General features: G+C 57.1%; 4 protein-coding genes across 32 annotated transcripts; 3 read left to right on the forward strand and 1 right to left on the reverse strand.

Moving 5' to 3' along the window:
* Positions 1–6,417: 6,417 nt before the first annotated feature.
* PPP1R1B (protein phosphatase 1 regulatory inhibitor subunit 1B) lies at positions 6,418–15,104 on the forward strand. 2 transcript variants are annotated; one of them, XM_073797144.1, is made up of 7 exons: positions 6,418–6,942; positions 8,580–8,640; positions 8,926–8,948; positions 9,401–9,479; positions 12,604–12,801; positions 14,086–14,205; positions 14,296–15,104. In XM_073797144.1, exons 1-7 carry the CDS (start codon positions 6,862–6,864, stop codon positions 14,343–14,345), a joined length of 612 nt encoding a protein of 203 aa, XP_073653245.1. In that variant the 5' UTR covers positions 6,418–6,861; the 3' UTR covers positions 14,346–15,104. The 2 variants fall into 2 exon arrangements, with proteins under 2 accessions (XP_073653245.1, XP_033703730.1); XM_033847839.2 differs by having other exon boundaries at positions 6,419–6,942; positions 9,404–9,479.
* Positions 15,105–15,577: 473 nt separating this feature from the next.
* Positions 15,578–38,359, forward strand: STARD3 (StAR related lipid transfer domain containing 3). Of its 16 annotated transcripts, none has more exons than XM_033848478.2 (15): positions 15,600–15,700; positions 16,705–16,767; positions 27,841–28,112; positions 30,974–31,051; positions 31,437–31,514; positions 31,636–31,689; positions 32,088–32,205; positions 32,399–32,497; positions 32,716–32,771; positions 33,139–33,231; positions 34,957–35,019; positions 35,186–35,281; positions 35,663–35,742; positions 35,831–35,935; positions 37,606–38,358. In XM_033848478.2, the coding sequence occupies exons 3-15, from the start codon at positions 27,891–27,893 to the stop codon at positions 38,165–38,167; spliced, it is 1,704 nt and encodes a 567-aa protein (XP_033704369.1). In that variant the 5' UTR covers positions 15,600–15,700; positions 16,705–16,767; positions 27,841–27,890; the 3' UTR covers positions 38,168–38,358. The 16 variants fall into 16 exon arrangements, 15 of the variants coding, with proteins under 15 accessions (XP_033704366.1, XP_033704369.1, XP_073653704.1 ...); XM_073797602.1 differs by lacking the exon at positions 15,600–15,700 and adding an exon at positions 19,423–19,582 and having other exon boundaries at positions 15,747–16,866; XR_012328584.1 differs by lacking the exons at positions 15,600–15,700; positions 16,705–16,767; positions 37,606–38,358 and adding exons at positions 25,707–25,814; positions 36,624–36,786; positions 37,064–37,148.
* On the reverse strand, positions 36,497–59,223 carry PGAP3 (post-GPI attachment to proteins phospholipase 3). 13 transcript variants are annotated; one of them, XM_073797611.1, is made up of 9 exons: positions 58,990–59,128; positions 58,394–58,442; positions 57,670–57,767; positions 56,718–56,870; positions 48,859–48,921; positions 48,105–48,166; positions 47,664–47,800; positions 47,195–47,399; positions 36,497–44,198 (listed from the first exon to the last, which is right to left on the reverse strand). In XM_073797611.1, exons 2-9 carry the CDS (start codon positions 58,440–58,442, stop codon positions 43,910–43,912), a joined length of 1,056 nt encoding a protein of 351 aa, XP_073653712.1. In that variant the 5' UTR covers positions 58,990–59,128; the 3' UTR covers positions 36,497–43,909. The 13 variants fall into 13 exon arrangements, with proteins under 13 accessions (XP_073653712.1, XP_073653709.1, XP_073653714.1 ...); XM_073797608.1 differs by lacking the exon at positions 58,394–58,442 and having other exon boundaries at positions 58,990–59,222; XM_073797613.1 differs by lacking the exons at positions 58,394–58,442; positions 58,990–59,128 and adding an exon at positions 58,884–58,934.
* Positions 39,890–40,914, forward strand: TCAP (titin-cap). The gene is made up of 2 exons (XM_033848491.2): positions 39,890–40,281; positions 40,519–40,914. The coding sequence occupies exons 1-2, from the start codon at positions 40,172–40,174 to the stop codon at positions 40,910–40,912; spliced, it is 504 nt and encodes a 167-aa protein (XP_033704382.1). The 5' UTR covers positions 39,890–40,171; the 3' UTR covers positions 40,913–40,914.
* Positions 59,224–62,951: the final 3,728 nt, after the last annotated feature.

Raw genomic sequence — 62,951 nt, forward strand, 5'->3', positions numbered from 1 at the left:
AGCTAGGAGATCCAGTCTCTGCTCTTCCCAGCAGGGGGATGAGAAAGATAATACTATCACATTACCGTAAGCACCTACGATGTGCCAGGCACTTCGTGTGCCTCAGCTTGTCTAATTTTCACAACAGTTCTGTAATTATTATCCCTATTTTATAAATGGAGTCACTGAGGAAGAAAAGAGAAGTTAAGTTACTTGCCCAAGGTCACACAGCTAGTAGGTGGGAGACTGGGATTTGAACTTCTGACCTGGTGTGCTTTACCACACTGTTCCCCGTTTCCTACTGAGCTCCTTGGGTCTACAGGGGCATGGCTGGATTTTTCTTTAAAAATAAATAAATTATTTACTTATTTTTGGCTGCATTGGGTCTTCATCGCTGCGCGCGGGCTTCCTCTAGTTGCAGTGAGCAGGGGCTACTCTTCAGCGGCCATGGCTCACGGGCCTAGCTGCTCCGCGGCATGTGGGATCTTCCCGGGCCGGGGCACGAACCCGTGTCCCCTGCATCGGCAGGCGGACTCCCAACCACTGTGCCACCAGGGAAGCCCGGGGCTGCTCTTCATTTTGGTGTGAGGGCTTCTCATTATGGTGGCTTCTTTTGTTGCGGAGCACGGGATCTAGGCGCGTGGGCTTCAGTAGTTGTGGCTCGTGGGCTCAGTAGTTATGGCTCGCGGGCTCTAGAGCGCAGGTTCAGTAGTTGTGGCACACGGGCTTACTTACTCCGCAGCATGTAGGATCTTCCCGGACCAGGTATCGAACCTGTGTCCCCTGCATTGCAGGCGTATTCTTAACCACTGTGCCACTAGGGAAGTCCAGCATGGCTGGATTGACTCTTGCCCAGCAGAGTCAGGGAACACAGTAGCAGCAGGCCTTTCACCCTGGGTGCCTTTGGAACTTGCAGATGCAAAGAACATGTCTCATGTCTGCCATTCACAAGACCCCCACCCCGCGTGGATTTTCATGGTGCCTTTTATATGCTAGTGGATGTTAGGCAAAATGAATGTTCTGGAGGCCCAGATCCCTCCTCTCACTATCCTGGGGATGAGTGTGTGGGCATCTCCCCAGAGCGGGGATGTTATCCCAGCATTCCTTGCCGCCTCCCAGCCCCTCCCCCCCCCTTGAGAGAACAGCAGGGTCAGTGAGTCTGTTAGCATCTGTCAGGGGGACCACCCTGATATGCGAATTGAGATTCCAGTGCGCTCAGGGATGAGTCCAGGTTCCCTTTGCCTCCCAGTTGCTCAGGGGAACTTCTCTAGGGAATCTGAACACCTCATCTCCCCCAGGACTAAGAAAACCTTTGACACCTACCCTCTGGGCCTGGGAGTCCTGGGTTGGGGGTTTTAGGGCGTTGGGAGGGATGGGCTTTAGGCTGCAGAAAAATCATCCTCCCCTCTCCACTCCACTGAAGCCCACAGAAGCTGGGTTTCATTGGGGTTTCCCCCACACATGTCCAGTTCTTGGGAGATTGGGGGCAAGCTGGGGAGTTGGGGGAAGGAGGCAGGAGGGGCAGGCTGGCGGCTCTGAGCTTCTCCGTGCAGCCCTCGGGGCCGGGTGCCTGGGCAGGAGGGGGGCAGAGCAGCTGTTGGCGATTTATTAAGCAGTCACGGAAAAATTGGTTTATAAATTAACAGCTGTTTTAACTTTAGGGCCTCTTCTTCAGGGAATGGAAGCAGCCGACTGGACCGGGATTGGAGTGTGTGTGAAGCTGGTGGAGGGGGTGGGAGGCGGCAGGCTCCGGCAGCTGGCGTTCTTCGGGGGCAGCCTCAGCTGGCACCTCGGGGGGCACCAGGCAGTGGCCAGAGCAGGGGGTCTCCAGGTGCCCGGGGCTGAGGTTGCCCCCGCCGTGGGCTGCCGGCCTGCTCATTCTTCTCAACAGAATCCCACCTGGGGGCGCCAGAGGGAACAGATACCGCTGTACTCATGTCTGCCACCAGAGGGCAGCCTCCGCACATTGATTTTTGCTTCCCACCCAGGTTGGTCCAAACTGGGCTGAGAGAGAAACCCGGTCCAATTCTGAGCAAGAGAGAAGCCCAGTTCTGTGTATGCAAGCGATCTTGTACTTAACTCTGAAGTCAGACGGTTTGCCTTTGAACGCAGGCTCTGGGCAGAAGTTCTGAGCCTCATTTGCCCCAACTATAAAACAGAGTGAATCTAACGAGGATTAAATGAGACAATACATATAAAAGGCCTAGCCCCGTGTCCAGCACAGAGTAAATGCTCCATATACGTCACGCGTTGCCGATTTCTATGACTCATGTATTTATCTATTCATTCATTCCTCAATCCATCCCCTCTACAGCATGTAGTGCGACTGTATTCTGGGCACTATGGCAGGCAGGTGATGATGCAAAGACAGATAGTGGGTAGGACATGTCTCAAAATAGTGTGCTAAGAGTTATGATACTCCCAGTGAGGGGGGAAGGGAGATTGACTTGGATGGGGCAAAAGAACATTTGGGGGTGATGAGAACGTTCTATATCTATATTGATAGTGGTCACATGTTGTATGGAAATGTTTCATAGAAATTTATATTTAAACTTGGTACATTTTATTGTATATAAACTCTAACTCAATAGAGTTGATTTTTAAAAAAGCACCCAATGTGAATTTACTGAATGGGCAAAGGGTTGAATGATGGATGAATGAATGAATGTGTGTCAATGAGTGTCTTAGATGATTGCCCACCTGTCCTGGTGTCACCAGTGTCCCTACTGAGGGTGCCTTTGCCCTCTTCTCTCGGTGTCCACGGGTTTTCCCAAAGGCGGGCCTTGGAATCCCCAGTTTCTCCCTCCCGCTCTCCATCCCGCCCCCCCCGCCCGCCCCCCACCAGCAGTGGCAGGGAAAGATGCCCCAGAGAGCCCAGCTAATGCTCCCTGGCTTCTCTAAGGTTGCTTCCAGGGGCTTCCGGGGGCCTCCCTTCCAGCTGCCACATGCCAACACAGCCAGCTTGACTCAGCTCCGTGGTGCCAAGGTCAGGGTTGTGATGCCCAGCTACAGACACGCAGTGCCAGCAGCGCAGCAGCCCAAACACTGGCCGACTCCGCCACCTTCTGGCTATTTTCGGAACTGCACTCCTGGCGCTCTAGAGAAGCTGGAACCTTTATTGAATACTGACCGGGGAGCCCTGCACTGGGCTGGGGACTTCATTAGTTTCACTTTTTCGAATCGTCACAGGTACCATGTAAGGTGGGCTTTGAGACACGAGGAACCTGAGGCACGGTGAGGCTAAGAATTTGTCTAAGGTCACACAGTAAGTTACAGAGCTAAGATTCCTACCCAGGTCTGTCCAATCTACCCAGTTTATGTTGTCCACTAGAGTATACCTTGCTTGGAAGAAAGGAGGGAAAATTCACGATTGAACTCTTTCCCTACCTCCCCAAAAGAGAACAAAGGCTTCACACTTCCAGAGAAGGTGAATGTAGTGCCTCCTGTATGCCGGACAATGTGGCAGGCAAGAGGCAATGATGTGAGGAGAAACGGTGTGCTCAAAATAGTGTGCTCAGACCTACTGTACATTAATAGACACTGTGACAAACTTTGTCAGTCCAAGCAGAAAGACCCATAGTTCAATGGGAGTTAAGTCAAACAAGGTCTTGAATTTGTTCCTTGGACCCAAACGCCTGTGTTTCTAACTCAAGAATAATAACCGAGGAGTGGCATATTATTTTTACATCTCATTTGCATATGATTAATTCTAAGTCAGAGAAAATGGAGGTCACCCTGGCCCCTTGCTTCTCAACCCCTCTGGGATGGGCCTGACGCTGGCCACCTCCCCCAGCCCCTGCTGGGCTCCTCCATCCTCACCAGCCCCTCCCCACTCCTTGCCCCTGCCCACACCTCCCTCCCCCCAGAAGTCCCTTTCCCTTCCTCCTCTGTCACCCACGCAGCCCCCGCCACCTGGCCGCCCACCTGAAAAACTTTTCCCCAAGTTCTTGAGAAGTCGCGTAGGATCCAGGAGAGAAAAATCAAAGTAATAAAACCTCATTTAATTCCTAACGGAGGGCAGAGCTGTGAGCTGCAATTATCTTAATGCTGAGCTATTTTTACTCTCTCTCCATCTCTGTCTCCTGCCTCTCCCTGTCGTGAGGCTTTCTCTCTCCCCCTTTGTCTCTCCATCTCTCACATGTGCTTTCTCGCTCTTTCTTTCCGATGTTTCCTACCTCCCCCTCCTCTCTTTCTCTCACCTCCTCTCTCTGTCATCCTTCCTTCCCTTCCTCCTCCTTCCTGTCTGTCCCTTGTGACTGTTCCTCTGTCAGTGAGGTTCCCCCGTCCCTCTTGGCTCCAGGGTTTAGCAGCCAGAGCTGTGGGTGCCTGGGCAAACAAAGGTTGGGGGAAGAGGGCAAAGACCCTCCCCTCTATCCCTGAAGACCCCATCTTCCAAGCTTAGCCAAGAGAGGAGAGTCTCCGTTCCCAGCTGCCCCAGCCTGGGTCAGGGGAACTTTTCCTGATTCAGGGCCACCCAGAGCTCCAATCCTTTTGGCAGAAGCTCTATGAACAAGCCTCCCTGGTCAAAGGAGCCTCAGCCGCTGTGTTCCCCAAGGCCCTCTCAGCTCGGATGGGCTGTGAGGTTCCACTTGTAGTGATGCCTCCTTGTCCCTGTCCTCTTATTACCCATCCAGCTGTCCTCTGTCCCCTTCATCCCAACCAGGACCTTCCCACCTCCCCAGCACTGGAAGCCACAGGCCTTTCAGCCTCATCTTAGTCCAGTGGCCACTCAGGTTACTGCCTGAGCCATGCCTTTCCTGTGCCCCTTCCGACTCCCAGGACCTCCTCATGTGCACTGCCAAATTGGTCGTTACCGCCCCCCACCGTAACCCAGCTGAAGGAGGGGTCTGGGCCAAGCCAGGGGCTGCCAGAGATGCCCACACCCCTGGGCCAGCAACCTGGCATCTGGCTGTTTCCCCACAAGCATAAAAGTCAACAAACACAGCGGGACTTGAGCCAGGCCTGGGGGTTGGGGGGAGTGGCACTGAGCAGCCAGGGCTTCCAGTGCCCATGGGCAAAGCTCTGCCCTCCTGCTACCCTCTCCTCACCCCCAGAGTGGGCGCTGACTCTGGGGCACTGCATTGTGCCCCTGACCCCATTTTCACAAGACTCCTCTGGCCTCTTGCTCCTTCTCGCTCTGCCAAGGACCCAGCACACTGGGGCTGGGAGTGGAAAAGTTGCTGGGTGGGGGGAGGGGGACGCCTGACTGTTCCAGGCCCGAGGGTGACCAGGAGAAAAGAGAGCCAACACAAACAGAGCCCCAAGAAGACACATGCCTATGTACACGTCTACACACACACCCTCTCGTCACCGCAGAAGGGCGTTCAGTCCCTCGCCCCTAGGTCCACAGAGGGAAACACCGGTTCCTGCAAAGATACCCAGGACCTGGACAGATAAACAGGGACACTCCAAACCACAGGGCCATCTCCTCCCCTTTCTCCCCTCCAGAGACACACACAAACGCCTCTGCAGAGAGAGAGAGGTTCACACCTCAGAAACGAGCACACACACACCTCTCCCCCCTGCTCTATTCCTGCACCAAACTCACACACGTGATGGCACGTGTACTGGTACAGGCTGGCCCCCCAACACCCCCAAATCTATCTCCCCCAGGCTGGTTCTGTCTCCCCCACGTTAGATCTGGGGGGGCACTTGAATCCAGGATATTTCACGGCAGGGACACATTCCCCGCCCCCCACGGGAGTGCTCCCAGGATCACAGCCTCATCCCCTTCTACTGTACAGGCTGGAGCTGTGGATACAGTACCCACCCCCCCCACCCCCACCCCCACCCCCCGCAAGCTGGCACAGCCTGCCCATCACCTTGACAGCCTCTGACATCCTCCCCCACCTCACCCCCTCCCCCGCACACACACAGTCTTCCCACACCCTGCCACTCACACCCGCATCCTTGACACTCTGACACACTTACTCACATAGACTCGCACACACTCTCACCACACCGACACCCCCCCCCCCACACACTCCCTAGCTATAGGCACTACAGGGCCCCTGGCACTCACTTTCACACACTCCCTGCCATGATGACTGACACGTGTCCCCCCACGCACAACCCGCTCCACGCTCACTCGCTTTCTAGGACACCCCCATTCACAGCGTGGCAGGCTGGTGGTATTCTCTCCACGACCTCACAGGCCTCCCCGTGAAACTCCAAGCATCCACGCCAGGAAGGGGTTAAAGCCAGAGTCCCCGCTGCTGCTCTCCCCTCGGCTTGCCCGCATTATCCTCCCTGCTGGACTCCATCAATAATGCAGCTTCAAGTTCTGGGGAGACGGCAGGGGGCCCCCAGCCCGCTCCCCGCGTCCTGGCTCACACTCCCCGCCCTCCTCCAGGCCCCGGGAGAACACGCTCCTCGGCGCTCATTGGCCCCTGTCTCCTGAGTCCTCCCACCAAGCTCCCGGGCGCCAGTCCCAGGCTGAGGGGACGGGCTGGGCACCCCAAGGCTGGGGCCGGAGGGTGAGACCCGGAGAGACGGAGCGAGGCAGAGGCAGAGACAGAGACAGACATGCGGAGAGGGAGCAAGGGAGATAGAGGAAGGGCGGAGAGACACTGAGAGAGAGCGAGGGAAGGAGGGGAGCGACAGGGACCCAGACCCGCGAGCCGGGGAGCCCGGGGTGCGGGCGCGAAGGCACCGAGGCACGGGCGAGCCCCGGAGCCCGGCGGGGTAGGCGAGCAGGCGGCCGCCCCCCGCCCCCGCGCCCCCTCCCCTCGCCGGCGCGGTATTTTTATCTGTGCGTGAACAGCCCTCCTGCTCCTCCCCGCCGCACTCGGCCCGCTGTCGCCGCGGCGCCCTGAGCAGCGCGCCTGGACCGCAGCCCCGGACCCCGCGGCGCGCGCCCCGCCCACCGACCACCCGCCCACCATGGACCCCAAGGACCGCAAGAAGATCCAGTTCTCCGTGCCCGCGCCCCCCAGCCAGCTCGACCCCCGCCAGGTGGAGATGGTAAGGGGGCTGCGCCCCAGCCCCGGCGGCGCCCCCCTCACCCCCGCTAAACACCCAGGCTCCTCTGCGCTCCGGGGTCTGAACTGGCCTGGGAGACGGGGGCGAAGGAGTCCCGGGCCCGCCTCGGACGCGGCGGGGACGTGGGGCAGCGCGTGAAGTTCGCTGGAGACTCGTGCAACTTTTTCCCCCGGGGCCTCGGTCCTGATCCCGGGGCGGGAGAATCCCAGGCGGCCCCAGGGAGGGCAGACGGTCCTCCGGACCCTGCACAGTGTCCTCCTTCCCAAACTCCCACGCGGACCACTGGTGCCGCTCAGATGTGAGAAACATGGTACACTGACCTATTACACAGAGCAGGCCTCCGCCCAGCTGCCCCACGCTCTGGCTTTCTGTCTAGTTCCACCCTGTGTGCCTGGGCTGGGGTCGCCAGAACCTTGTTCTGACCTCTAGACAGAGCCACAACATGGCAACAAGGGTGGGGGGGATGATGACCAGTCATCACAGAAGCCAGAAGTCCTCCCACCGACAACTGAGTTCTCTGGACAGCCTTTCTGGGGACTGGAGGCCTCCAACGGCTTGAGGTGGGGGTGGGGGGTGGGATGTGATGGAGGGAGAGAAGAGGGTTCTGCCCCCCACCCCGCAACTTAGCCATTCACTTGTTGCTGAGATGCAGCTGGCCCCCCACAGTGCAGTGAGAGTGGAGCCAAGTCATTTTGAGGAGAGCTAGGCGGCCATGGGGGCGGGTTGGGTCCCCGGCCCAAGCAGCTTTTGGTCTGGAGGGCAGTGTTGGGAGCTTGGCAGAGGGAGGTGGCAGTTTCAGCTTAATTCACCTGGTTCTCTTTGTGCATTTCCCTGGAGCTCAGAGGGGACCTAATTAACTGACAGTTGGTCTGATTGCCAAGCTGGGGGGAAGGCGGGGGAGTCACTAGGAGTGCTCAGTGCGCCCCCCACCCCCCGGTGCAGCTTGGCTCATGTACCAAGCAGGGCAACTTTTTGTTTTTTATGAGGACTGGGTGAAGAGTTCTGGGACCCAGAGCCAGGCCCCCAGAGACCACACCCAGGCCCCTGTGGGTCTGAGGGTCAGACCCACACCTGAGCCTCAGTGTGAGGTTGGAGGTGCCTGCAGTACCAGGCTCAGCCTCCCTCTGCAACTGGACCCACTTTCCCTGGAGCCCTTGAGCTGACCTTAGGTAGGCAGGGCCATGTGGGTGCCATGGCCCATGGGGCATCTTCCACAGCCAGCTTCAGGTCCTGAGGTCTGATGTCTTCAAAAATGAGAGAGGAAGGGCCTTGGTAGGGGAAGACAGAAAGGGAGGTGGCAGTTCTGGAGTAGCCATGGAGTGGGATGGGCGTCAGCTGGGAGCCAGTGATGCATTTTTCTTGTCCCTTCCCTGCCTTGGCATGCTGTGTGACTTTGAGCTCTTTGCTGAACCTCTCTGAGCCTTGGGTTTCACCTTGGTAAAATGAGGGGGTTGGGTGAGCTATGGAGTTCCTTACAGCTCTGACAGGCTTTGATTCAAAGGTTCCCTGGGGACTCCAAAGCACTGTTTGTTCCCTGCTGCCTGGGTAGGGGGTGGGGAGTGGGCTGCAGGTGTCTGTCCTGCCCCACCTCCTCCCCATCTCTTTCTCTATCTTCTTAGATCCGGCGCAGGAGACCAACCCCTGCCATGCTGTTCCGGCTCTCAGAGCACTCCTCGCCAGGTGGGCCCCTACCCTGCCCCCTAGTCCTGGCCTCATCCTAACCCTGATGCCTTCTTGGGGCCCCTGCCAAAGTCCCATGAGTAGGAGACTGAGCAGAAGATGGGGGGGTTAAGGTCTGGGAGCCCAACTCCATTGGGTTCATTTATTGACCAGGCACCTCCCAACACCAGGAGGGAAAGGGCACAGAGACTGAGCCTTTGGGGAAAGTAATTCAGATTCTTTCTCTCTTCTCTCTCTCCCTCTTCTCTCTTCTTCCTGGCTCGGTTCACTGGTGGCCTCCCTCAGAGGAGGAGGCCTCACCCCACCAGGTGAGTTTCCAGGGGCAGCTGGAAGGAGGGATGCCAGGGCCCTTTGTGATGGGCTGGAGGGGATTACTTCCCAGCTAACACACAGTGCCACCCAGGAGGACATTAGCATATCAATTGGCACCCCGGTGAGAGTGCCTGGTGCCAGGGTGCCACCCACACCCTGCCCTTGTCTTTCCTCTGCCCTTGTCTTTCCTCTGCTCAGACTCAGGCTGGGCCTCCAGAACGCAGGGTCCTGATCTGAGCCAGGCCGTGTCTATGGAGCCCCTCCCAAAGCCACCAGTTAGCCTCAGCCTCGGTGCAGGAGGTGCAGGACCCGAGGGGCAGCAGCGCCTGGGCCTGGACCTGAGAACAGAGGCTAGCCCAGTCTGCCTGGGTTGCCTTGGTGGGATGGAATGGAGGGAGGGTGAAGGACAGGGGCCTCTGTAAGCCCATTTAACCTGGTACTTCCCCAGCAGAGAGCCTCAGGAGAGGGGCACCACCTCAAGTCGAAGAGACCCAACCCCTGTGCCTACACACCCCCCTCGCTGAAAGGTACTGTCTCCCACCCATCAGTTGGGCTGTCCCCTTGACCCCTGCAACTGGGCTGACATTGGGTGTGTGTGTGACATGTTGAGCTTTTGTTGGTGGGGACGGATAGTCTTGTGTACCCACCCCAAGCCCTACTTAGAGACCAATTCTTTCTTAATTTGGCCTTGTAAAAGGAAGGAGCCCAGGGGCTGAAAAGGGTGGCATGGGTCTTAAAATTAGGTTGTGGGGTTGAGAGAAAAGAGGTGCGTAACAAGTAGGCATCGGCTCTACACCTCCTTTGCAAGCATGCACTGGACCACCTCCCCCTCCTCCCCGAAGGGCACCTTCTTTGGGCTGCACCCCTTGCTCTCCTCTCCCATTCCCGTGCCATTTGCACAGGTCTGCACACCGATGTTCCTGCTTCTCCTTTCTATACCAAAAGGCAAGTCATTCCTATAGCACTCACTTATCAAACACCTAGTGTATGCCAGGCCCCCCTGGTGGGTGCTGGGCAAAAATAAGAGTAAGATTTGGCCTCAGCCCTCCTGGGGCCCTTCACCTCAAAGGGTCAGGGAGAGTTACAGAGGAGAGGGTGTTTAAGCTTGGATGGGAAGGCTGAATGAGAATTCAACAGGCAGGCCAGGTGTGGAGGGGCATTCCAGGGAGAGGGGGGAAGGTGTGCAAAGGGAAGCTGGTGTGGAATCACAGGGGGCTTCAGGGCCAGCCTGGAGACTTGGCTTCCGGGGGGGAGCTGGGGGAGATACACCTGGAGGAGAAGGTGGCACAGGTCGGGGTGTGAGGAGGGTCTCTTCCTAACTAAGCCTTAGGATGCCTTCCTACACCCACCTCAGCTCCCACCTGAGGCTCTTCCTGCCTGGCCAGCCCCTCCTCCCACGGAGGCTGGGAGGGAGGGAACCAGAAGGGTGTGCGGAGAGCTCCCTCCGGGGTGGGTTTAATGAGTTCCCAGTGACCAGCCAAGTCAACAGGTGCACCTGTCAGCCTGCCGGCCAAGGTTGGGAGCAGAGAGACTGGGAGGAGAGGCCAGAAGGGCAGGAGCCCTTTCTCTTCCTCAAGGACAGGACGAGGCAGGGACAGCAAGCGGGCAGTGGGTTCAGCTTTTGGAAGGCCTTCCTACCTGTAGGGATGTGGGGAAGGCCAGCCCCTGAAGCAGGCATGAGGGAGGAGGTGGCATCTTCCCAGGAGAGAATATGAGAAATCTCTCCCCTCCCCATCCTGGGCTGGGCTGGGGGCAAGTGCGTGTGAGAGGGAAGAATCACCCTTGGACTCTTGATTGTGAGCGAGGGGCAGAGGGCTGGGGTGAAAAAGATGCCAGAAATGTGCCCCCGCCCCCGTGGCCCCTTTGGGCTGCAACTTAAGGAGTGTCTGAGTGGGGAGAGGCAGGGCGGTGGAAAGGGGCCAGGAGAGGGGTGCGGGGGCTGTGCTGGGGACCTTGGAGCTTAAAAAGGGCCACTTGGGTCGGGGGAACTCAGGTTCCCAGAGCTGGAGACAGAGGGATTAGGAGACAGTTGGGAGGATGAGGGGGAGACCCCAGAGAGCCCTGCGAGGCACGAGGCAGGCGAGGCACGCGGGAGGCGCACGGGCGCCAGCACAGGGCTGCGCACACCTATTGTTGATGCTGTGGCTCACGAACTGAAGAACTGAACTCTCCACCCCCGGCTGCTCGAGCTGCCACCTCCTCTCCTCCCTTCCTCCCTTCCCCAACGCTCAGAGGACCCTTCTGAACCTGCAGGGCACTGTGTTATAGGCTTTGGCTCCTTTCTGGGCAGGGAAAGCATCTGGCAGGGTGGGGGACTTGTAGGTGGAGAAGCTCAGGGCCCCCAAGGAAGGGTGGACACTGAGTCTTGGCTTGAGGGGGTTCTCCAAGGCCGAGCTCTCACACTTGGCTCAAGGTGAAACTTTCCCCAAGGACAGGGTGGGGTAATTTATCGCACTTTTATTGCCTGGGTAGCTTGCCCAGAGCCAGCAGGAGGCACCGGGTGGAGCTCGGGGCAAGGCAGGGCAGCGGGCAGGCACAATGCACCCTCTGTGCCTGGCCCTGAGTTGGCAGGAGAGCGGTGCCCTGCTCCCTACACTGGAGGTTTCCAGCCTGGATCTGCCCCCTCTGGGCTTTCTGAGGGGAGGGGCTGCCTGCGGAGCAAGGAGGAGCTGCAGCAACTGCAGGGCCCAGCTCGTCAGTACCTGGTCTCTGGGCCTTGACTTTAGTGACCCAAATGCTCTAAAATCCCACCAGCTCCTGGCCCCCCTGCTGCCTCTGTCCCAGCCACTCCTCCCAGGGTCCCCTCAACCCCTGTCGTTCTCCCAGAATCCCCCAGCCCTGGCCCCTTTCTCCTAACCCCCTAGTCCTTTCCATCTTTTGGAAACTTCTCTCCAGCTGCCCACACTGTTCCCTTGCTAGGTCCTATCCCAGCAGGCCTTGGTGGCGTTGGGGGGGTGGGTGGTGTTCACTGCTTTCTAGGTCACCGCAGAGGGAGATGAAGCTTGGGGATGTGGGTCAAGATTGTGGGGGCCGCGTCTGAGCACGCCGCATCCCCAGGCACGGACTTCACTGGCTGCAGACTATTATGTCCTCAGCCTCAGAACTGTTCCTACCTCTCAGAGCCTAGGGCAGGGGTGTGTGGAGTAGCATCTACGATGGGGCAGTGCCGGGGAGTGGGGACCCAGCCCAGCATGGGGTGGTGGGCAGGATCGGGGTAGCAGTGAGCCCTAAGCAGACTGGGCACTCCCCTAGAAATTGAAAGGGACACATCCCCCAGGGCCTGGCCCACGGGCCCTGCGCCTTCTCCAGGGGCTGTAGCTGGTGGACAAGCTCCCCAGCCAGGGACTGTTAAGCTGCTGCTGTACCCGCCTGGTCTTGTCCGGCTTGGCAGGAGCTGCCTGGTGCCGGCCTCTGGGACAGCAGCACCTTTGGACAGCTTAGGAGCCAGACGTGATCAGGAGGCTACCCCCTGCTGCTTCTGCCCTGGTCTGGCCCCCAGCAGGCTGACCTGCAGCTTTTAGCTTTTAAACTAGACCCCTGTGGGGGATTAGCTCCGCCCCAGGCCCACAGGAAGGGGGCTGGGGACTGGCACATGCCTCTCCCGCTTCTGGGGCCCGGCTGAGCCCTGTCTTCCCGCTCCCCCTGCGCCAGCTGTGCAGCGTATTGCTGAGTCTCACCTGCAGTCCATCAGCAACCTGGGTGAGAGCCAGGCCTCAGAGGAGGAGGATGAGCTGGGGGAGCTGCGGGAGCTGGGCTACCCAAGAGAGGAGGACGAGGAGGAGGAGGACGAAGAAGAGGAGGAGGATGAGGACAGCCAGGCTGAAATCCTGAAGGGCGGCAGGGGGTCTGGTAAGCTGAACGGGCTGTGAAGCCTGGGCTCCACCACCACAGATTATGTGGGATCCTCCCTGAGTGTCCTGGAACACCCCCTCCCGGTTCACATTTTCTCACACATGTAAAGGGCCTCCCCACTCTCTCATCCCACAGGATGCCTTGCACTCAGCCTTACCTGACACCTGGGCTGTTCCCATCCTTGACTCAGTCCTTCTCCCAATCAGGTTTCCTCCAATAATTCCTCTCTTCCCTAAGAATTAAGGCAAGGCCACCTGAGGTTTGAGGCTAGACCCAAGAAAGGACTTCCCATCCACGGCAGTTGGGAGGTGCAAGGAGATGGGGGATAGTGGGCTAAGAGTATCCAGTGCCCCATCGCCTGCATTTCTGAACACAGGATGTGGTCTCTGCAGGGGGGCACAGGGCTGGTCGATAAGTCCTCTCCAGGAACCTGTGGCTCTTTTCCCCTTTTTTATTTCCTAGGCTGGAGGTGAGAGGGTGCCCTCTAGTGTCTAGATGGAGAATGTAGGATTCAAGAACCAACTGCGTTGGCTGCAGCTCCAACCCCAGCTGCCTGGGAAGAGAGGGGCCAGGGAGGGGCATGAAACCTACACAGAAGGCCTCAGAGCTAGAGACCTCAGATCCCCAAATCTCCACAGGGAGTCCCAAGGCCCAGAGAATTCCTAGGCAGGAAGATCTCAGCCCTCCCAGGACTGTTCTTTCTAGGCCCAGGCCATCCACATCTATCCCTCCCAGTGCACCTTAAACGTTTTGGTGCCATTATTTATGGAGATGAAAACTAGCCAACCACTCCTGCTTGACGTGTCCATCCCTTGCACCTCCCCCCAAAATGGCGTGGGCCTCCTCTCTGCCTTGGCAGCGGGGGCAACGGTCATGGGAGCAAAATCTCCAGCTGGAACAGGTGAAGAGGAGGTGAGAGGAGACTTCCCTTAGGAAAGCAGCAGGGCAGTGGGTCAAATGACAGGATGACCAAGGAGCAACATCCATTGGCACCAGTCTTGGAGCAGCTCCTAAGTGCCGGCGCTGGGCTGCAGGATATGAACTATTATCTTATGTAAGGCAGTCTACACAATTTCCCTCTTACCATCCCCTTCAAAGAGGTAACAACGGACCTATCTAAGTCATATGGCTAGTCATTGCAAGAGCTGTCTTAGTCCAGTGCTCTCTTCACTATACCACGATACCCTCCGAAGGAGCCAGCTGAGAGACTCGGCTCCTGTTCCAGGACAGCCAGATGGATACTCAGAGCCTGTGCTTTTATCCCTTCTTTCCCGTCCCCAGCTGGGCAGAAGACTACTTTTGGTCAAGGTCTGGAGGGTCCCTGGGAGCGTCCGCCTCCTCTGGATGAGCCCCAGAGAGACGGAAGCTCTGAGGACCAAGTGGAAGATCCGGCATTAAATGGTGAGGTTTGGGGGTGGGTGGGGCTGGGGAGGCGGGGCTGGGATATTGGTGGGCGTGGCCAGACCCTAAGTCCTTCTGCTTGCCTTGCAGAACCTGGGGAGGAGCCACAGCGCCCTGCTCACCCTGAACCTGGCACATAGGCACCAGCCCTGCATCTCCCAGAAGTGGCGAGGGCATTGCTGTTCCCCAGAAACCCACTCTGTCCCCACCCTATTTTGTACCCTTCCCCTCACTTGCTAGGGCTGCGGCTTCTGACTTAGAAGACTAGGGCTGGTCTGTGTTTGCTTGTCTGCCCACCTTTGGCTGATGCCCAGAGTCCCTGGGCACTTGCTGCCTGATGCCTACCCCTGCCAGTCATTCCCCCATTCACCCAGTGGGTGGTGGGATGTGAGAGCGCTTGCATTGGGAAATCCAGTAAATGGGGGACAAAGGTTCATCCTTCACAAGTCTACTCCCCAGACCCTCTCCCCTGGGCACAGGAAACCCACAGGGCAGGACCCTAAGATCTGGGGAAAGAGGGTACTGAGAACTTTAAGTGCCCACAGATCCTTCTCCATCCCCTGGGGAATTCCAAGTCACCACCCCTCTCACTGGCTTCTACCAGGGCCCAGGATTCAGGCATCCTTTCCACAGCCTCAACATTTTGGAAATCTTCCCCTTATCAACTGCTCCCCAGCCTGGGTGCCTGGAAGATGGACTGGCAGAGGCTGCTTTGTTGCATTTTGTTTGTGCTTTGATGCCAGGAATGCCGCCTAGTATAAGTCCTTAGGGGGGCACATGGTGGGGGAGCCAGGCTCTCCTTGTCCTCCAGCTGCTCTGCCCCCTTCCCTCCTTCCCTGACTCCAGGACTGAACCGCTCCCATGCTGTAATAAATCTTTGTAAATAACTGCTGAGACTTCTCTTTCAGGGGGAAAGGAGAGGGAGGAGGTAACAGGTTTCCCTGTTACCCTGTGGTGGTCATCCAAGGGTCAGGTCCTCGACCCTAGTGTCCAGTCCTCTAGTTTGGAGCCTTGACTGCTGACAAGCTCCAAGCCATCTTGGGAAGGACCACAGGAGTTCTAGATCCTGCTGGGGATGGCTGAAAGAGGCAGAGGGGGAAGGAAGAGTCCTTCAAGAGTAACTGGATTCCTCCAAAGGGCCTGTCCCCCAGCCCCACAGGCCTCCCCTCAGGAAGATCCCTTTTTCTCCACAGTGCCAGGCCTGTGTGGCCCAATAAGGATGATGCCCCTGGGCTTCTTTCCAACACCCCTACCGTTAGGAATATCCTTTCAGGCCTAACTTTAGCTGCAGCCCCCACTTCCGCCCCTTGGGGGTGGGGCCCGAGGGCTTGGGGGCGGGGCTGCAGTCCTACGCACGTTCGCTCTCGGGGGCGGACTCAGTGGCGGAAGTGGCGCCGCCGGGAGATCCCCTTCCTCTCCGAGGCGCTGCTGGGGCCGCGGAGACCGGCTGCGGCTGGGGCTAAGAAGAACTGGGGCCGTGGCTGACATGGAGCAGGTGGGTCCGCGAGAGGTCAGTGGGACCGGGTGGTGGTACGAGGGCTATGTCTTGCCAGCAGATCCCGCCTCTCTAGCCGGTGTCCGTTCATAGTTCCGTCCGACCCTTCCCACACCCCCTGCGCCCCAGGTTCCGCCCCCTTCCTCTGCTTGGCCTTGCTCCACCCCGCGCCGGGTTCGAGGGTCTCGGGCGTCGACCGTCCGCGGCCCCGCCCACTCGAGAGAGCCCGGGAAGGGCGTCCCGGATCGGCCTCCAAAGCCTATCTCTTCTTTGTGAGCGGAGAAGCGAGGGGGCGGTATCAGGGTATTAAAGGACAGGAGTTGGATATGGGGAGGGGTCAGGGCCTGAGAATGAGGAGGAATATATCTACAAGTTACTGTAGGTCTGCGTCTGTCATCCGGTCTCCCTCAACTTCCTTTGGAAATGGCAGTGAATGACATCCTAATTGACATCAGAAGGGCCCTTTAGTATCTTTCTTGAGTTCTTAGAGGTGCATACTAACTCGTAATTGAAGTAGTTGATACGTGCCTCTCTCCGCCTTTTTTGGCTTCCTCCGCGTCAGCATCCCCTTATTTTCTTCCTACTTCTCTGACGGTAGAAATACCGTTTCACATTCTCCTCTCGCCCAGTCCCTTACTCTGTACACTGAATTTGCGTGGTCTCGTCAACTCTCATGGCTTCAGCTTTACACCACCTAAATACCCGAAACGCGCCCAGATGTACATCTTCAGCGGAGTGCCCCGCCCTGGAGCCTCAGACTTGGCCATCCAGCTACCAGTTGTACAGCTCCACTCCAGCTGCCACTCACTTCGTCTGAACTTGAACTGCTGCCTTCTCCCCTGCAGCTTCATTCTTTCTCTACCACCTCATCCCAGCCAGAAACCTGAGAATTATACTTCCTCTTCCTTCTCAATTCCCATATCTAAGAGGTGACCTGAACATGCTTCACACTTGGCCCTGTGCCTCTCTTTTGTTACTACCCTTGTTGATGTGTTTCTCACCAGGATGACTGCAGTGACTTCCCAGCAACTTCCAGTCATGGCTGCCTGCAACCCAGCCTCCAAACTGTAACTCTTGTGATCCTTTTATTTTTTTTAATTAATTAATTAATTAATTTATGGCTGCATTGGGTCTTCGTTGCTGCACGCGGGCCTTCTCTAGTTGCGGTGAGTGGGGGCTACTCTTCGTTGCGGTACGAGGGCTTCGCATTGCCGTGGCTTCTCTTGTTGCAGAGCACCGGCTCTAGGTGCACAGGCTCTAGAGCGCAGGCCTAGTAGCTGTGGTGCACCGGCTCAGCTCCTCCGCAGTATGTGGGATCTTCCCGGACCAGGGATCAAACCCGTGTCCCCTGCATTGGCAGGCGAATTCTCAACCACTGCGCCACAAGGAAGTGCCTCTTATGATCCTTTAGAAACACATCTCATAATGTCACTTCCTTGCTTAAAACCCTTTGATGGTTTCCCATTGCCTATGGGAAAGACTGAATCTTTAGCACAATTTACAGAGCTCTCAATGACCTTACCTCTTCCCTACCCTGTGTGTACCCTAAGGTCCAATAATACGGCATTGCAGGATGCGCTTGTCCACACCTTTTGTGTCTCCATGCCTTTGCATGCTCCAGCCCCGTTGCCTGAAAGCCCCTTCTCCTCTTACCTGCTGGGCTACCTTCTGCTTGTCCTTCAGTGCTCTGCTCAGGCAGCATCACCTCTGGACCACCTTCCCCCCACCACCCCCAAGGCTAAATATTGCCCCAAGTCCCTGCAGCACCTGTCCGTAATAGCATGATGATTGACAATACAGACTCCTGAATCAGACTTCCTGCGTTCTTATACTGTTTTGTGATCTTGATGAAGTCACTGCCTCGGTTTCCTCATTTGTCAAATGGAGATAGTCATGTGCCTACCTGACAGTTATTGTGAGTATTAAATGAAATAGTGTATGTTTAGGGCTTAAAACAGTGAGCACATATGAGTGCTCAATAAATGCTAGCTATTACTCTTTTTTTTTTTTTTTTTGCGGTACGTGGGCCCCTCACTGTTGTGGCCTCTCCCGTTGAGGAGCACAGGCTCCGGACGCGCAGGCTCAGCGGCCACGGCTCACGGGCCCAGCCGCTCCACAGCATGTGGGATCATTCCCGGACCAGGGCGCGAACCTGCGTCCCCTGCATCGGCAGGCGGACTCTCAACCACTGTGCCACCACGGAAGCCCAGCTATTACTCTTTACATAAGAATAATATAGAACAGTGGGTATAACTTTTTAAAATATTTTATTTATTTATTTTATTTGGTTGGGCCCCGTCTTAGTTGTGGGAGGTGGGTTCCTTAGTTGCAGCATGCGAACTCCTAGGTGCGGCATGCATGTGGGATCTAGTTCCCTGACCAGGGATCGAACTCCGGCCCCCTGCCTTGGGAGCGTGGAGTTTTAACCACTGTGCCACCAGGGAAGTCCCAATGGGTATAACTTTTTTTTTTTTTTTGTGGTACGCGAGCCTCTCACTGTTGTGGCCTCTCCCGCTGCGGAGCACAGGCTTTGGACGCGCAGGCTCGGCGGCCATGGCTCACGGGCCTAGCCGCTCCGCGGCATGTGGGATCTTCCTGGACCAGGGCACGAACCCATGTCCCCTGCACCGGCAGGCGGACTCTCAACCACTGCGCCACCAGGGAAGCCTATAACTTTTAATTTTATAAAGTGCTTGAGGACAGTTGACGTGGCTTACTTCTCATTCTGTCCCAGAGCCCCAAAGCCTGACTCTTTGTCAATGAATATGACTCTTTGTCATTTCTCAATGACTCTTTGTCATTTCTGCTCAAGAAATGAATCTGGAAATGAATAAATGTTACATGGCAAGCATTAATTCTAGAGAAATGTACACAGAGCTCTGGGAACCCAAGCAAGAAAAAGGCCAAGGATGGCTTTCCAGAGGAGCTGACAATTAGTGAGGGGCCTTAGAGCGAGAAAATGAGTTTACCAGAAGGAGGTAGAGACCAGGGTGGGCTCAGAGAATGGAGAGCTCTTGCAGGGGAGGGGGCTGAGGTGGGCAGGAGGGCAGAGGCAGGCTCCGCTGCCAAGGCTGGGGATTCTTTCCCTCACCTGGCCATGAAGTGTGCCCTGCAGGGACCATGCCCTGGGGAGGTCTGGAGGCCTGGTACCCGTGTTTGGGGACAGGTCCCTGGGGTAAGGTCAGCATGCACTCCTGTGGGCTGGGCCTGTGCTTTAAACCTGAATCTGGGCTTTTGTTAGTGCCTGGAATGCCCATCTTCCTTGCGTCCAGCTGGTAGATGTGGAGGCCCGAGGCAAATGGCTTCTCCTCCCTGTGGCTTTCCTGACCTCACCCACTCTAGCCTGGGTCAGATGCTCCCTTCTCTGGGAGCCCACAGTCCTTTGTTCGTTCCTCCCTGAAAGTGCTGATCACAGCATGGCACTGTACACTTATCTGTCAGCCTCCCTCAGCAGACCCGGAGCCCCTGAATATCCCCAGGGAGCAGCACAGCGTCTGGCACCCTGTACGCTCTCAGTTCTCGTGCTGCGGTAAACTGAGCTCTCCCACACCTAGACTTGTTTGGAGGAGGGGGGCGTGGGTGAGACCAAAAATCCTGTACGTTTGACAGCTCACACTTATTGCACTGAACGGTAGAGATGGTTGGCCCCATTTTACAGACAAGGAAGCTGAGACTTGGGAGGTGTCTCAGCAGGAACTTAAGGAACCATCCTCTGACTCCAGGTCCACAGCTGTCTCCCAGAAACTGCCTCGGACTCCCAGCCCTCAAAGGGGCAGCTGCCACATCAGCGGGATAACCGACAAGGAAGGCATCCCATCCGGCCGTTGTGTGTCCCTCTGAACTTTTCCTGCCTGGGAAGAGGCTGATCCTGGCTTTTGTCTGGTCAGAGCTGGTGCTGGGAGGAGTCTGTGCTGAATCACCCCCACCCCTGCAGAGCCCTTCCCTCAAGTAGGCTGATAGGACTGAGATCGCCCTGGAAGATGACAGGCTGTTTCCAGACTGACCTTGAGAACTTGACCTCATTAGCCCCCATTTGTATCCAACAGCACCAAGGGGTCGTGTGGGGCCTGACTCACCAGCCCTTGAGTAGGCCAGGGGTCAGAGAATCACAGAGCAGGGGGCATCTCCAACATTAACAGGGCCTGGCATGTAGAGGGAACTGAAGGGCTGAGTAGATCTCAGTTTGTTAGGATTTTCCAATACACGGTACCGTCAGAGCCTTCTGGGCTGGGGAGGGGTAGGGAGTGTACAGTGATCAATATGGTATCTTGGCTTGACTGTACCCTCTCCACTTCCCCAAAAGGAAGGGAGAAACAGAGCCTGGCTTGGGCTTTGATACCTTATTTGTCACTGCTGCCGTGTCCTCCTCTCCTTAAATTCCTACCTCTCCAGGGAACTTCCCAAGCCCTCTGGGTGGGGCAGAGTAGGTGCCAGTAAGCCAACTTTGTCGAGGCTGATGGCATGGGCCACTGAGCCCTGAACTACAGGAGAGCCTAATGTGTACCATCCTGGGCGAGCAGCTCCCTGAGGTCAGGGCCCATCCTACCACCTAGCAGTACTGATGGACCCTCAGTTTGGGCAGAGTGCCATGCTACACATGCCCGGCCCAGGGCCCTGCCTCTAACACTGTGGCCCCTAATATTAGTAACAGCTACTGTTATTTAAACACAGGCACTTTGCAGGTGTTATTTCTAATCCTTTCAATAGTTCTGTGAAGTGAGCTCTCTACCATCCCCATTTTACAGGTGAGAGACTCAGTGATTCGGTCAAGGGCACACAGCCTAATAAAGAACGGCCTTGGGCTTTCAACTCCAGGTCTGCTGACCAACCCCCAAACCCACACTCTTTCCCTTGTTCCAGGGTAGGCATTACAGATCCACAGCCCAGTGAACCTACTAGATATGTGCCATGTATGGCCAGACACTGGGCCTCAGGGGCTTAAGCAGAGATGACTTTGAGGCGCAGGTCTAGCGTGTTGGGAGGGAAGTGCTGAGGCAGAGTCCCGAGACCTGGGCTTGGGGAATCCTGAGGCTGAGGGTGAGGTTTGCCCAGGAGGTGCCTTGTGAACTGGTCTCTGAAGAGTTGGAGCTCCCCCCAGGGGCCGGAGGTCATTCCAAAATGGGGAAACAGAGGCACTGGAGGCACAGAAGGGAGACCAGCTGGCCATGGTGTGTCCTGGGAGCAGCCAGTGATCTGGACAGTATTGGAGGAGGGGTATCAACCCCATAGCAAGAGAAGAGTGCCGGGGACCCTTTTGCTATCTGAGGGATTTAGCTCCTCACCCGGTCTTCTCTCTGTGAGTTGGGGCTCAGGGAAGAGGGGAGCTGCCGCCCTGCCTGAGGGTGCCCAGGAAACCAGTCCCCCTTGCCCGTTGGTAGTGGAGGTGCCGGGGCTCTGGGCAGCACGAAACACCAAGAGAGGGTGGAGTCCAGCTCCAGGAGAGGCTGGACAGGTGGGGCCGCTCCTCCAGGGCTGGGTGTGAACGTACACCTGTGCATGTGATGCTGCAGGAGAGGGTGGAAGTAGTCGTTCAGCGCATTTCGTGAATATTTACCAGGTGAGCCTGGTACTGTTCTGGGAACTGGGCACGCGGCAGTGAGCAGAGCATGGGAGTCCCTGTTCCAGTGGAAGAAGGCAGGCAGGAAACAGCCCAGCAAACATATAATATGTCTGGGGTGATGTGTGCTGTGAAGACGAATAAAGCAGGGGAAGGGAGTGGAGGTTGGGGCTAAATAGGGTGTCCAGGGAAGGCCTCTCCAAAGGGACCAGAATGGAGGGAGGGGACATTACAGAGACCTAGGGGAGGAACAGACAGGACAGCAGGAACAAGCGTCCAGGGCTGGGAACATGCTTGATGTGTCCAGGGAACAGTGAGGGACTGGTGTGGCTGGAGCAGAGGGTTCCAGGGGAGGAGGCCAGGGGAAGAGGAGACTTACAGGCCAGGGTGGGGACTTGGGCCTTTACTCTGGGGCAGCTGGAAGCTCTTGGAGGTTTGGGGCATTGGGAGGTGTGGTCTGACTTTTACTGGGATCCCTCTGACTGCTGCGTTGAGAATAGACTTGGGACGAGGACAGGAGGCGGTCAGGAAGCTGTAGCAGGTGAGAGATGTGGCTCGGGCAGGTGATGGTAGTGGTGAGCAGTGGCAGCTACTGGCTGGATTTTGAAGGATTTGTTGATCGTTCAGATGTGGAGCGGAGGGCACTGGGCTCTCCACAGGCCCTGCCTGGATGGCTGTTAAGCTCTTTGGGGTCTTTGGACAGCTCGCTCCCCAGCCAGCACAGGCTCTGGAGGCAGCCACGTTTGGGTTCACCGGGTCCCAGCCCAGCACTGAGGGAAGCCCACGTGTCCCTGGGGTCAGCTCTGCTGCATCCAGGCTGGGGGGCTGTAGGCAGGCCTCTCTGAGCTTCAGTCTTCTCATCTCCATAGCTCCTGGTAGCGGGTGCAGTGAGTAAAGGAGAGGATGTCTGCAGGGGGCCAGCGTGGGCCACTGCCAGCCCAGATTTGTTTCTAGTGGATGGTCTGCAGGCCTGTTCGGTCTGCTGTCCTCCGTCCCCGAGCCAGCTTCCACCCAGACCGGCCAGCAGCAGAACACAGGCCAAGGCCGACCTCTTCTGCACGCAGAGCCTCTGCCTCCTGCCCCGCTGTGGATTCTCCATTAACCTGGGCATTAACAGGGGCTTGGTCCAGAGCAACCCCAGCCCTGGCCTGAAGCCGTCCCCCAGAGGCAGTCACAGCTCGAGGCCGTGTTTCCGCCAAAGAGGCAGGGGTGTCATGTTAGCTCACCGTTCTGCAGCGATCGCTCTGCGTCAGGGACTGTTCGGGGCCATTATGTGTAATAAGTCGCTTAGTCCTTATAATACCTCCAAGAAGTAGGTACTACTGTTACCCCCATTTTACAGGGAGAAAACTGAGGCACAGAGAGGTTCAATGACTAGTAAGGTGGGAATCCAGGCTTTGAATCTTCTCCTGGCTTGACATCCAGTCCTTTCTTGGCTTCACCGATTCCTCCTGATTTGTGCTGAGTTAGGGACCCGTCAGGGAAGCCCCCGTGGCTAGTGCCAGCATTTCCTGAGCAGTGCAGCGTGGGGGATGTGTTTTGAGCCCGTGTCTCCTGTCCCCTCAGCCTGGGGAGAGCGTTTGGAGGAGCCGCACTGCTCCGAAGTGAGAATCATTTCTGGATGTGGATGAGACTTGTTCCGTCCCCTCGGGGTCACAGAGCGCAGCTGGTGGAGGGAACACTAGCTAGAACTTGCGTGGCTCGGCCCAGCCCTCTGTGGGAAGCTGGGCAGAGGAGAGGGTGAGAGGACCTCAGAGGGAGCCGTGGTGGCCTGGTGGCCGTGGTTGACGCCTATGGCACGCTGACTCTGTGGTGCCGCGCTCCCCACGCACCGCTGTCTCCTGTGATCCGCCAGGTGGCCCAGGCTCAGTACAGGTCTCCCCCGTTTCCAGGTGCAGCCTTGGAGGCTTGCTGAGTGAGGGAGGGACATCGCTCACATTGCAGACTTGCCTTGGCCAGGAAACGCCGGCCGGAGCTTCTGGCTTCGGGTGTGACTGAGGCCTGGGAAGGACCCTGTCTGTGCCCCTGCCACCTAAGAACCGTGGAGATTGGACCCTGGGGGAGGCGGGGGTGGGGGGAGCAGGCACCAGTGGGAAGGGGTAGTATCAGAGATCAGTCCCAGGCCCCACGCTCCAGAGCCTGTGCCGGGAGCCAGGGCAGCCCCCCACCTCCCGCCGCAGCCCCTCCCTGGGGAGACACATTTGCCTGGAGCTGCAGTAGCTGGGCCCTTAGTGCACAAGGTGAGGGAACCTGGGCTGAAGGCTTGGACAGCTTGCTCTGGGTCACCAGGCGGGTGAACTGTGGAGCTCACATTTGAACTCAGGCCTTTGGGGGTGACTTTACTACTGTGGTGTAAGCCCCACCCCCTCCCGCACCCCACTTAATCTCCCTCTCACCTGGACGGCCTTGCCAGTTGCTGGTTCCATCCAAGCACGTGCCATCCTTCTCCCGACCCGTACGTAAATGCCAGCCTGAGGCGGTAGCAATCATTGCTGCCTTTGTTATCGTGGTAAAGCATACACAGCGTCACATTTACCGTTTCAGCCATTTTCAGGTGGACAGTTCTATGGCATTAAGTATATTAGCGTCCCCTTTACTTAATGCAGCTGAAGAAACCGAGTCTCAGAACGGTTCCCTTTGCCCCGGCTCGCACGGCTGGTGAGGGCAGACTGAGACTTGAGCCCTGGCCGCAGAGTCCAGTCCTCTTTGCACAGTACAGCTGCCTGCTGCTGTCCGCTGAGTCGGGCCCCACCCAAAGCTCCTGCTGCGCTCGGGCTAGTGTTTCCTGGGGCGAGTAAGAGAAGGCCTGGGCGGGGGCGTGAGGGCCCACCCCTCCCCTTTGCCCGCTGAGCTTTCCCTGGGCCCAGAGACCTGCCTTGCCCACTCCTCCCCACGCCTCTTTCCCTTCAGACCCAGGATGATAAAACCTCCAGTTTCCCCTCCCTCCCCGCCACCCTCCCCAAGCCTCAGCTGCTCAGCTTCCGCAAACACATCAAGGGTCAAGTCTGCAGGCAGCCCAGGCGGACTCACTCCTTCATGCCACACGTGCTGCTCCACTCCCGACGCCTCTGAAGGCGCTTGGGAAGGGCCGGTGACAGCAGGTGGTGGGCTTGGCAGGAGGCGCTGCTCCCAGGGGGCTGCGCGGCAGCCCTGGCGGGGGCGGTGGGCGGAGGCCAGGCCAAGCTGCTCTGCCGGCAGCTGCCACCTTCCATCCTCCAGGGTCAGGGCAGTTCCAGGCCAAGGTGGCTTTCACCTCTTAGACTGGCAGGTGGTCGGAGGGAGCTCAAAAGCCTTTTGAAGTCGTCTGAATGAGTTATTTTCAAACCACACCCAAGGAGGCGCCTCAGAGGTGACCATGGATGGAGTCTGAGGAGAGGCTGACCGGTGGGGCCCTCTGTGGCCGCGTCTTGTGGCAGGACCCACACAGTCCTGCTTTTATCTGTTTTCTATGTTGAGGTTCTTTTTTTTGGCTGCACCCAGGGAGTGAACCCAGGCCCTCGGCAGTGAAAGCACAGAGTCCTAACCACTGGACCACCAGGGAATTCCCGTATATTGAGATTCTAAGTAAGGTTTTCTTGTTGCTGTTTCGTTTTAAGTTAAACCATGGACCTTTTTCCCACATAGAGAAACGGAGGTTTGCTAAGAAGGACTTGCCCAAAGTTATTCAGGGTTAGTGGCTGCCCTCAAACTGGGGCTCAGGTCTTAACTCCTGACCAGTGCCCATTCTACCCTACCAGCTCTTGCTTATTTGGACCCGGAGTTTCTTTCCTGGGGGAGGGTAATGTAGAACCCTTCTCTCTCTGCCTCTTGGCCAGGCGCCCCCACCCCTGCTTCAGAGCTCCCGGGGTTGGCTCCCTCACATCCCTTTGTCCACAGCTCACCCGGGCTCCCCCAACACCTCTGCTCTCAGCCCCTGTCTGTCTCTCGCTTCCACAGGGATATCTAGGTGTGTGAGTGTCAGTGCTATTGCCACTCTGAGTGTGTCTCACACCCAAGCTGTTGCCACCCAAGTCCTGTCCCCAGAAAGGAAGGGGAAAGCCAGGGGGAAAGACAGACAGACCCTGGAGCAGACTGGGAGTGGGGAAGTCACAGCGCCCTGCCATGAGATAGGGAAGAGGGAGAGGGGGAAGGCAGGTAGAAAAGAGGAGAGAGAGGGAAACATGAGAGAGACTGATCCGATGGGGGTGGAGAGAGACTCACAGATGGGAGAGAGATGGAGAGGAAGAACCAGAGAGGGGGCGAAATAAAGATGGACGTGGGAGAGGGTACAGAGACACTTCTAAAGAAAGGTAGAGAGGTAGCTTGTGAGAGAGACAGAAAGGGGGAGGAGAGATGGAGACAGGTCTGGCAGGAGACAAGAGGGCTATTAGAGACAAGCGAATGTCACCTGCCCTGGGGCTGCGGCCCTGTCTCAGTGAGGGATGCGCTGAGTGTGCGGTCTGGCACCAGATCCAGCTGATGGACGTTGGGGGGTCCCATTGCCTGCGGCCTGTCACATCCCCTCCTCTGACTGCCGCCTTCCAGAGCTGGGCCCAGCCTTCCTTCAATACTCTCCAGGTGAGCTTGTCACAGGGATCCCAAGAGTGTGGTAGTGGGGGGATGGCCTTGGGCTGGTGCCTCTGCTGAGAACAGTCAGCTCTGTGTCCACTGGCACAGAGGCAGAGGGATGGGCGATCCGGCTTGCTCGGAACCCCCTGCTGGCCACATACGGGGGGCTTGTTTTGGACTTAGCAGATGGAGTGGGGCGTGGAAGGTAGCAGACATAGCAAACGTATGGAGGGGACGGTGAATCTGGAGGGGAGACTGGTTAGATCTTGCCTTCCCAGGATCAAGCACAAAGATCTAGGGCTCCCCTTCCACTGGCCCCCAAACCTGCCCCCTGGTGCTGGCGTGTGAGAACACTCAGGGAGACCCTTGATGGGCTCCCAGAAACTCAGGCCCCACTACACTGCATCAGCTCTTCTCTGTCTCTAGACTAAACCTTTCCTCCCCCTGCGCAGGGGACAGGGCCTCTGAGGGCCCCTGCCAGCAAGCTGGTAGAGCAGAGACCTTAGGCCTGGGGCTGAGGGCCCCCGCCAGCAAACTGGTAGAGCAGAGACCTTAGGCCTGGGGCCTGCACGGCAGGGAGGGGGTGCTCCAGGGCCCCTTTTGTCTCTAGGGTTCATGAGGATTTCAGCCTCGTGATTGCACAGGCAGGTAAGGGATGGGTAAGTCCATTCACCCTTTCGGAACCTTGGCTGTCTTATCTGAAGAATAGGAGGAACCATCCTGCCCTGTGTGGGCATGAAACACGGCCATGGGCGCAGTGTTCTGTGGGCACTGGAGCTCTGGGCGAGCCTTGCGTAGTGGCTGGGTTTGCCCTGGTCCTCTCTGCCATGTAGCATGGAGCTGAGGGCCAGGAGGCCCTCTGGGTCATCCGTTTATTCAGCGTTGTGCTAGGTCCTAGGAGACAGCAGGGGCCAGGTCAGATAAAGGCCTGCACCGTGGTGTTTGCAGAACAGTCAGTAAGATGGTTTCAGATGGTGAGAGTTCACTGAAGAAGGTAAAGCCCCGTCAATTAACCGGGACTGGGGACAGGAGGGTGGGAGGCTCTGAGGAGAGGGCTTTGGAGCTGCCTGTTGAAAGGACTGGGGAGAACATTCCACCCAGCCCGGAGAGCTAGGTCTAAGGCCCCCGAGGCAGGACCGGGCTGCCACGTGTAGGGACCTAGAAGGCCCGGGTGGCCGTCATAGTGAGACGGGGCCCGTGCCTTGTGCGAGGAGTGGCGCGAGGAGCCAGGCAGAGCCACGCCCTGCGAGGGCCTCATGAGGAGGGTGCTGTTATCCTCAGACCCGGGGGGCGCCCTTGAAGGGCTGTAAGTGGGGAACGGCAGGATCTGATGCATGTTCTGAAAAGCTTTCTCTGGCTGTTGTGTGGAGAGGTGGTTGCTGCGGGGTGGGGAGAGGAAGCCTGGAGACGCGCCCATTAGGAGCAAGTTGGAGCGCTGGGAGAGAGCCGTGCTGGGTGGGCCTGAGGTGGCAGTGATGGGGACATAGCTGGAGATGAAGATGTCATCCCGCCATCCCGCCCCCAGCGCAGAGCACTCTGCTCTAGGAAGTCCCTCCCAGTCGCCATGGATTAGGGGGTGGGAGGGTAGGGCTGGCTGCTGGGAGGGAATGTGGCTTTGTGCTTGGAAAACAAAGAACAGAGCTTGGGACTGACTTCTCCTGGGGGTGGGGGCAGGCCCAGAGGCTGAACCACAGGGCAGCGCTTGGCAGGAGCAGGCTGTGCCCCCAGACATCGGGGAGGATCCCAGAGGCCTCCAGGGCTGACCGTGGGGCTGCAAGACTTTGCCGGGGATGGCGGGTGTAGCAGCACGACAGAGTGAGAGGGACGCTCAGACCCCTCCAGCCTGAACGGCCGGCCACAGTGGGAAATTAGGCAGAGGGCCCCGGGCCACCGGGCTAGGCTGGGGCTGAGGGGCAGATGTGTTTGGGAGCAAACGGGGTCCCCGGGGGCTGCGTGGGAAGGGATGAGGGAGGTGACCAGGACCTCCAGGACCCTGACATGCAGGACCTGAGCCAGCCGCCCTGTCTTCCCGCAGCCGTGCCGCTGAGGCCCGGCCCTCTCTGCCTGGAGGTGGGGGCCGCCAGGATGAGCAAGCTGTCTGGGGAGCCGGCCCGTGACCTGGAGCGCAGCCTGCCAGCCGTGGCCTCCCTCGGCTCGTCGCTGTCCCACAGCCAGAGCCTCTCCTCGCGTTTCCTCCCGCCGCCTCGCGAGAAGCGCCGGTCCATCTCCGACGTCCGCCGCACCTTCTGCCTCTTTGTCACCTTCGACCTGCTTTTCATCTCCCTGCTCTGGATCATTGAGCTGAACGTGAGTGGGGGCAAGGCTGGAGGCACAGGCCGCACTGTGGGGGTTGCCTGGGCCTCAGTTATTCCATCTGCGGTATGGGAGGGTTGCCTCCGTCGGCAGGGGGCGGGGGGGGGACTGTTGATGTCCAGGTAAAAGGAAGAATGAGATGATAAGAATAGCTGTTCTCATCTTCCAGAGAAAGAAACTCAGAGAGGCTGAGTCGTTTATCTGAAGTCTCTCAGCAAGTATGTGAAGGCGGCAGGGTTTGAACCCAGTCTCTCTGGCTCCAGAGCTTGCAGTCTTGACCTCTGCTCCATACTGCCCCCTAGCGGACACTCTTGAGGAGGGAGCCCAGAGGACTCTGAGCTGTTGAAAGCTTTGTCTTCTTTCTGCTCTACATTACTCTCTGGCTCAATTCATTCATTCATTCATTCAACAAACATTTTTGAGCCCCTGCTGTGTCCCAGATACTGTGCTAAAAGCAGAGGGTACAGTGGGAGCAACCAGTAAAAACTCCCAGTTCCCCGTGGCACCCAGCTCTCCTTCCCCACTTGGGGCATTCTTCCAGTGCCCCCCAGTTTGGCCTCTTGGGTTTGGTGAGATGCCACCTAGCAGTCTGGAGGCGGAGCTGCCTGTCGGGGCAGGGTCTGCCCCCTTCTCCCCCTGTGCAGTGCTTGGCCAGCTGGTGGTGGGACCTAATCCCCGGGTGCTAATAGGGCAGAGCAAGACCTGATATAGAGGCAGGAGCTGTGGAACAGGGCATCCCAGGCTTGGTCCCGTGCCAGCTTCTCCTCTGTAGTAACCGTGTGACCTCAGCAAGGGATTCAGCCTCTTTGAGACCCCCTGTTCTCCTTGTGCAAAGTGGGTCAGAGTTCTGCAAGCTCAGGTGTCAGGAGAATGACTGGTGCTAGAAATGAATTTGGAGAAGGGACTGGTTTAGGGGTGAAGAGGGTAAGTTTGATTCCAGGCGTGTTGAGCTGGAAAGCAAGGCAGGGCTCTGAGGGTGACTGTCCTTTGTGCACAGAGATGAGCTGGCACCTTCAGCGAGGAGCCACAGCCACGGGGCCTTTGGGACCATCTTACCGATGAGAGAGCTGAGGCCCAGCAAGGTTCAGGGCTGCTTGAAGAGCTTCCGAGGTCTTAGACATTCTTGCTTTTGAAGGTCCCGTGCAGCATCTCAAAGCAGACACTAAAATTCACCCACATCCTTCATTCGGTATATATATTTACTTGCCAGAAAAGAGCTGAAAAAATTTTTTGATAATTTTACTTTTGAAACTCTCTGGCTGTATTGGCTGTAATAGCTTAGCAGTCATCATGCAGACTTGGGAATTCTTGCAAAGTGCGCAAATCTAACCTCCAAATTGTTTTCAAATGTGATGAAAAATTTCAGAGTGCTGGATTTAATAGTTCATAGAATCAACATAATGTTTCACTCAGTAGACACTTAATTGAAATTTTATTAATTTTCAGTTCTGTCATCTTATTTTCATATTTTGGAGCATATATTTTTTAAATTTTCTAACAGACTGTGTGTTGCCCAGTGGATGCAACGACCCTGGCCGGGTTATAAGACCTGTGCCAAAGTCTTGTAGCCCCTGGCAAAGCAGGGGCTGGAACTCCACTGTCCTGGGTCCTCATGCAGTGGGCAGGCGGGTACCCAGGCAGAGGGAGAGTTCTCTGTAAAGAGAAAAATGGTGGAAGACAGAGCTTGAGGGACAGGGGCTGTTAGGGGTGGGAGGGGCCGTGGAGCCCAAGAGGGAGCAGTCAGGAGGAAGAGGTGGACCAAGCTGGGGTGGGGTGCGGTGTCAGACCAGGGGCAGCGAGGCGTCAGACTCCACGGGGCTCAGAGCCGTCTTGAGGTTGAGGCATTCAGTGGGGATGTGCCGGGGCTCGAAGTTCAGTGAGGGGCTGTCCACATTGCTGGCTCCTGCCCCGAGCATCAGAATCACCTGGGAGTTTTATAACCATTCTAGATGCTCAGCTCAGCCTGAGATTCAGACCCAGTGTCTGAACATCTGTATCTTTAACAAGCCCCCTCAAGCCCCCCTGCCCCAGTTCATACCATCTGCCGGAGATCAGAAGCCCCGGTCCAGGTGTGAAGGCTCTTCCCCTTCAGGGCTCCCAGGCCCCATTCCTGAGAGTCCCCTTGTGCCCCCCTTCTCCGGGGGCTGGCGCCCCACCTGCAGAGGCGTAAGCCTGCCACCCCATTCCTCCTGAAGCCTCAGGCTGCTCTAGCTCTCAGTGTCCATCCATACCCCTCACTCCCCAGCCAGGGTCTCAGGGGTCCCATTGAAAATGTGTGGGTGGCGAGGGCAGGGGCAAGGACCAGTCTGCTCGCTCTGAATGCCATCCCCTCTAGCAGCATGATGGATTTTGCCCATTAAGCACAAACCTAATCAATTGATTTGCCACCTGGGGCTCCGTCTGACACCACTGCCCACCCCTGGCCCCCATCACCCCAGATGGATGCTTGGCTGGGAAGATAGAGCACCGCAGTGGTGGGAGGGAGGCACGCTCCCAGCACCCTGTGTGCCAGCGCTGCCTACCTGCGTAGGGCTCATCGCCTCTCCTGCACAGCCCCGAGGCCCTCCAGGCCTGCCTCCTCCTGGGCAGTGTGCCCGCGAGTGTCTGGGCCTCAGCTTAGCCCCGCCTGTCTGGGCTGCCTGGATCCTTAGAGAAACAGTAATAGTGCTGGGGTCTCAGGTCCCTGGCTGGGCTCCCCTGCTGCCTCAGGGGCTTCTTGGGTGGTAGCTGAGCATTTGCAGCCTCTCCTCCTGGTTCTACTCTCTCCCCCTCCCGCCCCCTCCCCCCTGGGAGAACAAGGGGCAGCCCTGGGGACTTGGTTCCGCTTGCAGAGCTGTCCACATCTCTCTCTTCAGACCAACACAGGCATCCAGAAGAACCTGGAGCAGGAGATCGTCCACTACAGCTTTAAAACTTCCTTCTTTGACATCTTGGTGAGTGGCCTTGGAGATCCTGGGGACAGAGGGCATAGGAGCGTGACTCTTTTCGCTGGATTCTCTTCTCGCAACACACATCCTAATCTGATCAGGGAGACTTGCTCCTATCTTCAGGGAGCCCTCAGTATTCAAACGGGTTCCTACATGAGGCCCCACCTTCAGAGAGCCCCAAGTGGGAGGGGAAGACGAGAGACCCCTATCCAAGAAGGTCACATCCAGATCGTCCCCAAAGAAACGCTGACTTGGCCTCGGCCATCCTCTCCTGGGGTGTGCGCACCATGTGGAGGGAGCCTCAGGCAGCAGGACTGGAGGGGGAGGCCAGCCTTCAGCAGCGGTAGGGCCATTGGCTTGCCCGTGATGGTTCCCCGGCCCCCCACACCAGGTCCTGGCCGCCTTCCGCTTCTCCGGACTGCTCCTGGGCTATGCTGTGCTGCGGCTCCGGCACTGGTGGGTGATTGCGGTAAGATGCCTTTCCTGGCAGCTCTCAGGCCCTGGCGGGGCTGGCGCAAGAGATGGGATGGAGGAGGCCTCACTCCCCAGCCTCTGTGTTCGCTCTCTTCCTCCTTCCCTCCCCTGGGCAGGTCACCACGCTGGTGTCCAGTGCATTCCTCATTGTCAAGGTCATCCTCTCTGAGGTCAGTGGCTCAGGGTCTGGCTGGTCTGGTGGGCATCTGGCCTGAGGGGTGGGCTTCTCCCAAGAAGGGGCCGCTCCTCTGAGTTTGGGTGTCTGACCCTGTTGTCGGGGTTGGGGTGAGGGGGAATCCTGTCCTTTGAGATTTCTAAGGGGTCATCTCCACTGGCTTTCCGCACTCGCCCTGCTGCAGCCCCAAGGACGGAAAGTTCCTCCTCTAGCCTAACCTGAGTTTATCCTGCTGCAGAACCCATTAATCCATCCATCTCAAAGGCGTGTGCCCCAGAGGGTCCCCACAGCTGGTACCAGGAGTGGGGTGTAGGCCAGAGTTGGTAGCCCCAGGGTGGGGCTCTGGGTTTGAGGTGACTCCCTGCCGTGGAGCCCAGCCCCCTCCCTCCACAGCTGCTCAGCAAAGGGGCCTTCGGCTACTTGCTCCCTATCGTCTCCTTCGTCCTCGCCTGGTTGGAGACCTGGTTCCTTGACTTCAAAGTCCTACCCCAGGAGGCTGAGGAGGAGCGATGTGAGTGCTGGGGGGTGAGGGGGTGCAGTGAGGGTCGGCCCCACCCAGGAGAGGAGAGTTTCGGGCCTGAGAGCCAGTTCTGAGCTCTCTTGCCAGCTCTGCCTCTAGGAGCCTTAGGGTGAGCCTGGGCTGGGGGACCCCAGGCTGACTGTCCTTGGTCTGGGGCGATGGCTGCCCACATCTGCTCCCCCAGGGTATCTCGCTGCCCAGGCTGCTGTCGCCCGAGGACCCTTGCTCTTCTCCGGCGCCCTGTCCGAGGGCCAGTTCTATTCACCCCCAGAATCCTTTGCAGGTGCGGGCTGGTGGGTGGGAGAACTGCCTTCGGGGAGGGGCATTGGCTGGGTCTGTTCTTTCTGTTCGTGTTAGCTCCCCTGGGAAAGCGAGCAGCCCTCTGCCACACCCGCTTTCATACCCCTACACCATTGCCCTTGTACCCCGACCACCCCCCCCCGACCCCCGCCGCCCCGCTCTCTCCGCCTCTTCCCATTGTCCTCTGCTTGTTTTCTGCAGGGTCTGACAATGAATCAGATGAAGAAGTTGTTGGGAAGAAAGGCTTCTCTGCCCAGGTATCTGGCTGCCTACCCCGCCCCGGGTGGGCACCCTGGAGGAGGGGCCAGTGGTGCACTCAGCCAGGTGGGCAGGGGCTTCCCAGCAGAGGGTAGACCTTAGGCAGCCTGAATGCCAGTCCGTGTCCATCTGGGTGTGTGCCCCACTGTCGGTCAGGCCCACTGGTCTGCTTCCTGCCTGGGGCCTGGGGGTAGCAACCGCAGCCACGGCACCTGGTCCCAGGAAGCCCGCAGGGCCCGGGAGACCAGCCCAGACCCGGCATCTGGACATCTGGCTGAGTCACGCTTCCCACCCAGCCCGGTGCAGAAAGAGCAGGTGGGGTGCAGACCCCAGGCTGACCCCTTCCTGACTCCCATCCCTGGCCAGGAACGGGAGTACATCCTCCAGGGGAAGGAGGCTATGGCGGTGGTGGACCAGATCTTGGCCCAGGAAGAGAACTGGAAGTTTGAGAAGAATAATGTAAGAAACCTGTCTCCCACCTGATCCTGAGGGTTTTCCTGTGGGGAGTTTTCCCTCCCTTTTCTGAGGCCTGAGAAATAAGCCCAAAGATTGCACGGGTTGGAACCATATTCCTAACCCCGGGAGAGGGGGCTGAGCCCTGGGGTCAGCCACTTGGTTGGGCTGCATTGGACATTCCCACCGCCCCTCTCCCTGCTTCCCCCCCCCCCCCCCCCCCCCACTGCTGCTCTGCTCCCTCGGCTCCAGCTTTGAAGGGGAAGCCAGGCTTTGGCCCTGTGTCTGGTGTTTTGTTTCAGGGTCAAAACAGTATTATCTAAAAAGATGGCAGAGAGCTTGGAAAACAGAGGGAAAACATCGTCATCCCTTTCTCTGGCCAGTTCCTCTGGCAGCCCTTGTCGGCCTGGAGACACAGTCCTTCGTGGTTGCAGCCGCAGCTGTGCTCCTGCCTTTAAACTTGATATCAAAAGCCTTTCTCTCCTCATTGCAGAACATTTGTCGGAACCACTGTTGTTTTTTTTTTATTGAAGTGTAGTTGATTTACAATGTTGTGTTAATCTCTGCTGTACAGCAGGGTGACTCAGTTATAGACATATGCACATTCTTTTTTTATATTCTTTTCCATTATGGTTTATCTCAGGAGATTGGAGATAGCTCCCTGTGCTATACAGTAGGACCTTGGTGTTTATCCATTCTACATGTAATAGTTTGCATCTACCAACCCCAGACCCCCGTCCATCCCTCTCCCTCCCCCCCCGCCTTGGCAACCACAAGTCTGTTCTCTATGTCTGTGAGTCTGTTTCTGTTTTGTAGATAGGTTCATCTGTGCCATATTTTAGATTCCACATACAAGTGATATCATACGGTATTTGTCTTTCTCTTTCTGACTTACTTCACTTATATGATAATCTCTAGTTGCATCCATGTCGCTGCAAATGGCATTATTTCGTTCTTTTTTATGGCCGAGTAGTATTCCATTGTATATATGTACCACATCTTCTATATCCATTCATCTGTTGATGGACATTTAGGTTGTTTCCATGTCTTGACTATTGTGAACAGTGCTGCTATGAACATAGGGACTTTTTGAATTCTTTTTGAATTATAGTTTTGTCCAGGTATATTCCCAGGAGTGGGATTGCTGGATCGTATGGTAATTCTACTTTTAGTTTTCTGAGGAATCTCCATACTGTTTTCCATAGTGGCTGCACCAATTTACATTCCCACCAACAGTGAAGGAGGCAAGGAGGCAGAACCACTTTTTTATTTTTTGGCTGCGTTGGGTCTTTGTAGATAACTTCGCGCAGGCTCTCTAGTTGCGGCGAGCGGGGGCTACTCTTCGTTGCAGTGCATGGGCTTCTCATTGCGGTGGCTTCTCTTGTTGTGGAGCATGGGCCCTAGGCGTGTGGGCATGTGGGCTTCAATAGTTGTGACATGTGGGCTCAGTAGTTGTGGCTCGCAGGCTTAGTGGCTCTGCAGCATGTGGGATCTTCCCGGACCAGGGATCAAACCCGTGTCCCCTGCATTGGCAGGCGGATTCTTAATCACTGTGCCACCAGGGAGGTCCCAGAACCACTGTTCTTTAATGGCTGCTCAGATATCCCAAAACTCCTGGAGTTTTCTACCCTGAGCTGTTAAAAACCTGCCCTGCCTGTCACCCATTCCTGCCCCCCAGGCTCCCCTCTGCCCTACGCTCACCTCCCTGCCACCCTTCTGTCCCTGCCACAGGAATATGGGGACACTGTGTACACCATCGAGGTTCCCTTTCATGGCAAGACCTTCATCCTGAAGGTGAGTGAGGGAAGAGGTGTTCTGGCGCCTCCTGCTCTGCCTGGGACTCGAGGAAAGAGCCCGGGGGTAGGGGGACCCTCCGGCAGGTTTCTCCCAACCAGGAGGGAAGGGCTGGTGTGCCCGAGTACATCTGGCACCACCCAGCCCTCTGCCCGCCCTGCTCCAGACCTTCCTGCCCTGCCCCGCGGAGCTGGTGTACCAGGAGGTGATCCTGCAGCCCGAGAGGATGGTGCTGTGGAACAAGACGGTGACAGCCTGCCAGGTGAGCCGAGCCAGGGGGCCAGGCCTGGTCACCCCTCAGGGCAGAGGCAGAGCGACATGGCAGATGAGGGCGCAGTTGTACCCCAGCATGGCCAGTGACCCCCAGGGGACCCAGGTCATGTCATTGGACTGCCCTGTGCCTCAGCTTCCCCATCTGTAAAATGGGGATGGTCGTACTAGTGCCTCCTGGAGAGGGTGGGGAAGATGCAAAGAGGAAAAGCTCAAAGCGCCTGGCCCAGCCAGTGCCCATGAATGGGAATGGCTCTTAATTAAGGGACCTGAGCGGAGAGCAGGCTGGCCTGGGGCTTTCCTGAGATGCTGGGACCCTTCCCTGGGGTTTTCCTGGGGTGGATACACCTCACGTCTGCCCTGACGCCCGCAGATCCTGCAGCGAGTAGAAGACAACACCCTCATCTCCTACGATGTGTCTTCGGGGGCCGCGGGCGGTGTGGTCTCCCCCAGGTGAGTGGCCCCCATGCTCCCTCCTCTCAGCCAGTCCGCCTTCCTTGGACTTTCTCGGCACCCCCTGACCTAACCCTACCCGCTCCAGGGACTTCGTGAACGTCCGACGCATTGAGCGGCGCAGAGACCGATACCTGTCATCGGGCATCGCCACCACCCACTGCGCCAAGCCCCCGACACACAAATATGTCAGGTGAGCTGAGCCTTGCCTGGGGTCGTCTGCGCCGGCCCCTCCCCTGGTAGCTGTGGGGACAGGGCAGGGTCGGTGTGTACAGTTGGGCACTTTCTCCTGCCGAGGCTGCCTTCCTGTCCCCAGTCCCGCTGCCCCTAATCCTGCTTATCTGCTGGAGGCTGGACCCACCACCAGGCTGGAGGGCAGCTCCAGGATAGACTGTGAATGGGGATGAATAGGGACCAGCCCGGGAAAGGGGGCTGGGAGCCATGAGGTTGCACTGGTCTGGGGGACCTGAGCAGGAGGCTCTGTGTTCTGAACCATCAACTTCCTGCCTGAGGAGACTCGGGCCCCTTTCATCCCCTCTGCCTGCCCCGCGGCCTTGCCTTCTTCCTGCAGCGCTTGGAAGTACCTCCAAAGGAGAGGCCTTACTCTCTGCTGCCTGTTCCAGGGCCTCCTCCAATTCTCCTGCTGTCTAATCCTAGCCCTGCAGGTGACCTCCTCCCAGATACCCCACTCTTCCCCTTCTGTCCTGGGGTTCCTCAGAGAGCACTGTTCTTTGAGTGTCAGCTTGGGGCTCTGGTCTCGCCACCACCGCAGACTTGCTGGGTGATGGGCAAGCTCATTTCCCCTCTGGGTGCCAGCTTCCTTATATGGAGTCAGGGGAGCTGTAGGCGAATTAAATGGAGATGGGATGTGCACCATACAGCTCAGGCCTGACGCCGCCTGACAAGGCGCCCCCTCCTGGAGACCAGTGGCACTGCACCGCTCCCAGAGCTGGGCCCTGGTGAGAAGTGCCCGCCCAGCCCACCTCCTCAGGACTAGAGCAGACCTAGAATCCCTGGACCGACTAGATGAGGGCTGGGAAGGCGGTGAGCTGGGGCTTCCCTGCCACTGGGGGTATGCAAACATCGGCAGGCGGTTGTAGGAGGATTCGAGCGTCACATGGCAGGTGGGGGTGGAGGGCTGTATGCTGTGGCCTCTGGGACACCCGTCCTGGGCCCTGCTCAGGCAGCGAGGGGGTTGCTGGACCAGCAGCTCCCTTCGCTCTCCCACCCCAGTCCAGGGTGGGCCAAGAATGGGGCGGTGGGGGGGGAGTCAGGGGTTCTGCCTGGTTCCAAGGTCCCCCACTGGTGCCTCTCTCCTCAGGGGGGAGAATGGTCCTGGGGGCTTCATTGTGCTCAAGTCAGCCAGTAACCCTGGAGTCTGCACCTTCATCTGGATCCTTAATGCAGATCTGAAGGTGGGCGCGCCGGGGCTGCGAGGCAGGTTCTGTGGAGCGGAGGGGCCTCTGCTGTGTGACCTTGGGCGCTCCCTGCTCTGCTCAGAGCCTCCCCTACTCTCTGCCTCCTTTCTTACTCTAAAACTGGGGGCAGGGTCCAGGTGGTCTTCTCACCCTGAGTTGCCGGCGGGCTTGTGCCTCCCCTTTTTACCTCTGACTCCCGAGGACCCCAGGAAGGGTGGCTGGCTGCCAGCCCAGCCCCTCCCAGGTCTTTCTGTGTGACTCACGCCAAACCCGGGGCACGGCATGTTCTTCCTGCCAGGGGGGAGGGGGGAGGGGGGAGGGCGGCCTAGGCTGCATTCCAGAGCTGCACCTGTGTTCTGGCCCAGAGCAGCCCCTGCTGGAGCCAGTTGTTGAGGGGGAGCCCCTGCCCAGGGCAAGCCTTCCTGGAACTTCTCGCCTCCCCCAGGGCCGCCTGCCCCGGTACCTTATCCACCAGAGCCTCGCAGCCACCATGTTTGAATTTGCCTTTCATCTGCGGCAGCGCATCGGAGAGCTGGGTGCACGGGCATGAGCGTGCCCCCTCACCACCCTGCGGGCCAGGGTCCTGTCGCCACGGCCTCCAGAGCCAGAGGAGGGGCCGGTTGGGCCTCCCGCTGCCCACAGAGGACCTGGCCTCAAACAGTGGGGAGGAAGGGGCTTCCTCCCACAGCAGCCCCTCGGCCCCAAGCTGCCACCCTCCACGCGCTTCACTGTGCCTGGAAGCCCTGGCCGTGGGCAGGTCGAGAGCTCAAGCGTCTGACTCTGCCGCTGAGGCCAGTGGGGTCCATCCTGCCGACGTTTACATGGCGTCCCTGCCTCCTGGAAGAGGAGATCCGCTGTCCCCACCTGGCCAGGCCGGGGTCTGGAATGGGAACCTCGGACTTGGTTGGGGAGGACCCTGGGCAGGACAGAAGTCAGGGCAGCCTTGTCACCATTGTGAAGGCGCAGGACCCCCTTCTTCCGCCTGCTCTCTCATCACGGTGTTTTAGGATTACTTAAAGGGTCTGGGACCTTTTTCCACTTGCACTTGTGGGGGTGTAGGTTGCAGGTGGGAGTGGTGGGTGCTGGCAGGGAGCCTGCCTCTCCCAGGTTCTCTTCAGGTTGCCTCCCCCCGCCCCGCCCAGGGCCTCGTTGGGGACCTTTGTAATTTGAGCCAATTAAAGACATGAACTCAAAAAAAAAAAAAAAAAAAAAGGCAGTCCTTCCAGCCTGGCCTCTTGAGGGAAGAGAAGGGCAGCACCGCGCGGAGGCTGCAGCCGTCACATGACACACCCTCTCAGAGCCTCGCAGAGCCGGGATGGAGCCAGTGGAGCCCCAGTTCCTGGAACCACCCCCAACTTTCTTGAATGGTTCATCTGGGCAGATGACTGCTCAGAGAAAAATTCCCCACCTCCCTGCCGGGTCTCTGGGTCTCCGGTGAGGGAAGGTCAGGTTAAGGTCTCCAGCCCAGGATTGGGAGGAGGGAGGTAGGGAGAGACCTGGCAGTACCCACAGCAGGCCTTGGTTGCCACTGGGGTCCCAAGGCTGGGGTCCGGGGGGAGCCTGGACGTGGGGCCTGGCCTTCCAGGTCACTGATGCACCTCCGGGATCCGGGCCTCTGGGCTCCACTTAACCTCCCGTCTCTGCCCCATCACACTGGGGCCACCAGAAAACCTGCCCTCCCCCCTCCCTGCCTTCAGGCTTCCGGAGGAGCTGACTTGCTTAGAGCCAGGGGTGGGGGCGGGGTCTCCTCTTGGTCCTGGCTAGGTGTGCGACCCTGGGCAAATCTACCTCTCTGAGCCTCCATTTCCTACTTTATAAAAGCTTTTGTAAGGTTAAAAGATACCAAGAATCAGGTGTAGTGCTCAGTAGTCAAGAGGATGCAGTTCTGCCCCAGGTGGGTGCCCACAGGCCTTACCACTAAGTTCTCATCTCAGCTCCTGTCCCTGCCTCTCTTGGTGCCCTTTGCTTTGTCCACTCAGCGATGCCCTTATTCCTCCTCCCCCATGCCCTCCACCCTGCGTGCCAGCTTCCAGCAGCACGCGCCGCTGCTCTCAGTGCTGGGCTGTCCTGGCAGCCCTCCTACTGGCCTTCTCCCTGGGGATGAGAGCCAGGTCCTGCCCAGTGGCACCCTGGAGCTGGCAGGACCCAGAACTCCTCTGGTACGGCCATTGTGAACAGAAAGGGGGCAAAATGAGGCCCAGAGAGGGGCAGACGCTGACCCATAGTCACGTAGCCCATTTATGGCTGCTTTGGGGCTAGAGCCACCTCTGGCTGCCACTCCCTGGAGCCCCTGGATTCCCACCTCACCCCACCTGAGGTGTTGGGGTAGAGCTGGGGCCACCTCCCACATCTGCTCCCCCCACCCTACTGGCCCGACGGCAAAGGAAGACACCTGGCAAAGGTTGGCGTCCAGGATCCCACGTGTGGAATTAACTTCCGTTGCCCCTGCTGGTGAGGTGGTGGTCAGGGGCCAGGCCTTCAGGGGCGGATGCCCGAGGACGTGGCGGCACTGTCCCTTCTTGCTGAGGGGATAGTCAGGGGATGTGCCCTTGAGCCCAGGCAGTGGGGAAGGACACGATGGCCTGGTACAGAGCCCAGAGGGGGCCTCGGTTCCTGCTGTTTCCTGCTCTGTTTACAGACAAGCCGCTGTCCTCCCTGGGTTAGGGGAAGGGGTGGGGCAGAGGGCAAGTGCCAAGGTGGCACGAGGCTGGGCACGTGCCTGGTCCCAGATGGTGTCTGAGGAGTGTCAGACACCTGGAGGTTCACGCTGAGGACCCCCGCCCCCACAGGAGCACCTTGAGCTCTTCAAAAGCTGACCTCTGACCTGGGGGCAGCCAGAGTCCAGGTACCCCAAGCCCCGCCCTGGGCCCGGAATCCCCCAGCAGTGAGTCTTGGCTCTGCTTGTAGCATCTGACGCCAGAGGGCCTGAAAATAGCCCCTGGAGGAGGGGGAGGGTGGGGCTATTTAAAGGGCATGGGAGGAACAGAGCCCAGAGGGAGTGAGCGGTCATCATGGCCACTTCAGAGCTGAGCTGCCAGGTGTCCGAGCAGGACTGTGAGCGCCGAGAGGCCTTCTGGGCTGAGTGGAAGGATCTGACGCTGTCCACACGGCCTGAGGAGGGGTGAGTGCTGGCCAGCTGGGGGTCCCTCCTCCCCTCCCCTAGAGCACCCTTCCTGAAGCCAGAGCGCAAAGGCCAGGAGAAGTTTCGGGGGGTGGGGGCCAGGAGAGTTCCTGCTGGGGGGAGCGAAGTGGAGTCACCCCTCCAGCACCCCAGGTCCTGGCACCCCAGGTCCTCAGCGTGTGACTGGAGGGCAACAGATCACAGGAGTTCAGTGTCCCCTTCCCCTCTCCTTCCCAGTTGCTCCCTGCATGAGGAGGATGCCCAGCGGCGGGAGACCTACCACCGGCAGGGGCGGTGCCAGGCGCTGGTGCAGCGTTCCCCCTGGCTGGTGATGCGGATGGGCATCCTGGGCCGCGGGCTGCAGGAGTACCAGCTGCCCTACCAGCGGATGCTGCCGCTGCCCATCTTCACCCCTGCCAAGGTGGGCTCCACCAAGGAGGAGCACGAGGACACCCCCATCCAGCTGCAGGAGCTGCTGGCACTGGAAGCAGCCCTGGGTGGCCAGTGTGTGGACCGCCAGGACGTGGCCGAGATCACCAAGCAGCTGCCCCCTGTGGTGCCTGTCAGCAAGCCCGGCGCCCTGTGTCGCACCCTGTCTCGCTCCACGTCCCAGGAAGCACAGAGAGGCTGAGAGGGACGGTGACTTGGGCTCCACAGTGCCTGCCCTGGGCTGGGCCCTTCCTGGCTAGGACCACGGAGGGGAGCTGCTGGCCATGGAAGCTTTGTAGTTTGCCCAGAATTGGGGGCTAGGGGAGGTGGAAGCCAGAGGCCAGGATGCCTGGGTCTCCTGAGTTCCCACAGGGAGGGAGCAAAGACGGTGGGCACTAAGGGTGGAGTGCTGGGGGCCAGCACAGCTGAGTACCCCCAGGAGGAAAGGCAGAAAATGCTGGTGAGGGTAAGAGGTCCCTGAGAGGAGTGACCCCAGTCCAGATTTCAGCTTCAGAGAAGGATGAAGAAAAAGCATAAGGAATGCTCAGGGAAGGAGGCCTGGAGAAGAGCGGAGGCAGGGGGACGTGAAGAGGGCCGAGGCAGGGTGGAGCTCCCAGCACCCTCTGTTAGCGCTGCAATAAATGCTCAGTCACATGCCAGAGTTTCGTCTCTTTCCTGGTGGTTGAGGGGCCCACCCGTTGGTGTCCCCCCCATGCTCACTTCTGGGAACAGGCCCTGCATCTGAGCTAAATATGGCAGAGTTAGTGGGTCACCCCATGCTCCTGGGCGGGGGGGGCGGGGAGGGTTGCAGGGACAGAGCTATAAACAGGGTGGCTGTCTGTCCAGTCCCCCTGACTCTGCTCTGCAGTGCTGGCCTCTGTGTGAGTCCCCTGGCACTGGGCAGTGCCCAGGAGGCCAGTTGGCATCCAGGGTTTGTTTAAATGACCTCATGAAGAATATGGAAGGGGCTGGCACCGGGACTGTCCTCAGCTGTGCCTCAGGGTGTGGATGGGGTCAGTGACCCCAAGGCTGACCTCTCTCTTGGTTCTGAATCCAGACAGAATCAATCCTTGGCTGGGGTCAGGCGTTCTACCCTCCCTGCCCTGGGAGCCCAAGGTGGGTTCTTGGGGGTAGGGTGTGTAGGGGGTGGTCAGGTTCCTGTGTGTGACCCCTGCAGCTGTTGTGGTGACTCATGTCCCAACCTGGCTGCCTGGTCCAACAAGAAGACACTTTCCCTTTGGGACAAGGTGAGGGTAAGGGTGTGGCACAGAGGAGGCCAGGGGCTGGTAGCCCACCCAGGGCTGAGAGGCACTAGACTTAGCCAGAGGAGGGCTCCACTCCAGGAAGACCACGGAGATGGCCCCGCAGAATCCACTTCCCATTTGGGAGGATAGGAAGGGGGACCCTGGCATCTCAACAGCCTGGTACCTGGAGTGCCAAGCAATCTGCAGGGCTGGCCTGGCTCTGCTCCTCCAGAGGGGGCTGGAGTGTGGGCTGGGAGATGAGAGGGGTCAGACTCCAGACCAGGCGACACATCTAATCCCTTGGCACCCAAAGGCTCGGATCGCGTCCCCTGGTACCCCTGGCAGCCTGGAGAACGCACCCCGCGCCCTTCCGTCCTCACCTGGGTCCCTCGCCCCGGACGTGACAGAACGTCCCGAGCCTTCCGCCCTCGGCAGCCCCCAGATACGCGGCTGGGAGCCTGCAGGGCCCGCAGGGGAGGCCCGGGCAGTTCCGTCCGCTAAGTGCTTTATCCCTGCTTGCCTGCCCTATCGTCGCTGCCATCTGACGGGCGGGGCCGGAGCTCCGCTCTGGGGCCCCGGGGCGACCGTGGCGGAGGCCAGAACGGACTGTCCTTTCTGGAGTCGGGGCGGGGGGCGGGGGGAACGCTGGAGGACAGGGACGAAAGAGGCCTAGGGGAGAGGCGGAGAAGGGGAGTTGGGGTGACCTCACTAAGGAAGGGGGGGTGGCTGTTGGACAGGGTGTCCCAGAGATGTCCCTGGTGCTGGGAGCTGGGAATGGGGGAAAGGGCTAGCTTGAACCCTGGCAAAAAAGAAGGGAAGGGATGCCAGGCAAAAGGGGTGAATGGAGAAGAGCTACAGGGAGGAGCTGGGGCTGGTGGACGCAGGGGTCTAAGGAGTCTGGGGGCACGAAGCTGAGGGGCAGGGCGCGGGAGCTGGCCTTGGACCAGGGCAGGTGAGGCAAAGGGTGGAGGGCAGAGGGGAGCAACCGTGGAGCAGGGGCGGGGACGGATGCTCCCCCCGTGTGTCTGCTGCTCCGACACTAAAGGAGATGGATGGGGTAAGGGAAACGCAGCGCGCGTGGCCCCGGGCGGCTCATCGCTCAGCCGCCGCCCCCGCAGCGGAGAGGTCGGGGCGGGGGTCCGGCCGCAGATAAAGGCGAGCGGGGGACAAGGGCGGCCGCGGCAGCAGCATGAGCGGGACAGGCCTGAGTCACGCTGCGGGCGCGGCCCCCGACTTAGACCCGGGCCGGGCGGCAGTCGCCTTGGCCTACCAGCGCTTCGAGCCCCGCGCCTACCTCTGCAACAACTACGCGCCCCCTCGGGGGGACCTGAGCGGCCCCGATGGCGTCGGGCCTTGGAAGCTGCGCTGCTTGGCGCAGACCTTCGCCACCGGTGAGCGCTGGGAAACAGAACAAAGAGTCATCAGGGAGCCAAAGGGGCGCGCACGCGACAGCCAGATGGGGATAGGTAGTTAAGGGGTGAAAACAGAAGCGGAGCAAGCATCCCTCACGTGAGGGGGGGGTCGGGAGGGAGAGCACTCAGAATTGAGAAGTGAGGGGGGGAATGCAGAATGAGGGGCAAAGGCGGAGGAGAGAAGCTGCCAGGCACCTGAGACTTCCCCCACTTAATCCTCACTGGTAGGTGACTAGAGTGTATAGTTGCGGAGCCTGAGTCACAGAGAGGTTGGGTTCATTTCCCAAGGTAAAAGTCAGCGGGCGTTAGAGCCAGACTCAGACCCTGGTTAGTCTAACTCCAGAGCTAATGCTTCTTCCAGACAGAGACACACTTCCAGGGGGAGAAGGAACAGAGAGAGGGGGAAGAAGCCCCAGGTAAGGGAGGCCGTGACTGAGGCTGGGGGCTGCAGGCACAGGCCTAGCACCACGACCTGCTTCCTCTGCCCCACCCAGGTGAGGTGTCTGGACGCACCCTCATTGACATTGGTTCAGGCCCCACTATCTACCAGCTGCTCAGCGCCTGCGCCCACTTTGAGGACATCACGATGACAGATTTCTTGGAGGTGAACCGCCAGGAGCTGGGGCTCTGGCTGCGAGACGAGCCTGGGGCCTTCGACTGGAGCGTGTACAGCCAGCATGTCTGTCTCATCGAGGGCAAGGGGTAAGGGCTGGGGGGTACAGGTTGGGCAGGGGGTTTCCCACGGAGTGGCTGGTGGGAGGCAACAGAGAACGGGGTGTGGGCAGTCCAGAGCCCTGGTCCTGACTCTGCCTTCTGAGTCAAACAGTGAATCCTGCCAAGAGAAGGAGTGCCAGCTGAGAGCCAGGGTGAAGCGGATCCTGCCCATCGACGTGCACCAGCCCCAGCCCCTGGGCGCTGGGAGCCTGGCGCCCCTGCCTGCCGATGCCCTGGTCTCCACCTTCTGCCTAGAGGCTGTGAGTCCGGACCTTGCCAGCTTCCAGCGGGCCCTGGACCACATCACTACACTGCTGAGGCCTGGGGGGCACCTCCTCCTCATCGGGGCCCTGGAGGAGTCATGGTACCTGGCTGGGGAGGCCAGGCTGGCAGTGGTGCCAGTGCGTGAGGAGGAGGTGAGGGAGGCCCTGGTGCGTAGTGGCTATGAGGTGAGGGATCTGCGTACCTACATCATGCCTTCCCACCTTCGGACAGGCGTAGATGATGTCAAGGGCATCTTCTTCGCCTGGGCCCAGAAGAAGGTGGGGGTGTGAGGCCCCAGTGCATACAGTGTCGGCGGCCCTCACCCACCTAGATTCCCTGTTATCTGAGGTGGCACCTAATAAAGAAATAAGTCCGTGCTGATTGGTGTTAAGTGCAGTCTGCGGCTCTCCTGGGAAGCTACAAGGGCCCAGAGCTCTCTCTTGTGTTGTGGGCATATGGGAGGCATCAACCCTGGCCTTTTTCCCAGAAGCTTCCATGAAGGAAGGTTTCCGTACACTCATTCTTCCCAAACTAAGGAAAGCCAGGGTCAGAGGAAACTCATTCAGCATCTGCTGTGTGCCAGGCACCTGCTAGGTCCATTCAGTCCTCACACTCGGCAGCAGGTCCTGTTATCCTGTTTGCAGGTGAAGCTCAGAAAGGTTAGGAACAAATAAATAATAGAGGAGCTTAGCAGAGCCCAGAAGGGGAGGTGAAGGGGGATAATTAGGAGAACTTGCAGGCGGTGGTGCTACAGCCCAGGCACAAAGGCCAAGGGAAGTCAGAGGGGAAGAACAGGCACCAGCTCCCTCTCCCAGCCCCCACTACGAGCGGGACGGGAGCTCCATCCAGATCTGCTGTTGCCCTGAATCTGGTCCTTGCCATCCCCACTCCCATGGGCCTAGGTAGAGACGCCATCTGCCTGTTGCCTCCAGCCAGCTCTGTCTTCTTCCCTCCAGCCCACCCTACTTACACAAATGAGCCGGAAAAGGGTAGGTGAGTCTGAGAATTGGTTTATTAAGAATGTCCCTTGCCACCCTCCTACCTTAAAATAGTTCTTAGTATCAAAAGAAGTTACAGGTCACCCAAGTCCCTGAGGTTGGAGTCCTAGCTCAGCGCCCTTACCCCCAGGGAGAGGCAAGAGGGCAGAGAATCCCGACTCCTTGCTCCAGTCACAGACACTGCCTTTGGATGGAAAGTTTCTGCAGCTCCATATTCTGTCCTTGTGGAGCAGGAATGTGCTATGGCTGCTGGCAACTGGCAGGGGTCACCTTTACCAGGGTGCAGGTACAGCACGGCCCCTGCCTGCCTCTGGGAAGACCAGAAACCAGACCCAGCCAAAGCCTTCTCCCCTCCTCCCTCAGATTGCCCCCTCCCTCCCCTGGGTCAGGCAGTGGCAAAGGGGCTTAGCAGGCAGGACACTGGGGTAGGGGCTGGCCAACCACGTCCAGGCAAGGAGGATCCCCAGTTTTCTTCCTCCCTCTGCCTCCCAAGGGGCTGATTCTGGGGGAGATCTTGGGTTGTGCAGAAGCCCAACGAGGTTCGTAAAGAGGGCGGCAAAAGAAAGGAACACATATACACACATGCAGCCTGGACACCCTTACCCCTGCCAGGGACACCCTGGCTTTCTGCCTGGCCTGGGGCTGTGTATAGGGTTGGTGCTCAGTAAATGGCTGTGGACGTGATTTGATTCCCCCCCGCCCACTGTGTGGCATTCCCACTCCCCTGCACCTCCACTCAGTCTCTACACGTTCCCCTAACCCACACTAACCCGCCTGCCCCCCAACACCACACTTCAAAACCACTCACATACACCCCCGCTTTCCACACTGCACAAGGCCAATGCTCACACACACTGCCCCACCCGGCATCCCACACACCCAGGCCCGTGCCCACCAGCCCGTCACCTACACACTTGGTCTCCCTTACGCACTCACGTGCGAGCTCCCAACCAGAAGAGCAGCACAGGGGCCAGAGGGATTCCTGTCCTGGGTTCTCTGGGGTCCTGGCCCCGAAGAGGGAGTGTGGTGAGGCCTCTGGGGGTCTGACTGGGACAACAGTCTGGGTGAGGCTGCTCCCCGATCCCAACAGCTTGGTCCCTCTAGATCCCATGGGGAGAATGAGACCTGCCTTGAAACCTGGGCAAAGAGCAAGCATCTAGTGCCACCTAGTGGTGCCCCGGAGGAGGGCACGGGGGTAACAGAAGGGGACCCCACTATATCCCCAAAGGCCTGTGGTACCTGGTCTCCCAGCTAGACAGATGGCTCTGGGAACCACCCAGGCAGTGAGGGGATGGGAGGAGGAAGATGATGGGGAGGGAGAGGCAGCCCTCCTCTCGGTGGAGCTAAGAACACAGTTCCAGCCCTGTTCAGCTCCAGGGAGCAGAGGGGTTGCCCATTTTCCAGCCCCAGATGTTCTGAGGCCAGGTCTGAACTGACGCCAAAAACTGTGAGGGCCATGTGGGGGTGAGCAAGGGGCTGGGCAGGTTACATGATTCTGGTCCCACACCCTTCATGTCCAAGTACAAGATGCTAAAAGGAAAAAAAGGCATCTCAAGGATTGGGGCGGGGACGGGGGGAAGAAGGGGAGCCAGCAGGGAGGGACAGAGTCCCCAAGAGGGCAGACCCGCTTCCAGGGCCTTCAGTCCAGTTTGAACTTGGCCTCTGATTCTTTCAGCAGGTAGAGGCTGTCATCTTCCAGAAAGCTGTGGGCCAAGGGAGGAGCCCACTGAGGCACAGCTCTGAGAGCGTCCCCTGGGGGCAGGGTGGGGTGTTGCAGGCGAGCGGGCAGTGGGTGACCAGCGCACAGAGGCCTCTAAGAGGCAGGCAAGGACGGGCAGGGAGGAGCACCCACCTGAAGAAGAGGACGTGGACAGGGATGGTGCTGACGTGCCAGATGGCGTGGGCATCCAGGACCCAGAAGAGAGGCGGGAAGTCTAGCAGCTCGAGCAGGGACAGCCCCTGCAGCAGCAGGACCACCACGATGCACTTGTGCACGTGGGGCAGCCGCTGCCGATTCCGCAGGCACCAGGTCAGCCACCACGCCGCGTTCACCAGGCCTGGGGGCGGGTGGGGGCGGGGAGAGGCTCATTCCCCGACCTCCTTCTCTCCTCCCAAAGTCTCTCCTAGCCCCCATGCTCTGTGACCCCAGGGCCCCCCTCAGGGGCTCCTCCCAACCTCCCCCCTCTCCCACCCCCAATTCTTTTCCCTTCCCTCCCCCTAAGGGTCTTTCTAGAAGCTCCTTCTCTGGGAACAGCACCTCCACCCCAAGCCAGCAGCTCTGCAGATGGTCCAGCCCCCCCAGAGACCCTGTCCCACCTCACCGATCGCCACATTGGCCGCCAGGTTGTAGCCATAGTCGAAGCGGACGAGGCTCAGGTAGGAGACGTGCGCCGTCAGCATTAGCAGAAGGAGGGCCCGGAAGGCACTGGCCACGGCCGGGCGCTGCAGCCCCACGGTCCTGCCCCGCCACCCAGAGCCGCTCAGATGCAGAGTGACCCGTCCCGCAGCAGCAGCAGCGTGGGGGAGCCACTGCCCCCTCCCCCATCAAAACAGGCTAGCAGGGCAGGCCTGTGGACTTTGCCAACCTCCTTGGAAAGAGCCAGGGCCCCTGGTCCCACCACAGAGTCCCTCTCCAGAGCCGTCTGGAGCGTATGCACGTGCGAGATGAAAGCCCTGGGACAGCACCCCCAGCGGAGAGACTGGCGACCCCTTTCTGCCCCCAGGGTCTGATTTTGCTCCCCCAGCAGCCAAGGCGGGCTCACCTGACACAGCACAGATACACTGAGTGTAGGATGACAGTGGAGGCACAGAAGTAGTCCATTTTCTGAGGACAAGGAGAGCTGGATGAAGGACCAGTGTGTGGGCAACAGGTGGTGGACAAGGCTTCATGCAGGGCAGGCTCCAGAGGGGACCCACTAGGGATGGGGGCAGGGAGGGGTGGCAGAGGCCCAGCCAGAGTCTAATGTGGGAGTCCTAGGCCTATGGCTGGTGGGGACGTGTCTCGTGCTCCTTTTGTCTATCGCTGTCTCATGCCTGAATTCAATAGACTGACCCTTGTATTCACATACAATTTAAAAAAAAACGTGTGCTCAGCAGCGAGGCTTTAGAGGTATTGGTAGAGGGTGCCCGCCAAGACTCCAGAACGTAAGAGCATGCGCAGAGTTCAGAGCGTGGTCTGGAGCTCAGCAGCTGTGGGCTCAAGTCTGGACTGCACCCCTTCACTGGCTGCATGATGCTGGGCAAGTGATTTCACCCCGTCCAAGGCTCAGCTGCCGCATCGGTTAAGAAGAGCCAATAATCACACCTGCCTCACAGGGGTCAAGTGAGGCTCAAGTGCACGAATAGGTTTAAAACGCCCAGCACAGAGCAAGTGCTCCGTGAACCGAGTCAGCACGAGAACTAAGAGAGAACTAAGCCAGCTCTGCCCCACCGCTCCTGGCTCCTCAGCTCTGCCCCACCGCTCCTGGCTCCGCTGGGGACTGTCTCCAGCAGAAACGGGAGTGGGAGGGCGCTCACCTCTGTGACGTCGGTGTCCCTGGTGTGGAAGACTGTGGACCAGAACCAAGCATTGAGGGAGACCTGAGGAGGGAAGTGGCTGGTGAGTGTGGTGCCCCAAGGTGGGGAAGACCCCCCAGAGGGCTCACATCCATCTCACTTTGGGGAAAGGGATCTACAGAGCTGAGAAGCATGCTTCCCCTGGGCCCTGGAGCCCATGGACTGGACAAACCCGTGTCCCTCCACCCCCACCCAGCCCGGGGCCGTCAGGCTCAGCTTCCCACCACCCTGAACCCCCAAGGCCACGGGGGCTGCAGCCGCCACAGGTTCCGGCCTGGCCCAGGAACCAGTTCCAGCACAGTCAAGTTCCCTAGTTACTCAGTGGCTAAGACAACAGCCCCCGGGGGAACCTCACCTCCTCCCCCAACTGGCAGGTGCTGATGACAGCCCCACCCGGGCCAGGTGAACCAGTGACCTCAGCCTCTGGTGGCGGGAATGAAGTGGGTGGGGTGGAGGGGCTCGAGCCAGCTTGGGGTGTGTCCAGAGCAAGCAAGCAAGGGAGGGAGATCAAGTAGGTCCCACTGGGGCCAGTCTCTGAGGAGGAGCCTGGCCAACGGAGCCCAGCCTCCTCCCGGCTGGGCCGGCCCAACCCTCCAGGCCCAGGCCAGTGGCTGCTGCTCCAAGCTCTGGGAGGAGTAGAGGAGCAGGGCTGGAGGGGCAGCGGTGGGCAAGGGCCCAAGGGAACGCTGGAGGCCTTTCTCCTGGAAATTAACCGCGGGGGGAGCGCACAGATCATCTTGCAAATGAGGCCTGCCTCTTGTGGGAGTTGGTGCTGACATTTTTTTGAGGGACTGCTGTGTCCACAGCAGAAGCCCAACGTACTGAAAGAAGGGTGGGCTGGGGTGGAGATACACACACTGGAGGGCTGGGAAAGCAGCCAAAGGGAGAAACAGCCAAGGTCTGGCCTGGAACGCCCTGGAGGTGGGGGTGGATGCACTAGGGTGGTACAGGCCTGCCGGAGATGGGTAAAGGCCGGAGCTGCTCAGTGGGGTCCAGTATACTAGGAGAACTGGACAGGCAGGGGACAGAGGGAGCAGGGTAAAAAGCCACTCTCCAGCCGGTATGCAGCAGGAAGGTCAGAGGGTAGGATGAGTTCCCTAATGCAGGCTCGAGGGGGCTTATGAGGAAACGGGAAGAGCAATGGGGTGGAGGCCTGGGCTCTGCTGCAAAGCTGGAAGTCTCTGGAGGCTCGGGGAGTCCGGTGTAAGCCTGTCTGGCCTGGGTCCAGGGCTAACTCCTGCTGCGTATGCTTCTCATGACCTGGGCACAGGCTTTGTCCTTCTGGGCCCGAGCTTCCCCCTGGGACAAATCAGGGGCTGGCCAAAGTGATCCTTTGTCCCCTTTCCAGCCCTGATGTCAGGTGATCAGTCCAGGTCAGGCTGCTTCCTCCTTTGAGGACAGCCATCCTGTCCCATCCCTGGTGCTATCCCTTCCCCAGAGACAGCAATGGAGGCATGGTCCGGAGGCTGGAAAACGGGTCATTTTCCAGAGCAGAGTCGTTTCTCAGACTCTGCTTCTGCAGAGTCTGTGGTACTCAGGGTCAGCGTGGGGAGAGAAGCAGGCCCGGGGCTGGAGACGGGGCCCAGGCGATCACATGGGCCAGGTCTCCTGGGCAGGCGAGGAACAGGGACACCCTTGGGGAAGAGTAGCCCTGGAGCCAACGTGAGGGGGAGGTGGTGGGGAAGGCAGCAGGGAATGGCGGCCAGCCAGGCCTCCTTGTCACCCATGGCAGGAAGGGGGAGGTGACAGGAGGACTGAACTAAGTGGTGGCTGGGGGTTGGGGGGGATGCACAGGGCTAGGGCTTAGCTCTATGGGATGGGGCTGGGGGCGGCTTGGTTCCCTGTCCAACTGCCTCCCCAGGGGGCCTTCCACTTACAGAGATCCACCTGTAGCCTGGACTCTGCACCCCTGAAAAGTCCCCTCTCCCCTTGGGAGTTTCCCATTATGGAGGGCTCCTCTTCTGACCCTCTCCACAGATTTGGGAGATAGTGTCATTAACAATGCAGGCCCTAGGGCCAGACTGCCAGGGTTCAAATCCTGCCTCTGCACTTCCTGTGTGTCCTTGGGCAAGTTATTTAGCCTTGCTGTGCCTCAGTTTTCTCATCTGTAAAATGGGAATAATCATAGTATTGATAAGGACTTAATGAGCAATACAAGTACAGTGTACAGCACAGCGCCCAGGAACAGGGTTAAACATTAGGAGTTACTTCTCCCCACCTAGTTGACCAGTGTGGGATCCTCACACCACTTCACAAGACTTGAGGCCAAAGAGCCCAAGTCTGCCTCCCATTCTCCCTGCCGGCCAGGGAGGTCTAGGCCAAGAAGGGGTGGTCTCCCCACAACTGCCTAGGCTCATCCCATAGTTCCAGGCTGGGGGCAGGATGTCTGCAGCCTCCATAAGGAGATGGACTCTGGGTTCAAGTTCTGCCTCGGCCCCTAAAGAGCTGTGTGATCTTGAACAAATAACAGCTTCTCTGAGCCTCAGCTGCCTCACCTACAAAACGGGGTTCATAATAGCATCCACTGCGTAAGAGGGTTGTGAGGACGATGTCTGCAAAATACAGGGCGCAAAGAAGCCATTCAGTAAGTGGTGGCTGTTACTGTGGCCTGGCACACGCTAGGTGACCCAGAAATGTCAGTTTCCTTCATCATGTCCAGGGACTGACCCCCTACCACTTCCCTTCACCTGACACCCCCCCCCCCCCGCAAAGGTCACAATGTTCCAGGGCAAACCACAGGGCCCCAGGGTCTCTTGATTCCAGAATGCAGATGCCTCAACTGTAGGAAGAGGCCCCTCCTCCCCGCTCCTGAGCCACTACCCCACCAGGATGCACTGAAGAGATGCTACTTCTCTTCACTTGAGTTTGTCATCAAGACTCAAGCGAAGGGACAGAGGGCCGTGGAGGGAAGGGACAGCCCAAGTGTACGGCTGCTCCCAGCCTCCTCAGCCAAGCCTGAGTAGCATGAGGGGGCGGGGGGATAACTGGTCAATCAGACAGGCCAGGAGGGCGATGGACGCCAAGAACTTTGCATAAACACTGAGGAAAGGGGGAGGCGGGGCAGGTTGCCAACGAGGGTGGAACTGGTGGGGGACAAGGAAGGCTGGGCGGAGGGAGAGCAGGAGGCTGTTTCAGTCTGTTGGAAAATAGGAAAATTGAGACAAAAATATCACAGCCGTGAAACTGGTTGGATGCCAAGTGAGCCAGATCTGTCAGGAATTCGACCCCAGTACTAAGCCCCAGTGCTCGGGGCTGTCATTGACACCACTGAGGTGGGGACAAGTGGGTCTTTAAATAGCTCAGTGTCTCAGAAGTGGGGGAGGCAGAATGTTAAATATGATGCCTGCTGCCATCCTGGGCCCCCCCAGAGGCCTCAGGCAGGGCAAGCCGGCCCCAGTTCACTCCTGAGAAAGGAATGGGCAAGGAGTGGATGGAGACTAGAGAAGGGGGGCTTTTTCCACCATCAAAAAGGATCCCTTGGGCTTCCCTGGTGGCACAGTGGTTGGGATTCCGCCTGCCGATGCAGGGGACGCGGGTTCGTGCCCCGGTCCGGGAAGATCCCACATGCCGCAGAGCGGCTGGGCCCGTGAGCCATGGCCGCTGAGTCTGCGCGTCCGGAGCCTGTGCTCCGCGGTGGGAGAGGCCGCAGCAGTGAGAGGCCCGCGTACCGAAAAAAAAAAAAAAATCCCTTGATTTCTTGCCATTGCCTGTTCCACTGGCTCTTGTCTGACCGTAGGGACGTCCTTCCTGAAGTCTAGCCACCATTCTGCTGTAGGCTTAACCTGTCTCTTCTCACAGTTCCCTCAGCAGAGGTAGGGTACAGTTAGTCCCCACCTCCCTGAATCATCCTGCAGAGACAGTCTGGGACTTCCCGGCACCCTCAGCCTCACCTCTACCCCTGAGGACCTTTCCTTGTTGGATGAAGGGGCAGAGCACTGGTCTGGCCTGGCAGCTTCGGCAGAGAGCAGGGGCCCCTGATTCCACGAAGTCAAAGGTCTGTGGAGGGCCGAGCTTTCGAGGCTCCTCCAAAGCCTGGCTGCTGCCCAGCCTACGTCCAGGTCTAAATGCCAAGGCAGGGGTTGACTTCTCGTGCCAAAGCTTCATTAGCTCTGCTAATTCCCGGAGAAAAAGACTGAGACCCACTCCCCTCCCCAAGACCTAAGCTGGAGCAGGTGGGGGGGCCTTCCCACCCCACCCCACCAGAAATCAGGAGCCCCACTTGTTCCAGAAAACCCAGCCCAGGACAAAGTCCACTGCCACACCCTCCACAGAGCCTGGGATCCTTCGCGCTTGCAAACATACACAGGACTAAAGATCAAGTGTAAAATCCAAACTGGATCATCAAAGGGAGTGTGGGCACTGAGACTCTGTCCCTCGAGGGCCTACTGGTGCGTGAAGTGGGTCCCATGTCCCAGGACACCACATCCCATAGGGTGCCCTGTGACACAGGCCCCAGGTATCTGTCCCCTCTCAACCTAACATCTCTTGATCTGTCCCTAAGGGTCCTTGGTCACACTGGACTGCAGGGTACACCTGGGAGGTATGATCCTCACCAAGAAGGAAGCTGAGTGGCAGACGCCAGTGAGACGAAAGACCCAAGAAACAGGGAGATCAAGGCAAGAGCTGTGAAGTGACCACTGGCCTCTGGCGCGTGTCGTGAAGACAAACGCTGGGACCCTCAGACCAGCACGTCCACCCAGGGAGGCTCTGAGTTTAGTTCGGAGAGATCAGGCCGGGCTGTCCTGTGCTAACAGGGGCAGGGGCGAGGGGGCGGTAAAGTGGTGAGCCAGGCGGCAGTGTCCCTGGAAGAACCCCAAGGGAAAGGGGACGGGTGTACTGTCCTCAGTTTCCCCACCCTTCCTGCTTTCTTGGCCAGGACCAAATTCCCTTCTCTGTGTGAGGCCTAAAACGGGAAGTGGTGGCTCTATCCCACCCACGCCTGTGACAGGCTGGGCTGATGCCAGGCCCTTGCCTACACAAGAGTCCTTGCCTCTCAGCCTGGCCCTTGGGGCCCTCTCCGCTTCATCTTACCCCCCTTCGACGCCCTTTCACCCAGCCACGCTGTGGTCAGGCTGACCTTCCCAAGGTTGCCCGTCCAGGCCCCACACTGACCAGCTTCTGCACCTTTGCTCCTGCTGTGCCCCCAGCCTGGAATGCTGGAATCTAACCTCCTCTCCTGCCACGTGCACACGTCTAAGCCTGACCAGGCCTACGAATCCCGGATGAAGCCTCTCCTCCTCTCTGCGCTTCCCTGAAAGACTTCTCCCCCAGACGATATGATCTCCCCACCTCACAGCTCCCAAAGCTCTCTCCCTGAGCCCTCCTCACCTCTGCCTCCATCCTGCCGCCCAGATTCGCAGGACCTGGACCTCCCACTTGGCTTAGCTCCTTGGGGCGGGGACTTCAGCTACCACAAGCGCTAACCTCTTTCTCCACCCACGGCAGATGCTCCATAAGCATTTCGCACAGCACGTGGAGAGAGCCCAGAGAGGGACTAGGTGCTCAGGCCCTGGAGCCAGACAGCCCTGGGTGCCAGCCTGTCTCCACTATTCACTACCCTGTTAGCTGTTAACTTGGGGCAGGTTTTCCCCTCTCTGAGCCTTCCACAAAGCTCACAGTGGTATCACAAGGATTAAGTGAGAAAATGTATGTACAGAACTGAGGACCATGCCCGTCACGTAATCTGTGTTCTGTAACTGATAAAAGTTATTAACGTCTATTGAATGGGAAGTGTTAGGGAGGAGCTGCATCACCCAGAGGCTCGGCAGCCTCCTTGCTGCCCTGCTTCCGATCCCCATCCCTCAGGTCTGAGGTTTGGCCTGGACTTCCGGCACCCCAACACTATCAGTTTCCCCAAGGTCCTCAGAGATCTAGGGGCGGCCTTCAGTCTCATTTTATTTGACTGAAGCAGAACTCAGGAGTATGGCCTACTCTCTCCTTCCTGTCCTTGTCCCAGGGCTCCCCCAACCACACGATGGATCATTTCCCACCTCCCCCTCTGGCCACTCCTTTTGTCTCTGTTGCTGGCTCATCCTCCTCTATTCAGCCATTAAGTTTTGGGGTTCCTCGAGGCTCCATCCTAGACCCCTTCTCTTCTCACCAAGTTCTCCCCTGGTGACCGCATCCACAGTTTCTATCACTGTCTCCTAAGCAGAAGCACAGGGGTCATCCTTGATTCCTCTCTTCCCATCTTAGGTTATCCACACAGCCAAGAAGGTAAGAGTGTAGACTCTGGAGCCAGATGCCTAGATTCAAACCCTGGCTCCAGGGCAGATTACTTAACCTTTCCAGTCCTTGGTTTCCTCATCTGTAAACTGGGGACAATAATACTACCTACCTCATAAACTTGTTATGGTATTAACAAGGTTAACATTTATAAAACGCTTAGAAGGGTGCCTGGCACACAGTAACAGCTATGTAGTTGTTTGTAAAATAAATACATTTAAAAAATTTTAATGTCACCTCCAAAACATAGCTCAAACATATTCTCTTTAATACCTTCCTTCCCAAGACCCAGGCCACCTCTCTAGTCTCGCTACTGTGCCCCATGCTAAAATTACCAACTAGGCCCCGCATCCACTCCTGCCCGCTCCAACCTGGTCTCTACACAGTAGCCAGGATAGCAGATCTATTCACGAAGCCCCTTCTCTCCAACCCTCATTGCTTCATGAGGCTTTGACCGTCGAGATCTAAAGTGTTACTGTGCCTTCCAGGCTCTCCATCCCCATCCATCTCCAGGCTCCACCTGCTGCCCACCTGCCCACCCGCCTCACACCCCCTCCCAGCTTCCTGCCTGGTCGGTCTCCTGGCCTTTCAGGTCCTCATATAACCTGCACTCTGTCCTGCCAGTGCACATTCACTCATCATTCTGATTTGACCTCACACACCCCTTCCTCAGGGAAGGCCTCCCTGGACTGCCCTGTACTGGTCTAGACCCCATCACACACCCCGACAGCAGCACACATCTATCCTCCACTGCACTTGTTCACAGCTGTCCTTTTACATTCAATTGTGTGCTTATGTGATTAGTACCAGAGGGCAGGGACCTGTCTGTTTTTATATCCTTGTGGCTCTCCTGCACCCAACAAAGTGCCTGGCACAGAGCAGGCGCTCGATATATGAACAAGAGGCTGCTTTGATGGCAGGAAGGTGAGTGAGGGTGGGCTGTTTCCCTAAGGCTTCCAGTGGTAGCTCTGGTCTAGAGACATCCACCGCCTCCTCCTCCTCCCACTCCCCCCCCAAGGTTGCTGTGGCTCCTGCACCACGGTCCCTGCTTCTCACACAGCTCCACGCTCTGGATGCTGGCTCTTCTGACCAGCCATTCTGTGAAGCTCACAGCCCTCTCTGGATACTCAGATGGAACATATTTCAGCTTCTCCAGGGATGGTCTAAGACCAGACTGAACTCTAGATGGAATGCTGTGGCTGCTACTGCCTCCAGGCCTCAGCTGGGGTTGACAGTGCTTTGAACCTTCCAGAGGGGTCCTTGGAAAGACCTGTGGTCCCCGCATGCTCCCTACCGCCCATCTCCCTTCTGTGGTTGTAAATTGCCCTGCTGGGTGTTTCAGCAGCTTCCTGCTTCAGGACAAGAACAATGTTTCTTTCCTCTCTCCCACTCTCTCAAACAGCCTGACCTAGGACTCTGCTAGAAACAGAAGGCCTAATTCAGTACCTTCCATCTTCTCCCCAGGCTCGACCATCCCATAGCTGCAACTTTAACCCTGGAAAACAGAGGGGAAGCTAGGTGGGTGATAATGGGGATCTAAGAGTTCCTCATTCCTGGGTGAGGGTGTTGAGCAGGAATCCTGCCAGGTTACCTACCCAAGCGAAGGCCACGCAGGTAGGGTACATAGGGGATGAGGCTGGCACGGAGGTGCGGTAGCGACAGAGCATAACCAGGCTGGCCAGGCCATTGAGGAAAGAGGCCACAGCAGAAGCTGGTTCTTGGAAGCACAGGAACCGGAAGAAGGGCCACTGAAAAAGGAGCACAGGGAGGGGTCTGAGGAGCAAGCAATGCCCAGTTGGTCCAACCTACCGCTGCTTGACCTGCTGCATCACCAGGCCCCCGGCCGGCTCCGCAGCTCTGGACCTTGGCCAAAGCCTCAGGGGCAGTCCCTCTTCAGCTCCGCAAACTCCCCTGCAGTCCCTGGGTGAGCGTTACCCCTCTATCCTGGCCAGCACTCACAGCACTGGGAAGACCAGGCCGGGCAGTGTGGATGGCTCAGTATGGCCTGGTGGAAATAGCACAGACCTGCCATCTAGAAGACACAGGTCCTAATCCCTCCTCTACCACTAACCACAGCCCTCTGAGCCTCAGCTTACTCTGTGACAAACTGGGGAGAATAATTCTTGCCAACCTCAACACTCTAGAACAGGATCATACTGGATCAAAAGGCATCAGCAAGCTGTGTCTCGCTGGGCAATCTGAGGGGGTATTATTATTTTAATCCAGACTCCTACTGAAGAAGCAACAGAAAGTGTGCCGGGGGATGCTCAGGGAATTGGTCTTTGTAGCAAGGTGGGCATCTCAACCACCCTAAGCAGCCCAGGACCACTCCCTGAGGAGACTCCAAAGCCTCCCAGATCCTGTTACCTCAAATCCAGAGGCAGGACACACTGTTCCCATCTGATGATAACCAGCATGTTTTGAGAAAAACAGGTACCTGCCCCAAACACACACTCATCACCCCACACCCTGGCCTGCTTGGACAGCGTGGTCCAACTAGAGGCATCTTACTCCCATCATCTACCTAACCCTGACCCTCCAACTCACCTTGCCATGGAACTGAGGCACTTTGTGACCTTCCTGGAGGTAGAGGCCAACGGTGACCCACATACACTCATACTTACAGTCATCCTGACAGGTCCAGCCTGAAACAGATAAATATGGCCTGGTGAACTCCCCAGCATAGGGAGGCACAGAGCGAGCTCGAATGGGACCCAAACTCAAACAGGCCAAGAGGTCCTGCAGGTTGGAGAGAACCAGAAGAAATCGGAAAATTCTAGCTTCCTGCTTGGATGGATGAGAGATGGTGTAAAATATACATAAGGGAAAGGCATGTGTGTGTGTGTTTTAGCGGGTAGGAGTGTACAGTGAGCAAGTGGAGATGTTTCTTCTCTCTTCCTTTCACCCAAGACGGAGACTTTGGCATCTGATGGACTCATCTGTGGATACCTGGGTTTACGTTTGCCTTTCCTGAACACAGGATTTTCTCTCACTCACCAGGGAGAAACCCTTGCCGTTTTACACCCCATCTATGAAAATGAAGCCCAGATTCTTCAGTCTGACTTTTAAGGCCCCATATTCCCTTTCTAACTTTATTTCCCACTACTCCTTTTCATGCACCCTGCTCGCTGAGTAAACCAAGCTGCTGGATGTGTCCATATCTGTCCAGGGCCTCCACTCTCTGTTTTCTGTCTGGTATGCAAAGGGATAGTAAAGAGAAGAAACGTGTAGTCAAACAGGCCAGAACTAAAAACTCCACTTTACCACTTACTGGCTGTGTGATTTTGGGCAGGACACTTAACCTCTCTGAGTCTCCCCATCTGCAAAAATCAGGTTAAGAAAATTGACCTCAAAGGGTTGTTGTGAAAAATAACTATTTTGACACCTGCCACAAAGGAAGTGCCCACTATGGCCACAGGCCTAGATTTAATGCATCCATCCAGAAGCCCTTCCTCTCGAATGTTCCAAGATAATCACTGCCCCCACCTCCTCAAAGCCAGAAACGATTCCTTCCTCCCTATTACTTAATCTAAGAGTCCTTTGGGGCTCAAATCATCCTCTCCCTTGCCCTTGAGAAGGCTAAAGTCCCCTTGGGGACTGTGAGCCCCGAAGTCAGGACGCTGGTCTGATTTCAGTGTCCTTCCAGGTCTTTGTACCCAGGAGGTAGTAAATGCCCATTTGACTGACTAAATAAAAAGTAAATGAAGCTCCTGGTTGACAGACTATCTAATCACTCTGGGGTTCCACTCACTCACACTCACAATGGACCCGGGAGAGGAACTAAGGTACAGATTGCAGAGTGGTCTTCGGGGGCGAAAGGGGCAGGGCAAGTCCAATGGGCGGGGCCTATCGCGGGGTGGGGCTTACCTGCTAGACTCATGTAGATTGGCTGGCGGGAGCGGAAGTGCTTCAGTGCTCCCCCCGAACAGTTCCGCTCCTCGCACCGCAGCACGCAGTCGCGGTACACCGGCTCGCGATCGCCCTGGGAACCGCTTGCTAGTGCGGCTGCCCCAACCAGCAGCACCAGCCGCACCGTTTCCCCGGCCATCCCTTCACCCTGGCCCTCCGCCGGCGGAGGAGCTTAGGAGTCTTCACTTCCGGAGTAACCGGAAGTGCTTTGTGTTCTTTCATCTACTCTCCGCTGAAGTCCACCCCAGTTTAAATAAACGTTCCCGGAATTTTTTGGGCGCCTGCCCCGCCCCTCGCCTTAATGTTATTTGCATGTAACAGACGTCAGGGTTAGGGGAGGGGAGACACCAGGTGGGTTAAGAAGCAAAATAAAGTGGTATCTTATCAACATCCGTCTTCTTTCTTTTCCAGGGCCTCTTTATTTCAGGTAGGGCTAGTTTTCTGTCCCCAGCCCTGTCGGGTTTCCACTCCCTAATGTACCCGGAACTGTCCATTTATCTCCATCTTCACTGGCACCGCCACCCTAGTTAAAGACATCATCGTCTGTCGCCGAGGCAGCCGCATTAGCCTCTTAACACATCCCCCTACTTCTACTTATACCTCTCCAGCCCATGCTCTATTTCCAAAAATTCAAATTTGACCATGTCATCCTTCTTCATAAAATACTGGCTCCCACTTGCCTCAAGATAAAATCATAACTCCACAAGCCCTGCACGATCCAGCCCCTGCCTACTGGTCTCCCTCACTCGTCTGCCCCAGACTCCCCTCAAGGGGTCATGTCTCTCAAGCCCCGTGGCTCTGCCTCGTCTGTATCACTCTTGCTATCACTCCTGCTGATTCTTTTAGTCTCAACTTAAACACTACTTCTGGGGGTGATAACACCTGGAGGGTGCTATAACATACAGTGGTCTCTTTGTCTTGTTTACCACTCTACTACCAGCACTAGTACAGAATTTACCTCAGGGTAGGCACTCGCTAAGAACGCGTTGTTTTTGTTTTTGCTTTTGTGTTTGTTGTTTTTTTTAAGTAAATGAACAACGTCATTCATCGTAAGAATTTGGGCGCCAAACCAGGGCTGTCAAATCACCAGTGTGATTCAGACCACGCTGAGATAGGAGAGGTGTCCTGTTTCAAGAAAAATTAACAGGAGGATCTTTGGGAATAGAACACTCGCTTTATATCACCCCTCCTCCCCACACTACCACCAGCGCAAACACACACACCCGTCTCATTGGCGCATTGACGCCTTGTAGCTAGATGCATAATTAGTGTGTGTGTAGATTAATGACTGCCTTTCCTCCTCTCCACTCTCTTCATCCCTGGTCAACTTTTTATCTTGGGAGGTGGAATGAGCTGGAAGTAAAATTGGATTTGGATTCTGTTCATTCACTCGTTTGGCAAACATTTCCTGAGCACTTAGCCCTAGCACCAAGGTGGCAAGGCACAACTCCAGGAGGCACCATTCATATTGTATGTTCTGTGAATGGCGCTCAGGGGTGCTTCATTCACATTCTATTTTCTGTGAATGGTGTCTCTTCCAGTTAAATATAACATGAATAGTGTCCCCTGGAGTTGGGCACCCAGTTGATGCTGATTGGGAAGCTGAAATGAACAAAACAACCACTCAGCCCTCCAGGAGCTGATGGAAAACAACAGAGTGCTAATACTACTTTGCATCTGATGGATCGGTTCATTTTTTTTTTTTAATCTTAAAATTTTAGTTTTTAATTGAAGTATAGTTTATTTACAATTTTGTGTGATAGATCAGTCCTTTTATAATACATTATTTTATTTCATCCTTACTATAACGCTTGGATGAACCTTTTTATGAGGATCCCCATTTAAAGATGAGGAAATTTAGAATTAAAGAGGATGAAATATGGACAAAGCAGGAATTCTCCCTCTGAGAGAACACCAAGGTAGAAATAGAGCTCTTTTAAAACTTTTAAGGTTCCAATTTTGGAAGCCTCATCCTATATTATATCAAACATGTTAAAATGTGGCAACACCCACATTAAAGAAATTTATAAGTAACTATATATAGTTGAATTGAGTTGCTGTAAATAGTTGACATAGTGTTACATTTCGTACATTTTTAATAAATATTATTTTTTTTGTAGTTTTCTTATCGTATTTTGGAGCTAACATTGAAAATCTGTTCATGTCTCAAACATTTCATAGGTCCTTGAAAACTCATGGCTACCTGATGGAGAAAACAATCCTATGTTAAAGGTGGAGAGGGCGGTGGAGACATCTGTCATGTTGTCCTGGTGGGAGATGAGGTGTTGTTTCTCTGGGACATCTCTTGAGAGTTTTGCCTGCCAGAAGAGCCCTACACAATTACCAGGCTTCTCCATCTCCCCACTTTTCAACACAGAGACCCTCCTATCCTTCCCCACAGAGCCCCCTCAGCTTAATCTGCTTCCTACCTTGCATTTGGTTTCTTATGTGAGCACAGCCTGCAAAGTCATTGATTCATTCCTTCAACTCAGGCTTATTGAACCCTACTGGGTGTCAGCCATTGCACTAGGAAAAAAATAGGTGAATCAGAAATACTTCCCAGTCCAGGGAGGAGAAAGACAAAGCAAACATTATAGTGTGCTGAGGGCTCATAGGCAAACTGACCGTATTCTTAGAATAAAAATGGGAGGATAGTCTACAATGAGGGTTCCTAATTCGTCACATATGTATTGCAGTTTACCATGTGCAAGTCTCTGGGGACAGTGATGAACTAGGTGTCATCCTTCTCATGGTCAGAGGAGGGAGACAGACAACAAATGAGTACCAAATAAAAGACTAAGATAATTTCACTGCTAATGTAAGAGCACATTGGTATGATCACTATGTAGGATCATTTAGCACTGTGTAAAATATACGCACCCTGTAACCCGGTAATTTACATAGACTCTCTAACCAGCAATTTCTCTCCTAGGTATATCTACACAATCTCTAGGTATACCTACACAAGTGCAAAATGGGGTAAGTACAAAGCTGTCCATAGTAGCATTGTTCATTATTTTCAATAGCAAAAAAAAAGAATGGGGCAGATTTATAATGTCCTGACATAGAAAAGCTTTCATGATAGTTTTGGTAAGTATAAGAACAGTGTGTGTGTTTGTGTGTGTGTGTGTGTGTTTACACATCACCTCATGTGAGGAAAAATAAGAGTATATATTATGTTTGTTATTTTAGAGACTGTATCTAGAAAGATATATAAGAAAGTGGAAATAATTGTTGCCTCTGCGGAGAAGGGGAATTGTGTGTCTGGGTGACAGGGAAGTGAGGGACATTTTTTATTCTTGTACTTTGAAAAATTTGTGCCATCTGTGTATGTCATCAGTTAAAAAGAAAGAGAAAATGTAAAAAAAAAATTTCATGTAGTCACAAGCATTGAGTTATATAATTGGATAACGTAAGTGAGGGAGGGAGGGCAAGGGAGTGGGGAGGGAGGTGGAGGCTACATTGGATTGGGTGGTCAGAGACTTTTTGAGAAAGTGACAGTTGAACTGAAACTCTCTTGACCAGAAGGAGCCAGCCCTGCTAACACCTGGGGGCAGATTGTTCTAGGCTGAGGGAACAGCCAGTGCAAAGGCCCTAAGGCAGGAACAAGTTTGTCATCTTTGAAAAATAGAAAAGAAGGCTGCATGGGTGGAAGGCTGTGAGACTGAAACAAAGACCAGAGACCAGATTCTAGAAGGTCTCAGGTCACAGGGAAGAGTTTAGGCAATGGGAAGCCATTAGGAGGTGTTTTAGCACCAAAGCGAACGAAACGATCTGATTTATGTTTAAAACATTTACTTTTTAAAAAAATTATTTTTATTTATTTATTATTACTTTTTTAATTGAAGTGTAGTTGATTTACAGTGTTGTGGCAATCTCTGCTGTACAGCAAAGCGACTCAGTTATACACAGAGACACAT

Source organism: Tursiops truncatus, chromosome 20 (genome assembly GCF_011762595.2).
Source record: "Tursiops truncatus isolate mTurTru1 chromosome 20, mTurTru1.mat.Y, whole genome shotgun sequence".
NCBI lineage: Eukaryota > Metazoa > Chordata > Mammalia > Artiodactyla > Delphinidae > Tursiops > Tursiops truncatus.

Coding starts and splice junctions, on each gene's coding strand:
- TCAP (XM_033848491.2), top strand. CDS start 40,172: ATGGCCACTTCAGAGCTGAGCTGCCAGGTGTCCGAGCAGGACTGTGAG. Junction 40,282..40,518: donor TCCACACGGCCTGAGGAGGG/GTGAGTGCTGGC, acceptor TCTCCTTCCCAG/TTGCTCCCTGCATGAGGAGG.
- PGAP3 (XM_073797608.1), bottom strand. CDS start 59,170: ATGGCCGGGGAAACGGTGCGGCTGGTGCTGCTGGTTGGGGCAGCCGCA. Junction 47,801..48,104: donor GTGTATCTGTGCTGTGTCAG/GTGAGCCCGCCT, acceptor GTGGCGGGGCAG/GACCGTGGGGCTGCAGCGCC. Junction 47,400..47,663: donor GGCGGCCAATGTGGCGATCG/GTGAGGTGGGAC, acceptor ACCCGCCCCCAG/GCCTGGTGAACGCGGCGTGG.
- PPP1R1B (XM_073797144.1), top strand. CDS start 6,862: ATGGACCCCAAGGACCGCAAGAAGATCCAGTTCTCCGTGCCCGCGCCC. Junction 8,949..9,400: donor AGGAGGCCTCACCCCACCAG/GTGAGTTTCCAG, acceptor GTACTTCCCCAG/CAGAGAGCCTCAGGAGAGGG. Junction 12,802..14,085: donor GAAGGGCGGCAGGGGGTCTG/GTAAGCTGAACG, acceptor TCCCGTCCCCAG/CTGGGCAGAAGACTACTTTT.
- STARD3 (XM_033848471.2), top strand. CDS start 16,818: ATGGCTGCATTGGGTCTTCGTTGCTGCACGCGGGCCTTCTCTAGTTGC. Junction 16,867..27,840: donor GCGGGCCTTCTCTAGTTGCG/GTGAGTGGGGGC, acceptor GTCTTCCCGCAG/CCGTGCCGCTGAGGCCCGGC. Junction 31,052..31,436: donor CTTCCTTCTTTGACATCTTG/GTGAGTGGCCTT, acceptor CCCCCACACCAG/GTCCTGGCCGCCTTCCGCTT.